The sequence below is a fragment of the Bos grunniens genome, chromosome 13 (assembly GCF_055505025.1).
Source record: "Bos grunniens cultivar Pamir isolate PY7600 chromosome 13, Bosgru_T2T1.0, whole genome shotgun sequence".
Lineage (NCBI taxonomy): Eukaryota > Metazoa > Chordata > Mammalia > Artiodactyla > Bovidae > Bos > Bos grunniens.
Genome location: NC_141177.1, coordinates 74,396,131 through 74,462,227, shown reverse-complemented (window position 1 = coordinate 74,462,227; position 66,097 = coordinate 74,396,131). Strand labels below are relative to the sequence as shown.

The following is a 66,097-nucleotide window of genomic DNA, read 5'->3' as shown; positions in this document are numbered from 1 at the left end:
CTGATGAAAAGTAATTTAATTAAATAACTTTGAAAATATCCCCAGCACCAATTATTAAATAATACATCTGCATCCCATTGCCTTGAGCTTATTTCTTTAAAACACATTTATGTTTATACAAAGATCTATTTTCTAGGCTATGTCTTCCTTTGGTTTCTCTAGTGCCACTTTGTTATTATTAATGTAGTTTACAATATGTGCTGATGTCTATTAAGGAAAATTCAGTGCCTCCACCACCTTCATTTTTAAATGTTCTTGGCTATTCCTCATTGTTTAATGTTCCAGATAAACCTCTGAATAGCTTTGTCACACTCCTGTCCTATAGATAGTCCTCCTTTCTCAATCCCCTCCCTCTGTCCACATCCCCAGGAAAATGGATGAGCCAGCCAGGGTAGTCATACCACACATAGTTCAGACAGTAAGGAGAGAGGGCCTCTGTTATAAATGCAGCTTCCTGAAATGTTCCAGAGAAGAAGGCTCCTGCTCATCCCTGGCCTTCAGACCAGGCTGGGCTGTGCTCCGAATAACAATCGGCTTCCAAATACTCTGCTCTGAAGCCATTTCCAGTTCATTTTGGCATTCAGTCCCTTCTATCTCATCTGAATCATTTGATTCTGCATAGTGAGTTGGGAAGCAAAAACTTGGTAAATATCACTGTGTCTTGAGTAATCATCATTCATTTTGCAGACAACTTGAAGAGCTCAGAGCTGGTACACAGGACTCTATAGAGACCAAAGATACAGGAATACAGCATTTGGTGGCCAAATGCTCCTGCTGCCACTGCCTGGATCCGAGTTCTACCTGAAGCAAACTGAAATGTTGTGGCTCCATCTCACCTGATGCTGGGTGCTGGCATCATCCAGTCCAACCAAAACTCATCCGCAGCCTAGCCTGGCAGTCACAATAGCATCAGGGATGCTGGGTCCTCTTTAAAAGATCCAGGAGAGCTGCGGGGAGGGAGGTGTTGTTCTGTTTTTCAAACAGAAAGTTTGATAAATATGGAAAGAGTATGACATTTATAGCTAATATCAATGTTATTCATTGTTCAAATCACTTTAGTATATGTTCGCTCATTTCATTTTGACAACAATGAGATAGATGCTGTCGATATTCCCATTTCATAGATAATCCAACTAAAGCACCAAGAGATTAAGTATTTTTCACAAAGTTGATGAACCAGTAATCAGGAGGGCTATGATTTGAACACAGGAAGGCTGGAGCCAGAGATGACTCTTCCACTCACTGTGTTAGGGATTCTGAAAGCTGAGTGGGCATCAGTATCACCTGGAGGTTTGAAAAACCACAAATTCCTGGAGCCCAACCTCAGAGTTCCTCACTCATGATGTCAGGAGTGGAAAGGCAAGAGTTTACACTGCTATCATTTCCCAGGTGCTGTTGCTTCTGCTTCCCGGAAGCCACACTTTGAGAACCACCATCAGGCAGGACACAGAAATGATGGGCATAGGAAGCAAGGAAGGATCAATAGACCTGGAGGATGATGAAGGTCTGCAGCTAATCCTCCGTTTCTAAAGTCAGATTATCTATGCTTCCAGGGCCTGAAGCAACCCCAAATCCTCCAAGATGCCACCTTCTTCCTTATCGTTGTTCTTCAGTCACTCAGTCATGTCCAACTCTCTGCAACCCTATACACTGCAACATGCCAGGCTTCCCTGTCCTGCACCATCTCCCAGAGCTTGCTCAAACTCATGTCCATTGAGTCAGTGATGCATCCAACAGTCTTGTCCTCTGTTGTCCCCTTCTCCTCCTGCCTTCAATCTTTCCCAGCATCAAGGTCTTTTCCAATGAGTTGTCTCTTCACATCAGGTGGCCAAAGTATTGGAGCTTCAACATCAATCCTTCCAACGAATATTCAGGGTTGATTTCCTTTAGGATTGACTGGTTTGATCTCCTTGCAGTCCAAGGGACTCTCAAGAGTCTTCTCCAACACCACAGTTTGAAAGTATCAATTGTTTGGAGCTCAGACTTCCTCATGGTCCTACTCTCACATCCATACATGACCACTGGAGAAACCATAGCTTTGACCACAGGGACCTTTGTCAGCAAAATAATGTCCTGATTCTTAATTAATATGCTTTCTAGGTTAGTCATAGCTTTTCTTCCAAGGAGCAAGCATCTTTTAATTTCATGGCTGCAGCCACCATCTGCAGTGATTTTGGAGCCCCCCAAAATAAAGTCTGTCACTGTTTCCATTGTTTACTCATCTATTTGCCATGAAGCAATGGGACTGGAGGCCATGATCTTAGTTTTTTAATGTTGAGTTTTAAGCCAGCTTTTCACTCTCCTCTTTCACCTTCATCAAGAGGCTCTTTAGTTCCTCTTCACTTTCTTCCATAAGGGTGGTGTCATCTGCATATTTGAGGTTATTGATATTTCTCCCAGCAATCTTAATCTCAGCTTGTGCTTCATCCAGCCCGGCATTTCTCATGATGTACTCTGCATATAAGTTAAATAAACAGGGTGACAATATACAGCCTTGACGTACTCCTTTCCTAATTTTGAACCAGTCTGTTGCTCCATGTCTGATTCTAACTGTTGCTTCTTGACCTGCATATAGGTTTCTTAGGAGGCAGGTAAAGTAGTCTGGTATTTCCATCTCTTGAAGAACTTTCCACAGTTTGTTGTGATCCACAGTCAAAGACTTTAAAATAGTCAATGAAGCAAAAGTAGATGTTTTTCTGTAATTTTCTTGCTTGGTCTGTGATCCAACAGATGTTGGTAATTTGATTTCTAGTTCCTCTGCCTTTTCTAAATCCAGCTTGTTAATTATAGGCAGTTACCTAAAAATTGAAGATAATTAAGGGTACTGGTTGGAGCATTAAAACACCTGGGTTTACATATCCGTCCTGTTGTTTACTACTTCTAGACTACTAAGTCACTTCAGTCGTGTCCGACTCTGTGCGACCCCACAGACCTGCTGACAATCTAACTTCAGATGTCATATTTGTAAAATGAGAATTATTTATCACTTAGGATTTTAGTAAAGGTAAATTTTACACACACACACACATACACACACACACTTTGATTGGCATACAGAAGTAATGGTGGTTATTTATTTTATAAAAAGAAGGTATCTGGTCTCCTTCCTTCCTTTGACACCAGCCGAGAAATCTAACTTGGAGATGCCACCACAGTAAGATTTTTCCAGGGTCACATCAGGTACCCAAACTTTCTTTACAGCTTCTGTGACAAGGATAAAAAAAGAAAGTATGTGTATTTGACAGTCTGCTCCCTGCTCTGGCTGAAAGGAGAGGGAATTATTGCCTGACTCATCTCATGGGCCATCTTTCCCAGTGCAGAAGAGACAGGTGAACTGGAAAAGTGGAAGGTGTCAGAAATGGAGGAGCAGTCTGCACAATGGGAGTCTGGGCAGCTGTTCAAGTAAAAGAGAGAGAGATCTTAGGATAAACACACTCAGCCTTATAAATGCAAATCTCTTCTCTGTCAGCAATGAAGCTACTTTAAAATTTTTTTCAACCACTCTTTCATGCATTTGTTCATGTATTAAATCTCTGCTATGAATCGGCCACTTCTCTCGGTTCTGGAGAAACAAAGGGGAACAAAACAGGCAAAGATCTTCTCCATGGGGGGCGGGGTTTGGGGGGGAGACGTGAAGAGCATGGGGGTGGTGGGGGGGAGTGAGCAGGATCAGAGACTGAAGGCCTGAAAGAGACCCTGCGGCCATCAGAAGGAAGGGCATCTGGTGGAAGGAGCAGCAAAGGCAAGAGCCCGGAGAGCTGCCAGCGTGAGTGAGTGGGAGAGGGTGAGGGAAAACTTGGGAGTCCCGGAACACCAGGTCCCATCGTGACGGCCTTGGAGCAGGATGCGTTGACATTCGCAGGATGTTATGCAAAGGAGGGACATGATCCAACTTTGAAAGTGAGTCAACGTCAATGCAGTCTGATGGAGCTGGGCTGATACCAAGTGAAGCCTTTGACTTGGGACTTGCATATAGAAGAGGTTCCCTGGTGGCTCAGATGATAAAGTCTGCCTGCAGTGCAGGAGGCCTAGGTACGATCCCTGGGTCAGGAAGATCCCCCAGAGAAGGGAATAGCTGCCCACTCCAATATCCTTGCCTGGAGAATTCCATGCACAGAGGAGCCAAATGAGCTACAGTCCTTCAGGTCACAAAGAGTCGAACGTGACTGGGTGACTAACACTAACACTATGTTAGAGGAAAAAGAGAACGAAATATCAGAGGTCTAAGAGAAAGGACGGGGGAGAGACCAGACTAAAGGGAGATACAGGGACTTCCCTGGTGGTCCAGTGGCTAAAACTCCACACTTGCAAGGCAGAGGGCCTGGGTTCAATTCCTGGTTAAGGAACTAAGATCCCTCATGCTGCAACTGAGACCCAATACAACCAAATAAATCTTCTTCTTGATCAGTTGCTCAGTCATGTCTGACTCTTTGCAACCTCACAGACTGCAGCATGCCAGGCTTCCCTGTCCTTCACCATCTCCTGGAGCTTCCTCAAACTCATGTCCATTGAGGAGGTGATTCCATCCAATCATCTCATCCTCTGTCATCCTCTTCTCCTCCTGCCTTCAACCTTTCCCAGCATCAGGGTCTTTTCTAATGAGTTGGCTCTTCACATCAGGTGGCCAAAACATTGGTGCTTCAGCTTCAGCATCAGTCCTTCCAATGCATATTCAGGATTGATTTCCTTTAGGATTGACTGGTTTGATCTCCTTGTAGTCCAAGGGACTCTCAAGAGTCTTCTCCAACACCACAGCTCAAAAGCATCAATTCTTCAGCCTCCTTTATGGTCCAACTCTCAAAGCCATACATGTGAGATCCATAAATAAAAACAAATATTTTTTTAAAAATATTTTATGGGAGGGGTGTTCAACAGGGAGGGGATATACCTATACCTATGGCTGATTCATGTGGATATATGGAAGAAATTGACAGAATATTTGTAAAGCAATTATCCTCCAATTAAGAATAAGTTAAAAACAAAAACAAATTTTTTAATTTATAAATATTAAAAAAAAAAAATCCAGGTCCTGTTGGCCCAACTCTCTTCTCCAGTCCTCATCCCCATGGTTTTATCATGATCCTAAGGGGCAATTTACTGAGCATAATGATCCTGTCAATCTCAGTTACACATTAGAATTATCCAAGGAGATTTTCAACATGCCCTGACCAAAGTTAAATTAAGGGACGTTCTTCAAAATAACTAGCCAGTATGTTACTGTAGATGGTGATTGCAGCCATGAAATTAAAAGACGCTTACTCCTTGGAAGAAAAGTTATAACCAACCTAGATAGCATATTCAAAAGCAGAGACATTACTTGGCCAACAAAGGTCTGTCTAGTCAAGGCTATGGTTTTTCCTGTGGTCATGTATGGATGTGAGAGTTGGACTGTGAAGAAAGCTGAGTGCCGAAGAATTGATGCTTTTGAACTGTGATGTTGGAGAAGACTCTTGAGAGTCCCTTGGACTGCAAGGAGATACAACCAGTCCATTCAGAAGGAGATCAGCCATGGGATTTCTTTGGAAGGAATGATGCTAAAGCTGAAACTCCAGAACTTCAGCCACCTCATGTGAAGAGTTGACTCATTGGAAAAGACTCTGATGCTGGGAGGGATTGGGGGAAGGAGGAGAAGGGGATGACAGAGGATGAGATGGCTGGATGGCATCACTGACTCGATGGACATGAGTTTGAGTGAAGTCCGGGAGTTGGTGATGGACAGGGAGGCCTGGCGTGCTGCAATTCATGGGGTCGCAAAGAATCGGACATGACTGAGCAACTGAACTGAACTGAACTGATGTTTCCAAGATATTGAGGTCAAGAGAAAGATGGAGGAGCTATCCCAGATTAAAGGAGAATAAGATTTCTTGATACGACAACTAAATGCAACATGGGATCCTGGAAAAGAACATGAGTGGGACGCCGGGGGAAATTTGAGTCAGGTCTGCAGAACAGATCACGCATCAGTGGAACACATACCAGTGCTAATTTCCTGGGTTTGATCATGGTTCTGTGGTTACACAATTTACAAACATTTGGAAAAGCTGGGTAAGAATACACAGGAATCCTTTGTACATTTTTGCTTCTTTTTGAAGGTCTAAATTATTTCAAAACAAAATGTGAAAAATGTACCATTGCCCATGCCACACCCTAGACCAACACATCAGCATCTGGGGGCCTAGGGTCTGGCTACAGGCACTTTTAAAAGCCTCTAAATGGTTCTAAAGTGCGATCAGGCTTGAGAATCACACCCTGGATTTTAAAAGTCTTAAAGAGGACTTTGCCTTAAAGCTTTGGTCTGTCCAAAGGGCACAGAAGGGCCCCTTCCTTCTGGGGCTGTGTCAGATCGTCCTCAGTTCAGTTCGGCCGCTCAGTCATGTCTAACTATTTGTGACCCCATTGACTGCAGCACGCCAGGCTTCCCTGTCCATCACCAATTCCTGGAGCTTGCTTAAACTCATGTTCATTGAATCATCAATGCTCACCCTAGAGCGTCTCTTTGCCACCTGAGACTCAAAGGAAACTCTTCTGGGTAGAATCAGGGATGAGGTTGGAATAAGGGTAATGCGATAGTGCCATCACCAGAGAAGCATCCTTTGAGACTCTGAAATGAAACTGAGCTGGACCCTGCAGCGCCTTCCTGGGGACATATCTCCCCAGGTCTCCTGCCTCTTGTTTAGAGAAAGACTGTAGTCTTCTGGGCCTTCCCCGAGTTCCAAAGGCAAATTCAATCAGAGGTGAGAAAATGCAGAAAAAAAGGAAAACAGTCAAGAAAGATACATGAGTAATAGCTGAGCCATGAAACAAAATCAAGAACTTTTAGTTCCTCCTTTAGGGCCATAGATAATATCCTGAGCCACGTCCTTGATTGGTTTTGCAGATGCCAAACCCAGCCCCTCACTCAGGTGGAAGAGGTGAAGTGCAGGCTAACCACCAGCATGTAGACCCCAGACTGGATGGGACTAGAAGGTTGAGAATGGAGGCAAGGAAGGACACTGATGCAGCTCTCCCCAGGGTAAAGCGACTGGAGATCCATGCCCTGTGGACAGAAACTCCAGGATGAGAACAGCAAGACAATGCAGGGAGGAGGCTGGGTCCTGCCCAGATCACATATTTCTCATTTTCCAAGTCAGAATACCTCCCGACCGCACATGCACAGAAAGGCTCCTTGAAGGTCGAGGAGTGATGTCAAGGGATGCTCTACCCACAGGCCTTTGCAGCAGAATCCATCTTGGCTAAGAGGTGTATGCGCACACATGGGAGGATCCTGAGATGTATACCAAATACAGACTGTGAACTACGTAAATCAAAATGGCCAAAGGAAATCCAGAAGAAATACCCCACAAAAGTAATTCAAACTACCACAAAGGCAAAACTCAGGGACTCTCTCTCTCTCTGAGTCCTTCTGTATGTCTATCCACACCTACTATACTCTTTTTTCCTCTTAATAAATACTCTACTTGCTTCACGACTTTCCATCTTTGTGGAAATTCTTTTCTGCCAGGCTGAAGGGCCAGGGCCCCTTGTCACTGACCACTGGTCTAGTGGCTAGGATTCAGTGCTTTCACCACAACCCAACCTCAACCTCTCTGCCTGGGAACCCAAGTCCTGCTTCAAGCTGCTGCAGGCTGAGGCCACCCGAGATCAGAGGTTCCTGAAACATCACCGTGTTACCTCTGTATCGGCCGATCAGAGAACCGTGCACAAGTTGATCACATGCCTTGTGATCCTCTCTGAAAGCCATTGGGGAGTTCAGGTCTTTTGAACATCAGCTGCCCATACTTCTTTCTTGTGTGTGGCTTTTTGTGTTTGTTTGGTTTTTTTTTTGCAATAAATGCTGTACTTTCTCTCACCATAATGCAGTGTCAATAGATTGTCTTTGCTGTGGACCCAAGTTCTGTTCAGTAAGAGAAAGATATTTCTCTAGAAGAATCTGAGTCTTCCTTCTGGAAGACATCCACATGGAGAAAGGCAATGATAGTTACAAAATCCTCACTACCTCTGGGGAAACAGAAAGCCATCAGGTGGCAAGTCTCAAATAATCTCCAACCTCGGACAAATATGTGCTTCCCCTCTCGGTTTGCAAGATGTTTTTATGAAAAATTTATTTTATTGCTACACAGAAGGATGAGCCCTTTCCTATGGAAACTGGCAAGCACTAAATACCAACCTCTGCCAGCAAATGCAGCTATAAGAAAATGAGACTTAATCTGCTTTGATTAATAAGTAGGCAGCAAAAGGCTGCCTGTGGGCTGGAGGCTGCAAGAGAGAAAATGAAAGACGAGTAGCAATATGCCCAGAAACGCAAAGGGAAAAATCAGAAGGTTAAGCAACATAAAAAGATCTCTCAATTCCGTTGCAGTTTTAGAGGCAGCCTCATAAACAAGGCTCTTGGTTATTTGCATATAAATATGCTGGGGGCAGGGGGACCACGGTACTCAGCTGTGCATCCTAAGTTTCTTATCAAAATCTGCTCCCAAAGCAGCTGTAAGAATCAGCTGCAAACGCCAACTCTAAAAATGAAAGTCACGTGGCCAAACAGGGGCAGAGGAAGGAGGGAGGCAAGGGCACCGAATGGGGCTCCAATTAACCCCCCAGGGACCTGCAGCCCATGTGCGCTGCCCGGGAGCCTTTAGATATCACATTGCCCACACTGCACTGGGAGCAGTTAATGCAGACTTGCTGGGGGTGGGGCCCCCATCAGTGGGATTGAGAATTTCCCAGGTGAATAGAGCACCTTGATTGAGTGCCAGGGGGTCTACAAACCTTTCCCATAAAGGTGGACAGTAAATATTTCAAGTTTTGTGGCCCAGAAAATCTCTGCCCTGGCTACCCAGCTCTGCCACTGAGGCCTGAAAGCAGCCAGATGGGGGGCAGGTCAGCACGTGCGGCTGCGTGCCATGAAATTTACAAGAACAGTAGCCTGCAGCCTCTCTGAGATCCATGTGAGTCAAAGTACGGTCCTTGGGCCAACAGATACGGCCGCCATGGAAGCATGTTATGTGCCAAATCTGCAACCCCACCCCAGAAGGCCCTCTTGCCAGAGTTTGTTTTTAACAAGGTCCCCAAATGAACTTGGAGAAGCAGCTTGAGGTGACTGTGCTGAGGGGGTGACCAGCCTTGGGAACACAGGTTGCCAGCCCAAGTCTTGGAGCACCAACCCTTATGTCCATCAAGCTGTCCTTGGTATTGAGGGTTATTCAGGTGTTCCAGGAGCATTTTGCCCAAATATATGGATTCTGAGAGGCACCAAGGGCTGCAGGAATATGAATTATGGATGTGTGGTAGCAACCCCTGGCTTCAGGCCAGCAAGGGGACCGTCCCCTTGGCAGGCACTCATCTTTCCAGCATCAGCAGTGATGCAGGCAGTGGCAAGGCTGGGTCACTTGGGCCCTCACTCCAGAGGCCAAAACACAGAAACCCCAGGGTCTGCCAGCCTCATCCCTCACAAGAGCACAGCTGCAGAGCCTGGGGCCATGACTCTGAATGTGAAGAAGTGGGGCTTAGACAAGGCTAGCAAGACTGAATACCAAAAATCTGACTCACAACCCAAATATGTGGCTTTAACTTTTTATTTTGTATTGGAGTATAGTCAACTAACAATGTTGAGATAGCTTCAGGGGCACAGCAGAGTGACTCAGCCATACATATACATGTACCCATTCCCCTCAAACTCCCCCTGATCTGTGGCTGCCACATAACATTGAGCAGAGTTCCCTCTGCTATAGAGTAGGTCCTTGTTGGTTATCCAGTTTAAATATAGCTATGTGTACACAAATGTGGCTTGTTGCTTTGACATTTCTCTGCCCCGTGCAAGGAGTGGCCTGTTCCCTGCTGCATCCCTGGTGCCTGGCACAGCATCAGAGTTCACGAATCTTTGATGAGCCAACGACCCCAGAGACTGAGATGCTCAATTGAGTAGCATCCATCTTCAAGCCATCGAGGGCATAATTGGCCACTGAACTTTGCATATTAGCAGGCAGAAGGCTTACAGGTTTTTATTTTTTCCAAAAGAGTCATCTCCCATGTCTCTTGCACATACAGGATCCTAACAAATGACAACAGAAGCTACTTTTTTCATCTGTTGCCAGGAGCAGAAGGCATAAGGGCCTGTGTCCTGGCCCATAGCATTAATGGGACTCCCTAAGGGGCTTCAAGTATGTCCTGTTTCCGGCAAGCCCTGCGCTGATGAGCAGGAAGGTAATGAACTGAGCAGCCCTCTCTCTCCAAGTGCCCGTCTGCCAGTCAGCTGGGACTAGCCTGTTGCCGGAGAAGGATGTTGAAAATGCTCTCGCTGAAAGCCCAGCCAGGGATTAGCATGAGAGGAAGCGAGCACACACCGCTCCAGAAACCCTTGCACCTGCCTCTAAGGTGTCTCCGTGGACCACGGCTCTGACACATCTTGTGTAGGAGGCTTGGAAGGAGGCATGATGTGAAATTCACGCAGCACTTGGGAACTTGGATGAGGCCCTAGGCAGCAGCAGCCAGATGAGCCAGTGCGGCGTAGAGAGATATTTCTTAAATCTTTTGTGCAGATGCATCTCCTGGGCATCCTATTAGACCACAGGCCCCGGGGCAGGGCTGGGATTCTGCAGTTCAGACTCATCCCAAGTGACGCTGGTGCTGCTGCCTGACAGATCACCCTTTCAGGAGCCTGAGCAACAGACAGGCGGGTGCCCCAGATGCGCAGTCAGGGCACCTGGGCCAGTCCTCTCCCCAGGCTTCCCCAAGAAGTAGAGAGTGTGACAGACCTATACTCCAAAGACAGCCCAATAACAGCCCATTCCCCAACCCTTCTTAGTGTGGGGCTTCAACTCTCGTCCCATTGAGAGGCAGGGCCTGCATTCACTCAGTGTGGGTGGACCTTGGGACCACCGAGGAAGAGATGCTGTCACTTCTGAGAGAAGGTTGTGAAACACAATACAATTTATCCCTGGTTCTTTTGGGATGCTCCCTCTTGGAACCCAGTCATGCTACTGGGAAGAAGCCCACACATCCAGCAAGAGCCCGTGGTGAAGAGGAATTGAAGCTGTTGGTCCACAGCCCCCAGCCGAGCTCCCAGCTGACAGCCTGGAGCAACTTGCCAGATAGGTGCGAACTGTACTTCCACACGCCCCAGATCGACCCCCTCCTACACTGCTGGTGGGAATGGAAATGGGCGCAGCCACAGTGGAAAACAGCACAGGGGGCTCCTTAAAAAAACTGAAAACAGAGCTACCATATGATCTAGCAATCCCACTCCTGGGCATATAACCAGAGGAAAACCTAATCTGAAAAGATACAGCAACCCCACTGTTCACTGGGGCACTATTTACAATAGCCAGGGCATGGAAGCAACCTGAACGTCCACTGACAGGTTGATGGATAAAGAAGATGTGGTCCATGTATACAATGGAATATTGTCTGCTGTGCTAAGCTGCTTCAGTCATGTCTGAGTCTGTGCAACCCTATGGACTGTAGCCCACCAGGCTCTTCTGTCCACGGGATTCTCCAGGCAAGAAGACTGGGGTGGGTTGCCATGCCCTTCTCCCGGGGATCTTCCCAACTCAGGGACTGAACCTGCGTCTCTTACGTCTCCTGCATTGGCAGGCAGGTTCTTTGCCACAATGAAATATTACACAACCATAAGAAAACAATAAACTAAGGCCACTTTCAGCAACATGGATGGACCTGGAGATTATCATATTAAATGAAGTAAGCCAAAGACAGATATCATAGGATATCACTTGCATATAGAACCTAAAATAAATAATACAAGTGAACTTGTTTACAGAACGGAAACAGATTTACACACATAGAAAACAAACTTAAGGTTACCGAAGGAGAAAGAGAGGGGTGGGGGAGGGATAAATTAGGAATTCAAGATTAACAGGCACACCACACACCACTATATATATAATAGATAATCAACAAGGACCTACTTAATGTGCAGCACAGGGAATTCCACTCAGTACTCTGTAATCACCTAAATGGGATAAGAACCTGAAAAAATAAGAGATGTATACATACATATAACTAAATCACTTCGTTGCACACCTGAAACTAACACAACAGTGTAAATCACACTGTAACATTCAATAATTTTTAAATAAATAAAATGCCCCAGATCCATCTAGGAAGTGACTTCTCTCCTCCAGTCATGTTGCCCCATCTGTAAATACATGGGATAGAAATCCCCAGTGATTCCTGCTTAGATTTAAGAAATTCTGTACATCTCACTGGAAAATTTGTGAGCAAAATAAATAATCACCGTCCCTTTAGGCCTCAAGGTTCGGGAGTATTTTTCATCCAATGATATTATCTGGAACATGGCTTTAACGAACCTCTCCCCGGGTCTTTTCACTCTGTACACCCTCTGCATAACCTGATCACTCCCATTATTTAAATTACCATCTGCCTGGACTCCCCTCTTCTGAGCTATGGAGCTGTACGTCTAAATGGCTTACCGGATATCCCCAGCTTACACAGATCCTTACCTCCTCCTCTGTCCCCATCTCCACCCCACCCCTAAATACTTTCCTCCTTGTTTATCCAGTGCCACTGTCAGTTTGGTCAATTGAGCCAACATCCCCTGACCAGACCACCAAGAGTCCACCCAAGGTCAGCTGGAGCACCAAACCCACCAGGAAGTCAGTGTTCAAGCAAGTCTACAGTTCTCAAGAAGGCAAAGTACATCAGCACTCAAGAGCTTCAAAAGCCCAGTCTGCACTGGGTCTCAACTCTGTGAGCAACATGCAGGGTATACACCTTCTTGAAAACAGTGGACGATCAAAGAATTTTTCTTGTAACTTACAATCAGCTAACCCATCAAGAAACAAAACAAAGCTTCGACCACCAAGGAATGAAAACTGGTCTGGGCTGAGAGAGAGGTGTTAGCCAATGCTAACATCAAGCAGGTGATGCCATCAACATAGTTCCAACTTCACAGGCTGAGGTCCTTCCCTCTGTATTCTCATGGGCTCCCGCTACCCAGTTTGTGTCTTCTGTGTCTCCACCCAGAGTTGTTCCCATTGCTTCTACATCCATCTGTTGTTTCTTAGACCCACCCCCATCACAATCAGGTTGATCTTACCCCTTCAGTGGCTTTGAGAATAAAGTCTAAGAATAGTACCCTCATGCCTTAGTCCCAGCCCACTGCTCAAATCTTCTGTCCTACAGTGACTACCTTGTTCTGAGTTTATATATTCTCACAATCTCAAACTTCACGGAGTCCCCAAAAGGCACCCCTGGCCTTTCATCTCAGCATATCTTTATATATGTTTTTTCTGGCTGAAATTGTTTCTTCCACCACTTCTCCCCATCCTCTTTGTCTTTCTCATCCCAATTCAGATGTCACATCCTCCATGAAGCCCTTTCTGAACCCAGTTTCTCTCTCTTGCTACCACTGTACATGGTTCCACTGTTAAAACGTCCAACATTTTACTGCAACTCTTCTACGTATATGCCTGTGTTGCTTGTAGACTTCTGTTTCTTAATGTGTATTAACCCAGACCAAAGTCGGCATCACCTGAGAACATTTTAGAAATGCAAATTCCCAGGTCCTACCCCATACATACTGAATTAGACACTCTGGGGTTGGCCCAGGTGACATATGTTTTAACAAGTCCTCCAGGGAGTGAGTCTGTTGCACACTGGGGTTTCAGAACCACTGTCCTGGACCAGTTGGTCAAACATTAGAATCACCTGAGAATTTTTTTCTTTTGGCCACACTGGGTCTTTGCTGTGATGCGGGCTTTCTCTGGTTGCCACACAGGCTCAGTAGCTGTGGTGCACAGACTTAGTTGCCCCTAGGCGTGAGGATCTTCCTGGACCAGGGATGGAACCCATGTCCCCTGCATTGGCAGGTGGATTCTTAACCACTGGACCATGAGGGAAGTCCCACCTGGGAAGTTTCCGAACATCCCAACCCAATTAAATCAAAGTCTCTGAGCAAGGGACAGAGGTAGCAATAATACAAAAGCTTAATACTGGGATATCTGGTAAGCAATTAGATGTACAGCTTAATACTAAGCCAGGGAATTCCAGCGTGCAGTAAGGGTGAGAAGCACTAACCTAGACCTTTCTTCTCAAAGTGTAGTTACGGATCAGCACCATAAGCATCATCTGAGAACTTGTTAGAAAGACAGAATTTCAGGTTACTTCCCAGGCACACTGACTCAGAATCTTTGCTTTAACAAGATTCCCAGGTGATCTGGGAGAGCAGCCAAGACAGTAGAGCACCAAGACCCTCCGCTCACCTCCTCTCATGAGCACACCAAAATCACAAGTGTCTGCAGGATCACCATTGATGAAAATGACTGGAACCTACCAGAAGAGATAAATAAGGAACCACAATGAGATGGGTAGGAGGGACGTGCTCGCAGGCTCATCAAATCCCATACTCTCAAAGTAGGTGACCCACAGACTGGAGAATCATTATATTGCAGTGGTTCTCCCACAGGAGTGAGAAATCTGAGCCCCACATCAGGCTCCCCAACCCAGGGGTCCAGCAACAGGAAGCCAAGCCTGCAGAGCATTTGACATTGAAGGCCACTGGGGCTTAATTGCAGGAGCCCCACAAGACTGGGGGAAATAGAGGCTTCACTTTTAGAAAGCACACATAAAATCCCACATGCACTGGGGCCCAGGGCAACAGATCTTCATGCTGATCTTGGAGAGTCTCCTGGAGAATGTGGGGGTCAGGAGAAATACGGGGGTGCATGGCTGTGGCTCACTCTGGGAATGTGAACACCAGTGGCAGATACACTGAGGAACACTCTGGTGCATTAACCCTGCTACTGGATGCAAATATCTTGGCTCTTTAGCACTGAGCCCTGGCACCACCCAACAGCCTCCAGGCAACAGTGCTGGGACTTCTTGGGCCAAACAACTAACTGGACAGGAAGGCCACCCATCATCTGCAGACAGGCTGTCTAGACTGAAGAGCCACGCCTGCCTCTGGACACATCCCTGGGCAGGCAGTGGCCCCTCCCACCAGTGAGCCCGCATAAGCCTCTATTCCAACCTCTGCCACCAGGAAGCAGAAACCAGAAGCAAGGAGACTATGATCCTGCAATACAAGCCAGACCCTGCCCTGGAGCCAGCAAGACCCTGGCTCTTTCACTGGCAGGAAAACACAACCTTCAGGACACCTCAGGCCCCATAACCAACTGTATCAGGAACCAGCCTCTCCCACCACGACAATCTGAAATGAGCTCCGGGATCCCTGGGCCCTGCAGCCAGACTTCAGGAATCAGCTCTTCCTGCTAATAATCAGCCACTAACCTCAGGACCTGGCTTCACCTGCCATTCCTGACTCTGCCCACCAGTGAGCCAGCCACTAGCCCCGGGGCCCCCTGAGGATCCCACAGCGAGCCACCTCATGACCAGGCTCCTCTAAACAGCAGCCAGCAGCATCTACACAAGGCAGGGCCTGGAACCCAACTAGACTAAAGGCCAGCCAAGCCCACCAGACCACCCACATAGCCAGCCTGCCACAACAGAAGGAACCCCTGCAGCCTCTTAAGGGGAACCCCTAGAGTATATAGATTGGGTGATGACAGGGGTGTTCCCTGCTAGGATGGCATAGGCTACCTCCTACAGAGGCCACTTCTCCAAGGCTGAGATAGGGATTTAACCTACCACATACATAAAAATACAAACAGCAACTTAGACAAAATGAGGTGGCACAGGAGATGTTCTAGATGAAGGAGCAAGGTAAAAGCCCAGTAGAGGAACTAAGTGAAGACAGGCAGCCTACCTGAGAAAGAATTCAGGGTGATGATCGTAAAAATCAAAGAACTCGGGAGGGGAAAGGTTCCCAGATGATCTGAATGCACATTGAAGTCTGAGAAGCACCACCTCATACATTCTGTATCCCAGGTCCTAGCAAAGAGCTTGGGATATAAGAACCACCTGATCAGTCCTAAAAGAAAATATTAATAAAAATGTCTATTCTACTTCTCATGGTTTTAGAGAATAAAATGGGAATTTATAGTAAGATGCTTGGTAAATAGCTTTTCAGTAGGAGGTATTAATATTAACTGATATAAAAGGAGTTCATTAGGTCATTTTTCCAAAATGTTTAATAAGTGCCTGCTATTTGCCAAGTACAGCTTTAGGCACAAAAGATTATAGTAAACAGGGAAGACCCAGCCTCTAAAGTCTAGTGAGAAAGACAGATATTAAAAGCATAATTAAATACTTAATGAATTAATAACACAATTGGGATGAATGCTGCAAAAGGGAGAACACAGTGTTGTGAATATATATTGTGTTCACTTCTCTTTGGTAAGTGGGTTTCACCTCAAGTTCCCTTTGAGGAATATACCAGGGAAAACCAGTGATTAGAATCAAGGGACCTAGAATGATGTAGAGATAAGCCTTTGACTTAGGGGACTTTTCTGGCGGTCCAGTGGCTGAGACTCTGAGCTCCCAGTGCAGAGGGCCCAGGTTTGATCCCTCATCAAGGAACTAGATCCCACATGCCACAACTAAGAGTTTGCCTGCTGCAACTGAATATCCAGCATGCTGCAACCAAGACCTGGTGCAGCCAAATAAAGAAAAAATAAATGATTTTTTTTTTTTAAAGACTGACTTATGAGGGGGAATTGGAGGCAGGTGGTTCAAAGGTACAAGCTTCTAGTTAGGAGATAAATAATAAGACAGTTGTATATGGTCTGGTTTGAAGGGCAGGACAGATTCGCTGAAGCTTTTCAACATTAATGTTCATCTGAATCACCTCCGCATTTTGTTAACCCATTGAGTTACAGTTAAGTAGGATAAGGGTAGTATTCTAGGGACCACATTAGTCTAGGGACTGCATTTTGAGTAGCAAAGCCAAGGAGGCTTTGCAGGAGAATGCTGTAGCTGAGACCAGTAGGATAATTAATAGGTGGCCATGTTAAAAACCAGAGAAGGCAGTGGCACCCCACTCCAGTACTCTTGCCTGGAAAATCCCATGGATGGAGGAGCCTGGTAGGCTGCAGTCCATGAGGCCACTAAGAGTCAGACATGACTGAGCGACTTCCCTTTCACTTTTCATTTTCATGCATTGGAGAAGGAAATGGCAACCCACTCCAGTGTTCTTGCCTGGAGAATCCCAGGGACGGGGGAGCCTGGTGGGCTGCCGTCTGTGGGGTCGCACAGAGTTGGACACGACTGAAGCGACTTAGCAGCAGCAGCATGTTAAAAATAGATAGGATGTCTGTTCTGGCTTGCCTGGGTCTGAGGAGTTTCCTAGGATGTTGGACAAGTGCCCTTTGGCCTCCTAGTAGAAAGAGGGCTAGAAGGATGAGGAAGCGTAGGCCAAGTGTTCATGAAACCCTGAGGTAAGAACAACATGCTATGTTACAGAAAAGGAGGACACCATTGAGACTGGGAAGATGCAGGAAAGAGTCTTACAAGCATCCTGTAAGCTTGGGTAAAGCAAGCTTTGTATATCATCACATTTCTGAGCACCCCACCTGCAGCTGAGACCTGTGACATCTCCAGCTGGATCCTTCATGGCAGCCTCAACACGGTAGCCCCTAACTACCACAAAGGGCTCTTGTTTGAGTATCTGAAATATGGCTAGTGCAACTGAGGAACTTGTAAATGTGTTTTATCTTAATTGTAAATGTAATAGCCACACGTGGCCTGTGGCTACCATATTGGACAGCGCAAGTGCAGAGAACGGACTGACTGCCCACAAAAGTAGATACTGGCATACTGGTAGAGTAACTCCTTCAGGAGAGAAGTAATGTTGGCATAAACAATGTGATGGCAGCAAGAAACAGAGCAAAACATTATGTCTGACTCAAAAAATATAAGAAATAAGGAGCAAGAGAGAGAGAAGATAAAGTCAAGGATAATTCCTAGGTCTCTTCTTTGAACAACTGGATATGTGGCAGAGCCATGTACTGTGGAGAATCAGGTTTGGGGATAGTGTGAGGAAAAGATGCTGAATCTGAAATGTCTGTGAAACATTCAACAGAGAGATAGAGGAGGAAGTTGCGTGTGCAGGTAGGGAGGTAAGGTGGTGTTTGTCCTACTCAAAATGGTCATCCTCTAACTTCAGCCTGCTGGTTCAAACTGGAGTCCCATCTTCAAACAGGGCCCACTCCTTCTTGGTTGGGGCAGGGAGGGGCAGCACATGACACAGGTGGGCCATATTTCGGTAACTATGGTGATTGGCCTAAGGGTGTCCATGCAATTCAAACGCAAGTGCTCAGAGCTCTTCCTTGACTTCGTAAGTTGGCACCAAAAAGAAAAAAGTGATTCCCAGGCCAGGAGATATTGGTAGCCATGTTTTCACCATTTGGAAAAGTTGACATGGGCAAATTAAGTGGGCACGCAGATAGAAGCAGAAGCAAAAGAAAGAGAAAGACAGATGTGGAGGGCCCTTTGCATGGTTTAAGAACTACAACATAATTGTAATCTATTCTTGACTTGGTTAATTAATCAACCCAATGTGTGAGTATTTCCTTCTCATGAGGCACCATGCTGCTTTGAGGGAGTCCTAGGAAGGCATAGGGAGAAGGCAATGGCACCCCACTCCAGTACTCTTGCCCGGAAAATCCCATGGACAGAGGAGCCTGGTAGGCTGCAGTCCATGGGGTCGCTAAGAGTCCGACACGACTGAGCAACTTCACTTTGACTTTTCACTTTCATGCATTGGAGAAGGAAGTGGCAACCCACTCCAGTGTTCTTGCCTGGAGAATCCCAGAGACGGGGGAGCCTTGTGGGCTACCGTCTATGGGGTCGCACAGAGTCAGACACAACAAAGCGACTTAGCAGTAGCAGTAGCAGGAAGGCATAGACCTTTGCCTAAAAGAACTCACTGTCTAGTTTAGGCAACAAAAACTGTGATAAGAGCTTAATAGCAGTAGAACTGGAAGATGCTACAACAGAGGGCAGTCCTGAAGACATAATGTAGTCTTTACGTTACTTTTTCCTTCATTTTCACACCCAGTGAGTTGTCAAAACCTGTTGACTGTGGGGGAAAACATCTGTTAAATCCATTTCTCTCATAAAGCCTATAAAAGTCTGTCAATGGCTTTAAAAGAATGCTATCACAGTGAAAAATAAAACCAAACATTTTTAAATACCCAAATTATCAAATAAGATTAATAGAAAATGCCATTAAGTAAATAAAGAAAATAGCAAGCCTAGGATTGCTAGTAAATTAGGTCTTTCTTACTTAGATTAATCTCTTTCAACCCAAGGTCTTTACATTTCACGGTAATTAATCAAAAGCTTAGTTTGCATTAACATTGTTATAGAAATAAGTCCCCAGGTTAAAACCCTCCAGTGGCTCCCATCACATTTAAGCAAAAATATTCAAATTCTTTGTAAAGGCCTTTAATTCACTTCATCATTTGTTCTTGCCTTTTCTGCTCCCTCATTCCCCACCCCTTTCCCAAGCTCACCCTGACTCTCCCTCCTTCACCTACACTGGCCATGCTCACGTTTCTACAATGACCTCTTCACTCACTGGAATATTGTTTCCACAGATATTTTCTGTTCTTGGCTTAAAAAGACAACTTTCCTCCCAACCCATCTCTCTCCATGAAACAACCGTGATTTGTCTTCCCTCTGCGTGTATTTCCTATTTCTGTACGTGTTCATTGTTCATTTCCTGTCTTTATAACAAGACTATAATCCCCACAAGGACTGAGACCATGGCTCTCTTTCACCACTATCATGGTAGACTCTCCAAGCAATAGGGAAAGGGCATGAGGCAAAAGGTTTTATCTTCAGATGTGTCTCATATTTTATATGGGAAAAGCTAACTTCCCGGAAGACTGCCTTCCTGCCTTATTGGCTCAAAATGGATCACATGTTTACTTCTGGGCCAATCACCGGCAAAGAAAAGTGAGGTGGTTGTGATTGGATCAATTCTAACTCATTCCTGGGGAGCAGCCAGTCTTCCTGGAAATCAAGGGATTGCCACTCACAACCTGAAAACAAACTTGGAATTCTGTTAGCAGGGAAAAGGGGATATGGCTGACGAATAGGTAAATATCAGTGTCTGTCGTCATGCCTGCCATTTCATTGCCCAGGTTGAAGTCATATCTCTGGGAGACCATGAAGAATACCTTTTCATGTCACACAGGACCACCCCTATTGTTTTGCATTTTTTAATTCACTCACTCATTTGTTCATTCATTCTCACAAACACCTTTGAGCACCTGTATAACAATCTAGGGATATAAAGAATCAGACATCTCTTATTTTAGGAGATGGCAGTCTATTGTATCGATGTTTTATAAATAGTTATAATAACATATGTTAAGTGCGTTAGCATCAGGAACTGAAAATTGCATTTAGACATGGGAAGAGTTACTAAATCTGCAAATAGGGGAAATTCAACAAACATTTGAATGAATAACGGGTGATTAAATGACAAAAGAACTAAATGGAGACACATGCACTAAGAAAGCTGAAACGAGCACTTCGTGTTAATGTCTATATTCTACAGGGGGGTGAAATGTAGAGATACGTGCCCAGATCCATGTCAACACGACTTTTATTTTTTTAAACCTTGGTGAAGATAAAAGAGAGAGTCTGGGACAGAAGCTAGAGTATTGCTTGATTAATTAAATTCAAGTTTTGGTTACCTCAGGTGACCTAACTAGAAAAGAGTTCTCAAAGAAAAGAAACTACTTTCTGCAGTATTTTCTTTTAAAGCAATGTTTTCTTAAACTTTGAATGGATGTAACAATATCTCCCCAAAAACAATTTTCCAAGAGATGATATTTATAGTAATTATGAAAGACCCTCCTAGCAAAATGCTGTAACAGTTTGATTCCTCCACACTTCTCACATTTCATTAATACACCATGTTAATAAAGGACAAAAATCGCATGACAGATGCAGAAAAAGCATTTGACAAAATCCTACATCCTTTCATGATTTAAAAAACTCTCAAAGAACTGGAAAATGGAAAGGGACTTTCTCAAGCTGATAATGGGCATCTACAAAAAAACAGCTAACATCATACTTAGTGATATTATGTTAGAAAATGACATTACAGTAAAAAGATTGAATACTTTCTCCCTACAATCAAGAATGAGGCAAGGATCTCTGCTCTTGTTGCCTCTGTTCAACACTGTACTACAATTTCTAGCCAGGGAAATTGGGAATGGAAATTATAGAAAAGACAAACAGATTGAAAAGGAAAACATAAAACTTCCTCTGTGTGCAGATGATATGATCTTATATATAGAAAATCTTTAAAAAAACTATAAAAATAGAACTAATGAATGAGTTAAGTGAGGTTGCAGGACATAAGAACCACATTAAAAAGTCAACTGTATTTCTACACAATAACAGTAAACAAACTGAAATGATATTAAGAAAATGATATTTACAACATCAAAATAATAAAATACCTGGCAATAAGTTTAACAAAACAAGTAAAAGTGTACACTCTGAAAACTGTAAAACATTCTTTAAAAAAATGAAAGATCCAAGTCAGTAGAAGGACATCGCATGTCCACAGATTGAAAGATAACACTGTAAAGTGGGCAATATAACCCAAGCTGATCTAAAAATTCAACTCATTCCCTATTAAAATCTCAGTTGGCTTCTTTGAAGAAATTGATAAGCTGTTTCTAAAATATGAAAGGATAGCCAAAATAATCTTGCAAAAGAAGAACAAAGTTTTACAAAGCTGCAATAGTCAAAAACAGTGTAGTACCAGCATAAGGGCAAACTTCTGGATGAATGGAATAGAATTGAGAGTTCAGAAGTAAATCCATAAAACTATAGTCAATTGATTTTCAACAAGGGTGCCAAGACCATTCAGTAGAGAAAGAACAGTCTTTTCAACAAATGGTACTGAGAACTAGATAGCCACATGCAAAAAATGAAACACAAAAGGGAAAAAAAGCAAACTGAACCCCTGCCTCATATCACATTGAAAAAAATCAACTCAAAATGTATCAGAGTTCACCTATAAGAATTCAAACTACAAAAGTCTTAGAAGAAAACACAGGTATGAATCTTCATGACTTTGGGTTAGGGAATATTTTCTCAGATATGAACCTCAAAGAACGAATCACAAAAGAACAAGTAGATAAACTGAATTTTATAAAAATTAAAATTTGCAGTTCAGAGGACACCGTGAAAAAAAATGAAAGGATAACCCATGAAATGGGGGAAGATACTTTCAAACCATATATCTGATAAGAAATTGTACCCAGAATACACAAAAGACTCATAATTCAATGATAAAAGACAAATACTCAATTTAAAAATGGGCAAAGGATTTGAATAACATTCTCCCAAGAAGATATACAGCAGGGCTATAAGTACATGAAAAGAGTTCAGCATCACTATTAAGAAAATGCAAAAAACAGACTCAAAAAGCCAGATATTACATAATTCCATTTATATGAAGTGTCCAGAGTAGGCAAATTTGTAGAAACAGAAAGTAGATTCATGGTTGCCTGGGACTGGGGAGATGTTGAAGTGAGATAGGAATAACTTCTAATGGGTATGGGTTTTGTTTATGGAATGATGAATATGTTCTGAAATTAGACAGTGGTGATGTTGGCACAATTTTGTGAACACACTAAAAATCTCTGAGCTGTTTTCTTTAAATAAGTGAATTGTGTGGTATTTAAATTTTATCTCAGTAATGCTATCTTGTTTGGTTTAAGAAAGACAGATAAGTGTGTTTCCTATATTCCATGCAGAACTTGTTGACAAAAACAAGTTAAAAGCCATATAGATAAAAATCAATCTTATGAGGCAGTCAACAGGATTTGGATGTTAGGGACTTTTTTTTTTTTTTTCCAATAGCTAAAAGCCACCACTTGAGAAAAGCCCAACCAATGGACTGTTTGTTGCAGCTTTCGGTAGCAAGAATTGATTTGGACCTGAATGTGCAAACTTCAGCCCCAACTTGGAAATTCTGTCTCTTTCAATTTTTGTACCCAACTTCTGGATTTGCATTCAGCCTGAAACACTGCACTGCACACTTTACAAGGATGCCTCAGTCTGCAGCCTCACCACCAACACCACACACCAAGCCTACTCCATCTGCTGTTGTTGACCGCCTCCTCATTCCTGATCTGCCACCAGCTGCCCCAGGCCCAGCCTGCTCCCCGCCTGGCCCTCTTGCCTCTCCAGGGAAAGCCACCTTCAAGTTCTTCCAAGTTCTCCCTCTAAAACCCATAGTCACCTGTTTAGTTTCCTTCCTGTGCAGTAATTATACTGTATTCATACCCTGATTTGACATTTACATAGAAAAATGCAATTATAGCATCCCGAAAGGCGGAAATAACCGGCTGATGATATTTGAGGAGGAAAAAAATCAGTTGCAAGATGTGCTTCGGCTAAAGCTCTCAGAAGAGTGTTCCTAAATGCTGTTAGGTGCTTATTTCCTTCACCTAAATATTAAACCTTGCCCAACTTAAAGCATTACATTTTAAAAACTCCTGTTAGAACTCAAACTGATCCACTTAGAACCTTACAAAGAAAAGTGTTTCATTGGAGGTACAAGATGAGAAGAAGCCTAAGAAAGTTCTTTATAAAGTCATTCATCAAAAAAAAAAAAAAAAAAACCCCACAAAGTGCTGATTAGTAGAATATGATTTACATTTTCCACATTTTAAATTAGCAACAGAGGGAACAGAATGTACTGTCGATTCATTTCCATTTGTCATCACCTGCTGGCTAGAAACGTCTCAGAATTTCAATAATGATCTTCTATTCTATCTAACTACCAATAGATACTATTTCTTGAGTATTTAATGAATGTCAGCATTGTGCTAAGTGCTTAACACACATTTTCAGGTAATAGAGACCTGGGTTCAGATTGTGATTCCACAACTGCTAATTGTATGATGTTGATCTTCAAGCCCAGATTCTCCATCATTTTGAAACTAAATGCTCTATGAATGTAAAATGTTATTATAACTTCACTTTACCATGAGGCTTTCATATCTACTCTGTTTGAGAAAGATGAAATCTGTCCTGATTTTGCAGGAGACCATCGGACATCAGGGCACTATCATTAAAGGTCTATATGACGTTGAGGATCTGAGTCCTTGGGTGTCAGGCTGGGGCCCCCAAATCATCAACAGACCAGATATACCAATGTTGTTTTCCCCAGAAGCCCTTCCCAGCATTATCCTGCCTCACCAGGACATTCTGTTTTTCTCTAGCCAGTCATCATTTTGGATTCAGCTCAGTCCAAGGGCAGCTTTAATTAATGAGCCAGCATTCTGGCGTTGATAAGAATTCTAGGTGAAGGTTGAATGTGGAGGGCAGTTTTCATTAAATAAGCTAAATGCGGTTGCAATTTGAAATGATATCGTCTATCACTTGCTGAGCTGCTGTTTTATGACAACAGAAGTGACGGTCTTCCAAATTCAAAAACAACAGTAAAAAGTCTGTATGGGGAGAGGTGTTTGCTTGCACCCCAGCTGTTAAAATGCAACAGTGCCTCAGCTTGTTTACCAGGGTAGAACCAACTGACACCCGCGTGGATGGTCTGGGAAGGACCCCTCCAAGCCTCAGTGTCCCCGATGCTCATTCTGGGACTCCTGATCTGTCGTCATGACAACCGGCTATCAGACATTTTGGGTGATGCTCCACGTTCTGAAAACCTAATAGAATCATAACAGCATTTAAGACTTTTTTTTACTATTATTTTCATTTCCATGCATTTAAGTTTATCATTTGTATTATTTTATAGCATTTCTAGTGTTACATGCAGCTTTCATTGTTTTAGAAAGATTAATTCTATAGAGCTTTTATGGTTTTCTTTTTTGGTTTTTTTTTTTTTTTTTTTTTTTAATCCATCCCTATCTACATGTCACACCAGAGTGGTGTATTTATTATAATCTACATTGACACATCATTACCACCCAGAGTCTATAGTTTACATTAGACTCACATTAGGGCTCACTCTTGATGTTGTACATTCTATGGGTTTGGACAAGTGTGTAATAAATGACATTATACACCACTGTAACGTCATACAGAATAGAGTCTCTGACCTAGAAATCCTTTGTACTCATCCATTTATCCATCCATCCCGCCCTCTGAACCCCTGGCAGCCACTGATCTTTTTACTGTCACTATAGTTTTGTCTTTGGGGGAATGCCGTATAGTTGGAGTCATACCTCATGGAGCCTCTTCAAATTAGTTTCTTTCTCTTACTAATTTAGGGTTCCTCTGTGTCCTTTTATGGCTTGCTAGCTCGTTTTAGTGCTGAATAATATTCCATTGTCTGAATGTACCGCAGTTTACTTCTCCATTCACCAACTGAAGGACACCTTGATTGCTTCTGAGTTTCAGCAATTATGAATAAAGCTGCCATAAACATCTGTGTGGAGGCTTTTGTGTGGACATAAATTTGTGACTCCTTTGGTTAAATACCAAGGAGCCACAACTGCTGTATCATACGGTAAGAATACAATTAGTTTTGTGATAAATTTCCAAACTGTCTTCCAAAGTGGCCAAGTCATTTTGCATTCCCACCAGCAATGAATGAGAGTTCCTGTTGCCCCAAATCCTCACCAGCATTTAGTGTTATCATTGTTCTGGAGCTGGCCATTCTAACAGGTAGGTAGTGATAATTCACTACTTTTTTTTTTTTTTTAGTATAATTGCTTTATAATTTGTGTTAGTTTCTTCCTTACGGTGAAGTGAATCAGCCATATGCATATATATATATATATCCCCTCCCTCTTGGACTTCCCTCTGTCGTACAGAGTAAAGTCAGAAAGAGAAAAACCAGTACCATATATTAATGCATATATGTGGAATCTAGAAAAATGGTACAGGTGTACCTATTTCCAGGGCAGAAATAGAAACTTAGACATAGAAAATGGACATGTAGGACATGGTCACTGTTGTCTTAATTTGCAATTCCTTGATGATATATGATGTGGAGTACCTTTTCATATACTTCTTTATCATCTATGTGTCTTCTTTGGAGGGAGCATATTATTTTCCATTTCTATTATTTATACAAGTGATTTATTTACATAGATCAAAACACTGACATCCTAAAATCCCAATGAGTAAACCCATAGGCACCAAATGAGCGAACTGCCAGAGAAATGATCCTATCCTGTAACAGAAGGACCACCAGCCTCTCAGTGTGGGAATCAAGCTTCAACATTAGCACCAATACTGGCACTCCTGACTCAGTTATTAGATACTGAATTGAAAAAGCAATAGACAGCAAGGCAGTAGAATTGTGAGTGTGACAAGATACTCCATGTTACAGGAAAAATACTTAGGGTTTTATCTATCCTAGACTTGCCACACTATGCAACCAAAGAAACTCAACACTCCAGCATGAAACCACAGCAGCGCCAGGCACATGGCAGGAAACGGCAGCTATGGTGGGGGCTCCTGACCAGATGGAAGGTGAAAGGCGCTGTTTGGGGCCAGCCCTAAGCCAAAGCATGGCTTAGTGAGAGCAGGTCTTATGTGGACAACCTTGCTGTCCCCTCCTGGCCCTGCCAGAGACATCTGGCCATTCCTACTCCTAGTTGTTAAAAGCAGAAGTTTTCAAAGCAGTAGTGCAAGCACCAACTCCATCGCCAACTACAGGTTGTGTTCACCAACTATAGGGGAGGAAGGTCCTCATCTTTCTGACCCTTCATCTTTGAATGACCTACTCAAGGCACAAAGTCCCACTGGGAGCACCCAGTTGGCTGGATGGCCCTAAGCCCTGTGCTCAGCTCTGGCTGCTAAGACGATGAGACTGCCAATGTCATCCTTTTCTTTCTTTCTCTCTTTCTTTCCTAGTGAAAAGTGGACTCCCTCTTGCCGATGGAGAATTCCCCCCAAATTAGGAAATGGGCTCAGAACAGGGCAGACTATAAATGACAAACATGTTGACCATACCTTCTTTTTCTTCCTTGAAAACACCAGTTCTGTCCCCTTTTCAAGACCTTTGCTCTTGAAACCCCCCTGCCAGTTGCTCCATTGTGATGTGGCTAGTTCCTCTTCACGCTCCAGGTTTCAGCTCCCCTGAGCACATCGATCGCTCATCCTTCAGCGCTTCTCCCTTTCTTTCCCGACTCTCGCCCCTCTGTGGAGATGGCCCTGAACACCCTGTTTCCCCGTGTCGCATCCTGTTTGCTCCTCTGGGATGTCATCCATGAGAAGAGAGATGCAGGCTAGCCCCTGCTCAGTCCTTGCCCCAGTGTAGACCCCATGACCATGACAATAAGTGCTTGGGAAGAACAAACAGAATTAAGGGCCTCAAAATGCTAATATTCTTCTTCTTTTTTAAAAGATTCTTTTATGTGGGCTGTTTTTAAAGTCTTTGTTGAATTTACTACAATATTGTTTCTGGGTTGGTTTTTTTTTTTTTTGGCCATCAGGCACAAGGGATCTTAGCCCCCAAACCAGGAATCGAGTCCACACCCCATGCATTGAAAGGTGAAGTCTTAACCACTGGACTGCCAGGGACTATGCTTTTACCCCCATTTAGTACACATATATCTGCCTCCATTTTTTGGCACTCTGGTTAAACTCTGGTTTAACACCCTGACTTAACATCTGGCTCCAGCCACCAGCTGGATGTTACAGCTGTTTTCTTGGGCTTCTCCATCCATCATTCCTTTGCATGATCCCCACTCCAGCCACCAGCCCCAACCTTTTCAAGCATTTCAGTCTCATCTCAGTTTTGAGAGGTGGGGAATGGGGTGAGGAGGAAGGAAAAGGGGGCATTTGAGGAGGGGAGAATTTTTCCCTCTACCCCCTTGATTTTCTGTGACTGGCCCAATAGAGAAATGGAAACAAGACAATGAACAGGAGAAAAAGAAACAAATTTAATTCATATGCACAGAGGTCTCATAGGAACAGGACTTAAGAAGTGGCCAAAACAGGCAGCTTTTATTCCTTTTAGAGTAAGGAACAATAAATTTGTGAAGAAAGGATGGAACAAAGAAATATGGGCTTTTTGAGTGGGTTAATTAGTGAAGAATCTAAGAACAGTGCTTAGGCTTGGGGTAGTCAATTAAAGAGGAATTCTCTGCCCAGCTTCCCTACCTCTGGTGATAAAGGCATCCTTCTACCACCAGATGCAAGGACTGCACCGTTCAGAGGTGTTTTATTTCCTGCCTTCAGGGAGACCGAGAAGAGGGTCAGAGTGTCTGTCTTGCATCAGCCATTTCTCAAGTGACTTTATTCAAAATAATCAGTACACACTTGAGGCGCATTTTGGGGTGGCATGCTCTGGACGCTGGCAGTGGCTAGCTTCAAGAAAAGGACACAGTGATGAGCAGGACAATTCAGCTGATTCACTAGGGGATGGAGGTATGAGAAAGCATTGGATGTTTCTTGGGGGTTGCAGCAGGACCCTTTAAGAAGAAGGACGAGGCGGAGAACCATGAATGGGGATAAAGGGGTTCTGGAAATTACTCTTCCTTCTGGAGTTTGATTCCAGGCTGGATAGCTGGGGTTTGGAATTCAAAACACAGTGCAGTAAGTATTTTTAAGCTTCTGTTTACTTAAAATCAGCATGGTGTGTACCACCGCAAGGGTCTGAATGCAAAGACAAAAGTGACACCCTCTAGAGTCCCCTCAAGGCTCTCCATCACAGCATCTCCTGCGGGAACTCCGGGCAAGCAGCTCTGTGTGTTCATGCTGCACCAAAGCGTTCCAAACATTTGGGCTAAAGTTAAAGTAATGGGAAAAAAATAACATCACAACATGACATGCCCTTTCTTGCCTGTGGCTAAAATAATAATAGCTCAGATTCATTGAGCCCTTAAAGAGCATTGATCTAAACGCTTTTCATGCATCATTTCATCGAATTCTCATAAACCATTTGAGGTCTTATTGTTATTAGCGGTGTTTACAAGATGAGGAGACTAAAGTCTGGGCACATTCCGAAGGTCACGCAGCTGGCAATGGGTGAAACTGGGGTAGTTCCTCTTCAGTGGCCTCAGGTCCAATACCTGCCGGTATTTCTCCACATCTCTGTCTCTTTTTATCAAAGGCATGCTGATTCTGAGGCTCTGCTCCTATAAAACTTCCTTAATGAAGTCAGAACTGACCTCTCTTTCCTCTGTCCTTCTAAACCAATTCCTTTCTACCAGTGTTGAGCCTAGAGCTAATGCTGTGACAATTCGTTAGTTTACTGAGTAGTTAGATATGCAGGAGGCTTACAGTCATGGGTTCAAGTCCAGCTCCATCCAGTACAAACTATGTGGCCGTTACTTACAAGCTGTCCTAGGAAAATGTGCTAACAGGCACCTTGGAAGATGCGCATCTCCCAGGAAGCCTAGATCTGTTTTCTAATTGTCCACATGCTGCCATAGTCAGGCGTGTCTCCAACCAAGTAAGCATGGAGTAAATTGGAGGGAGGGGCACTGGAAAAGCCAGGCTTGTCATGGCTTGCTCTATACTTGGAAGTTACACAACCTCACTCATTGAGCAGATGCTTCACGCAAGCTGGCTGGAGATGCATTTTAAGTGAAGCCTCTTTTTATATGTATTTGGATGAAAAGAGAGCTTTAATTACAAGATTTAAAGCCAACTGAAAAAAAAAATCAAGCCATATCCTAACCTGCAGGAAAAGCAGTTCGGCACAGAGAGAAGCAGAATGAACACAGAAAAAGAGGGAGGAATCAATCAGACCATCATGAATAGGATGCAAGACACGTGTTTGAGAGATTGATGACCAGCACCTGTAAACAGTCCCAGCTGTGAGCGAAGCATCTTCACATTTATTTTCTCTCAAGATCAAGTTTGCTATAGTTTGCATTTTTTTTCCTACTACCTCTGAAGTCTTAAAAGAATTGTGCCCTAATCTGTGTTGCAACAACTTTCCTATTTATCCCAACTGAAAGAGAAGAGGATCGTGTTTCCAGCTTACATGGAATTTATGCGTTTCAAAAACTATGCTTACATTCCACTCCTGTTGTTCAGCTTTATTTTTTTGAAGCAAATTCTTATGGCAGGAGTACAGGCTAAGCTGTATTCTTACCTTCTCTTCTTTATACCTTTTGCCCAAAATGCAAGCTCAAGAGGCAGCATTTAGACACACCATCCCACAGTCCATTTTGGGGCTCTCTTCCCTGATGATAGATCGTTTCAGTCACCACAACTCAGAGACATTCACCTGGTACCCTTGATAAGGTGACAAATGTCACAAGAACTGAGAAGCCATCCCTTCTATGTGATCCCCCAAGATCTCCAGCTATTCTTTATCTCAAAGAAGACTGATGAGAACCAGCTTCTTCAAATGCAAACAAGAACTTCCCTTTGTCAATCTGGTAAGATCCGTTTTTGTAAACGGGATATTCTGACTTCCCGCACCCCCTACCCCCACCCCACCTCACTGCCAAGGACGAAACAAAGAGGGAAGAACTTCAACGGGTAATAGAGAGGGATTTAGGCTGTATGTTGGACAAATCTTTGGTGAGTCAATGCCATTTAACCAGCTGGGGACCGAGTCAAAGCAGAGGTCAGATAGGGGCTCTTCCAGGGACAGAATGGCACCCACCAAATTCAGCTGAGACAAAGTCCATGTCGGTTGCCAAGAATCTTCTGGCTGGTAGCCAAAGTCAAGAGTTTCAGTGGCAAAAGGACTGCAGGAGAAAACATGAGGAGCAGAGGGTGGGTGGGTGGCTGGGAGGGGATACACTAGCCCTCCCTCTGCAGACCCCTGTTCTTTTATGACACTTCCTTCATCCCTTTTCATTTTCCCTCCACACCCATTGCTCCTGGGAACACCCATTTGGGATAAGAGCATTTTGAAACTCCAAGAGAAAATCTTAGGGAGGAGAATGGATTGAAAATACAATCCCACAATGTTCCAGCTAAAGAGAAACCTTGGAGAAGAGAAATGTCCATGAAGATTTTAAGTCATCTGCCTTGGAAGATGCAACAGGCACCCCTTGCATAGAGAAACAGCAATGGTTCTTGAATTTAGCACACCTCAGACATGCCTCGGAGAAGGCAATGGTACCCCACTCCAGTACTCTTGCCTGGAAAGTCCCATGGATCGAGGAGTCTGGTGGGCTGCAGTCCATGGGGTCGCTAAAAGTCAGAATTGACTGAGCGACTGCACTTTCACTTTTCACTTTCATGCATTGGAGAAGGAAATGGCAACCCACTCCAGTGTTCTTGCCTGGAGAATCCCAGGGACGGGGGAGCCTGGTGGGCTGCCGTCTATGGGGTCGCACAGAGTTGGACACGACCGAAGCTACTTGGCGGCAGACATGCCTAGCAGGCTTGATAAACACAGACTGCAGCATTGCATCCCAGAGTTTCTGATTCAATGGTGCAGGTGAGGCCCCAGTTCTGCCTAGTTCCTCGGCAATGTTGCTACTCTGGCCTGATTCTGATATCAACTATTTAGCAAAATCTATTAGGCCACTGCTGCTTTTGTGAGAACAGAGCCTCCAAGGAAACCCAAAAGTGTAATGAGGTCCAGACCCAGAGAACACACAAACAGCACCGTGGGCTGCCGACCTCAGGGTGTGCCCCGCTAAGGCAATTAAGAGATTGTTACTCTCATTAAAGGCAGCTTGCAAAGTCAGAATAGAAGCCACCTGCTACTCCTACATGCAGATAGCTCCTTCCAAGACTTTCCTCTCTTTCTCTCCATCCCTCCCTCCCTCCCTCCCTCCCTTTCATGCTTCCAGGCTCACAATACCAAGAAGCAACAGAACAGATTCATGAAATCAATCACACAGGTGAACCAACCATCAGGGCCACCATCCAAATCAGAGGGCTTGATTTTCTAAATCCAAATTACATCACCTCACACATTTCTTAAGGTTGAAGTCACTATAGAGACAGAACATTGCTGAAGTTGAGTCTGACAGTGTCAGAGGGTCAGACTCACTGCTTCATCCTCTGAGCCCTAGAAAGAGGAGGCAAGCCACTGGAAGAACCCGGCAGGATGATCTCACTGGGCAATGTAATAAAAGCTAAAGGGGCAGGACTGCTTTATAAGACTTTTGATTAAATTCAGCGGTGCTAAACAGACTGAGGCACTTTCATAAGCAAAGGCATTGATGAGTAAGAACTGCCTTTTCTGAATTTAGCTCCTAAAAAAAAAAAAAAAAAATCCTGTCTTGGATTTTCTAAGCCCCTATATTGAAGCAAATTCCCATCACACCTATCGTGACATGTGATCCTCACGAGATCCTGCCCTTTTTTCTGTCTTGCACCAATAAGTGATTCTTCCACACTGCGAATTTGTCAGAGTACAAAGGGGAAATAGCTCGAGTTATCTGTGGGACTGTTTGTGGTGATAGAATTTACGAGTCAATGCCCAGTTCCCTGCTACAAGTTGCCTGTGAGACCCAGTCTGTTTTTTAAACTGTTTCTTTAGGTCAATTTCATTTTGTTAAGGTCTTTATTTCCAGCCATCAGTAATGGTTGCAATGGAAGAGACCGGTTGTACAGCTGATTTAATTTGGTTATTTAAAGCAATAGTCCTCTACCTTGGCTCATATTGGAATCATCTAGAGAGTTTTAAAAGAAATACTGATGCCTGGGTCGCACTTCCAGAGGTTCTGATTTAATTGGTCTGGGGTATGTCTTGGGCATGGGGAGTTTTTAAATCTCTCCAGGTGGTTTTAATGTGCAGTCAAGGTTAAAATCCACTGGCACAGAGAAACAGCAATGGTTCTTGAATTTAGCACACCTCAGACATGCCTAGCAGGCTTGATAAAACACAGACTGCAGGATTGCATCCCAGAGTTTCTGATTTAATGGTGCAGGCGAGGCCCCAGTTCTAACTAGTTCCTCAGCAATGTTGCTACTCTGGCCTGATTACCACCATTTGAGAACCACTTATAACATTAGTGCAAACACTTTTCCCATCATGTTGATCTGGCTCCGACGAGATGCCCCAAGAAGCCAACACCCAATAAGACAACATCCAGTGGAAAGAGAATCTTTCTGTTACTTAGATCCCAAAGTTCTTAGTTCTGAGCCTCATTCTTATGTATTTCAAGAGAGTATCAGACTTTGGCAATGAGCCTGGAACTAGGTCTAGACCAAGAGGAACTGGGTCTAGTTTCTACTGTAGTTTCTGGTATTGCTTCTCTCATTTAAGTGTCCTGCTAACCCCTGGGAGGCACTTGACTGACTCTACCTGTTCTCCAGGTTCATGGAGAGGGCTAGCTCTAACTCAAGACCCAAGCGGAAAGCCCCTCTACACTCTACAACCTTGTAGCTTGAGTGTGTGTGTGTGGCCATCTACAAAATTACTGTGTCTCTGGGACCCAAGAAGAGGGCAATTCTAGAACCTGTCAGACTGGGAAGAGCATCACCAAGTAGAGAGTATCCCCTGGGCTGCCCAGATTTGCCCGTGCAGTGGAAGAGGCAGGATGAGCCATGATCCCCACTGATCATGTTCAAGATGCTCTGCGAAGCATCCAGAAGCAGGTCTGATGCTTTAAGTTCCCTGGGAATAAACCCTAAGAGATCTCAGACAACTGGGAGTGGCAGAGGCCCCAGTGAGAAATCCCTGCATTCCTACGTATTCCTTGTTACTTTGGACATTTCAAACAATTGATTTATAAAAATCTAAAGGATATGATTTTTAACTTTGCTTTTTCCCTGAGCTGAGGAAGGTAGCCCTGCCAGCTGCATGTACATGAGACAAGACCTCCATTAACATTCTTCTTCCTGAACAATAACCATAAAACACTTGCAAACCATACCTGTGAAATCTCATTGACCTACTTAGAATGGCAAGGTAGATGATTTATTTGATGCAAATCCTGTTGTACATTTAGAAAAGGAAGCAAAGGCACAGAGAGATCACAAGATTTAGTGCTGGAGCTCAGGCAGAAGTTCCTGGTTCCACTCCAGGCTGAGAGGGAGAGGAGTTGAGGGGAGGGATCTCAAGGGACTGCCTTGGAGGCCAGAGTGAGGCAGACATGTGAAGCCCTTTCCCCACACTAGCTTGACGCCTCTCTTTAGGAATATGTATACCCCATGCTGGGGCTTCCCTGATAGCTCAGTTGGTAAGGAATCTGCCTGCAATGCAGGAGACCCCGGTTTGATTCCTGGGTCGGGAAGATCCCCTGGAGAAGGGATAGTCTACCCACTCCAGTATTCTTGGGCTTCCCTTGTGGCTCAGCTGGTAAAGAATCCGCCTGCAATGTGGGAGACCTGGGTTCGATCCCTTGGTTGGGAAGATCCCCTGGAGAAGGGAAAGGCTACCCACTCCAATATTCTAGCCTGGAGAATTCCATGGACTATACTGTCCATGGGGTCGTAAAGAGTCGGACACAACTGAGCAACTTTCACTTTCACTTCACTTTTCACTTTCAAACCCCATGCTTCTAAGATGTATTTCAAAGATTTTCAATGGAACATCCAAAATCCCATACTTACAAACTGCATGTCACCTCCCCAGAGGCCGTGTTCTGAAGATGGGAGGTATTGAAGGGGTGCCTCCAAGACAGTGTCCCATGGGCCCAATTTCATTTGAAAAAGCTGATGATTCAAACTTCAGTATGCATTAGATTCCCCTGCAGGTTTGTTAGAACCCAAGCCGCCAGGTCTTATCCGCCAGGTTTCCGATTCAGTAGGGGTAGGGTAGAGCCTAGAAATCTGCATTTCTAACAAGACCCCAGGTGATTCTGCTGCTGCTGCTGCTGTGGGCCTGGGGACCACTCTGAAAACCGCTACAACAAGACAGGGGTCCTCAGCCCTGGCTGTGTATCTGAATCACCCAAGGGTCTTTTAACAACTGTAAATACCAGGGTCACCCAGACCAACTAAATCAGCCTTTCTGCAGGTGAAGTCTGAATATTCATGTTTTTAAAGTGGTACCCAGGAGCAGCCAAGGTTGAGAACCTCTGCTTTAAGGAAAACCCTGTGTAGAAGGACGAGGTATCCAAACCCTGGGTCAGGTCTCAAAATGCAGTTCTGAATCCTCAGTATCACCATCAGCATCACCTTGCACCTTGTTAGCATGACAGATGCTTAGATCCTTAGACCTACAGAATCAGAAACCCTCATAGTAGGGCCCAGAGATCTATTCTAACAAACTCTAGGGAAATCTGGGCTTCTCAGGTGGCTCAGTAGTAAAGAATCCACCTGCCAATGCAGGAGATATGGGTTCAATCCCTGGGTCAGAAAGGTCCCCTGGAGAAGGAAATGGCAACCCACTCCAGGATTCTTGCCTGGGAAGTTCCACGGACAGAGGAGACTGGCAGGCTACAGTCCACGGGGTCGAAAGAGAGTTAGGCACTACATGGTGAATAAAAACACCACCAACCAGAGAAATCTGGGGTTTGGTAAAGTGTGAGAAACTACTACTCTAAGTCCTTGGCATCCCACACCAGATGACCCCCTGGAAGCTGGACTAGAGAGCAGTAACTGAGGCAGGGCCCACAGCCGGCCACAGACACCAGCTGCTCAGAGAGTGGCTGAGCTGGAGGAGGGACAAGAAAGACCATTTATCAGGCTGTCAGTGAGGTGCCCTGGCACGCTGCTACCATCCTTTCAGGGACATCTGGCTTCTAAGTTTTGTGAGCTAAGTTCTGCAAGTGACTTAGTAATGGGGCTCACCCTTGAACACGCAGATGCAGGTCTAGCTTCAGGCAAAATTGGGAGGGAGCTAAAACCAAGCCTGATCTTCCCTCTCTGCCTTTCCTGACCCCTCCCATGTTTCATCCACTGCCACCATTCTCCAAGGAGGTTTCTGCCATGGCCTTTGCTGCTATTAAGTGACAGCTCAAAGTGACTAATTACACTTGAAAGTGTCATGACCTTTCAAGGGTACACTCATTCCAACAAGGACAATGGGATGGACTACGCTAAACACTTCAAAGATGGAGCGCTGGGCTTTGACTCCTCTCCCTACTAGGGAAATAGATCATCTCATTCAGATGTTTACCTCCTGAGTTCACATCTCTCCGTCCCCTCTTGTCTTCTGTACCCTAAATCTAAGCAGTATGGCACATTAGTGGAAGCTGCTTTGTGGCTCTGGAATCCAGGCTTGCCTTGTGATTTCCTTCAGCTAATGGGATGTTAGAAAGCATGATGCAGAGACCTGAATAGCCCTTGAGCGTTTAGGCTTGCTTTCTTGCTGAGACCACCATGTAAACGAGTCCAAGCTGGTGGTTTCCCCATGTGGAGGGGGACCGATGCACTCTAGCTGTGAGTGAGCCGTCCTAAATCACCCAGTCAGCTAATTTATCAAATGACCCCAAAAGAGCACACCCAGAGGAGTCAGCCTGGTCCAGATAGAAGAACCACCCAAGTGAGCCCCAAAATGGTGAACTAAATAAACTGCTGTTGTTCAGAACCACTAATATTTGGGTTGCTTTGTATGCAGCAAAAGCTAAAAACGGACACACCTGGTTACACTGAAACTGTCTTCACTGCATCTAAAGATTACCTGAAAAGAGAAATCATCTCAGAAGTGCTTCCGCTTCTGCAGTGCCTTCCCTGACCATCGCCCCCCATATACCCGCCATTGCTAAGTTGCTGACCCCTTGTATGTTTTCCTGTAGGATAAGTGTCTGTGTCTGCCTAATGTTCACCACTATAATTTCCACTTCTGCTTCTCTGCCTGCCCTTGACCCTTGATCTTAGGGCCAGCAACCCTGTCCCAGTTGCCTTTGTATTTCAAGCTCCTAATGCATTTCTTGGGAGAAGGCAATGCCACCCCACTCCAGTACTGTTGCCCGGAAAATCCCATGGATGGAGGAGCCTGGTAGGCTGCAGTCCATGGGGTCACACAGAGTCAGACACGACTGAAGCAACTTAGCAGCAGCAGCAGCAATGCATTTCTTTGCATTATGCTGAACTGAACAAAATGGGATAGTTGATTAAGGGGGAGTGAGGGGGAGAAAGTTGCCAGCAACGGTTTGCTTTTCTCACAGGCTGAAGCATCGAACCTTCCCACAGGACAACCCACACCCATCAAGCTCCCAAACTGATGTTCAGAACATGGAAGTCTTTGTCTTGTGAGCCAGGGACTACCTGCCTCCTTAACTTCATAACTGCTGCTACTGCTGCTAAGTCGCTTCAGTCGTGTCCAACTCTGTGCGACCCCATAGACCGCAGCCCACCAGGCTCCCCCGTCCCTGGGATTCTCCAGGCAAGAACACTGGAGTGGGTTGCCATTTCCTTCTCCAATGCGTGAAAGTGAAAAGTGAAAGTGAAGTCGCTCAGTCGTGTCTGACTCTTAGCGATCCCATGGACTGAAGCCTACCAGGCTCCTCCGTCCATGGGATTTTCCAGGCAAGAATACTGGAGTGGGGTGCCATTGCCTTCCCCGAACTTCATGACAGTTTATACAAAAAGAAAAAAAGTTATTCAAATATCCCAAAGACTTCTAGTTTGCATTATTTTCATCATTTTACCACCCATGATGGGATAGGAAGAGATTCTATTAACCCATAATAACAGCACATATCCAAGATGACTAATTCACTCCTTTCTCCAAACACCTGTTTCCCTCAGTTATAGGGAAAATCTGGAAATAACCAATGATAAAAAAAAAAAAAATTTTGCTCATCTAGTTGACATTAGGGCCCAATGTTATGCTCTGAGCTATATATGCATAACTTTGCCCATTCCTTACAACTTTTTTTTTTTAACTTTTGGGTCACACCCCACAGCATGTGAAGTCTTAGTTCCCTGGCCAAGGATTGAACCTGCACCCCCAGAACTCCATTGAAAAGTGGAGTCTTAAGCCCTGGATCACTGAGGAAGTCCTCCATTCCTTACAACTCTTGAAGTTATTATGATACCCATTTAACAGATGAGGGTTCGAGGCTCAGAGATGACAAGATTGATGCCCAGGTAGACAACCCAGATTTTTCTGATTCTGAAATGATTCTGTGAACACCACAGTGATGCTGAAATGCATCCTATCTATGCTGCATAGCTAGCGTTCTGATGCGTCATTTCTCTCACCCACCCATGGAGCCCACTCACTTTGTAGAGGAGAAACCATCTCAGGAGTGTTGCTTTGCCAAAGGCCCCCCCCAGCAAAGGAAGGTGGCAGTCCCTGATCGGGCAAGCTTGCATCCTGGTGTGGCCTGTTACGAAGATGGGCTGCCTGAAGTGGCCTTGGCAAGGCTGCCACCTGAGTACATCATTAGCAGAAAGGGTCGATGGGCAGTGGCAGGCGGGCAGGCAGGGACAGCAAAGAGGAAGATTAAAATAATTACAGCTCTAATTGATCAGCTCTGCTCAAGAGGAGATTAAAAGGAGAAAGGCATATTGAAGAAGGCACTTGCTGTCTGCCCTGGGCCGGATTCCATCTGCCACTGTAGCCGGACCCCCTTCCCTCCCTCCTGGCCCTCATTCAGTCCAGCAGCCCCCACCGCAGAGCCCTAGCCACAGCCCCGAGGAAAGTCATTCTTCGTGGAAGGCATCAAGTCAGGTCCCCACGGAGAGCTGCTTCCACAAACAGCAGGGAAGACACAGCTCCAAGGAGTAGCTGGTGGCCTCCCATTGGCAGCCCCCTGGCTTCAGGTTGCCAACAGCACATGGATAGCAGAGTAGGAGGTGCCAGGACTCAGGGCAGCCCAGGGCAAGGGACTGGAGTGGCAAAGACAAGCCTGTGCCTTGTCTTCCGATAACCAGAAGACGCAGCCTGAACTCCAAGAGGATCAGCCCCGGTCTCAGCTCAGCATCCTTCCTGCTCAGCTTCTTCTGGCTTCTCGTCATGTGGGAGCAGGGCCAGGGAGCCGTTTTGCCTCATCCCTGGCATTCTTCCGGGGGCACTGGAGAAGACGGGCAAGAGCAGGGACTGGGGCCAGGGAGGAAATGAGAGGGCACACTAGGAGTGAGCAGCAGCAGTCCCAGAATTTGCCAAGTCCATCTGTTTGCAAAAGAACCGAGAAGGTCAAGAGCACCAGATGGGAGCACGGAACAGGAAAAACCTTCTGTCTGCCTTTCCCCCATGGATGGCAGGCAGTCTCACCTAGAGGAAGGCGAGTTGGATGGAATCCTCACACCTGACATCTGGGCTCACTTCTTACTTGTGATGTGATGCAAAAGAGGACCAGAAACCTCAAGGCTCACCTTCTGTTACAGAAACTGCAGCAGGAATCTGTGCAGGGCTCAAAAGAGGGAATAGTGGGTCGGGAGGTCAGGGGAGGGTGATCATTCATCCCCTCCAAGGACTGTGGAAACTGAGGAAAACCAAAATACTCTTCTCTCCTCACTGCCAAGGTTAAGCCAGTGCTTCTCAAATGGAATGTTCATGCCAATCAAATGGATCTTAAAATGTGGATTATGACTCAGAAGGTCTGGGGTGGGGCCTGAGATTCTGCATTTCAACCAGTTCTCAGGTGATGCTGACCCTGCTGGCCCATGGATCTCTGTTTGAGTAGCAAAAATCCAGGCTTTTTTAGGGACTTCCCTGGTGGTTCAGTCAGTAAAGGATCTGTCTGCAATTCAAGAGACCCGGGTTCGATCCCTGGGTTGGGAAGATCCCCTGGAAAAGGAAACAGTAACCCACTCCAGTATTCTTGCCTGGGAAATCCCATGGACAGAGGAGCCTGGTGAGCTACAGCCCATGGGGTTGCAAGCGTCAGACATGACTTAATAACTAAACCACCACCAACACTGGTGGTCCAGTGGATAAGAAGTGTGCTCCTAGTGCAGAGGGAATCGGTTTGATCCCTGGTGGGGGAACTATGATCCCATACACTGCAAGGCTGCTGCTGCTACTGCTGCTAAGTCGCTTGTCATGTCTGACTCTGTGCGACCCCATAGACAGCAGCCCACCAGGCTCCCCCGTCCCTGGGATTCTCCAGGCAAGAACACTGGACTGGGTTGCCATTTCCTTCTCCAAAGCCTGAAAGTGAAAAGTGAAAGTGAAGTCGCTCAGTCTTACCTGACTCTTTGCGACCCCATGGACTGCAGCCACAACCTAATAAAGTTGTTTTGTTTTGTTTTTTTAATCTAAACTATTTTAGAAACAGACACCTTGGTGGGATCAAAACACTCTTAAAAAAAAAAAATATATATATATATATATATATGATATATATATATATATATGATGTGATGAAAATTCTGCTGGCTTTAAAGATGGAATGGGGCTATCAGCCAAGGAATGTGGGAAAAACCTGGGAAAGCAAAGCACGTCACTAATGCTGGCTTGGGACTGGAGATCACAGCTGTACATACGGCCACAGTGACCCTCCTGTCTCTTTCTCCCTTCTTTCCCATCGACTGAACTGAGGATAGCTGCCCCTGTAGAGCAGAGGCACTGGGGCTTGTCCAGAGGCACAGCAAATGAAAACGCAAACCACAGAGCTGGCCTGGCAGAAGCAGATCCTGTTTGGTCTGCTGTGTCCATCAGGATAGGCGAGGTGATGCTGCAGTAACAACCAACCCACAGTCTCAGTGGCTTAAGGAACAGATGTGGCTTTATCACTCACTTGAAACCTGCTGTGGATATGGGTAACTCTGGGAAATTTCAGAATCTCAAGTTGGCTCCTGCCATCTGGCACTGCCACATCAAGCTGAGATCCTGTGCCTTCCATGACACGGGGGAGTGGGCTGGGAGCCGAGCACTGGCTGTGGAATGCTTCCATCTAGAAGTGACACGGGTCACTTCTGCTCACATTTCTTTGGCCAAAGAAAGTCACAGAGGGAAGAGCAGATGAGGAAGAGGAAAGACGGAAGAATGAGCAGACGTGCATCTGGGGGAGCCTGGGGGAGAGGTTCCCAGCTTGCAGTCCTCCATAACAGTTTGTTTTGAGGATGAATCATGGTTTTATAAGAGGCATTTTTTATAAACTGATACTGTATTTTTACATTTTGCATGTTCTAATGTAATAGTCTCCTCTTGAGTGACCTAGGATAGCTTTTGTATTGGGGGTTTCTCATGTGCTTTTTTAATTAGATTTTTTTTAAACTGTTTATTTGGGTTTTTTTTTTTTTTTGGTTATGCCAGGTGGCATGGGGGATGCTAGTTACCCGATCAGGGATTGAACCCATGCTCCCTGCAGTGGAAGCACAGAGCCTTAACGGCTGGCCCACCAGAGAAGTCCTTTCTCACATGCTTTTATGTTCTAATCAGAGGTGTCCAGGCCAAGAAACCAGGAAACCTGAGTTTTGCTTCCAGCTCATCTTCTTCTCATTCGATGATATTAGATGACTGATTCATCTTCTTTTTTTCTTTTTCTGTAAAACTGTACTATATTGAAACCAGGGTTGCTCTAAGGATCCAGTGATATAACAGATGGGATGTTAAAAGTGAAAATGTGCCAGGCTTTTGCTACATGCATAAGTCTGTCACAAGACATCTCCTTGGTCTTTTTCTCACCCTTTACATGAGAACACTAGACTGTCCTCAATTATTTTAAAAATAATTCTGGGTTTCCTAGGGATTAGCTCCTGAATCTTCTACAGTCTTTAGGCTTCAGCCCTGCCATCTTTTTCTTCTCTCCTTCCAGCTCAGGGAAGATGGATTGCAGCTCAGAGGCTGAATGCAGCAGACTGCCTCATAACCCTGTCACAGCTGAAACTTTGATAGCTTATTTTAGGTCCTTTAAAAATGCCCAGGGTTAAAAAAAAAAAATTGCAAAATGTCTTGTTTTTGAGCCTTAATTTGATAAAGGATATTTCATAACAAAGTGAAACCATACCCAAGAGCCATCCACAATCATCCTTGATGGTAAAAGGATAAATGATTTCTCTTTGAGATGGGAACTCCTCAGAATAACTCTAATAAAAGATATCTACCCATGAAAGCATGAAATTTTATTGAGGGAAATTAAAGTATACCCAAAGAGATGGGTTTGTAAGACAGTATTGTGTAGATGTAAATTCTAGCTTTCTCTATAGATTTAACACAATACCAAACAATATCCCAACTGTGTTTATGTCAAAACTTATAAACTGATTTAAAAATTATAAACGAAAGAGTGAAGACAACAAAAGGGTCTTGAACAAGAAGAATAAAGTTGGATGATTTACTTTCCCAGATTATATATATATATATATATGTATGTATATGTATATATTTGGAGCATACAGTAAATTAGTAAACAAGAATAGTTAACTAGAGGGATGGGGCATACCATAACACATGTGGGAAGCTGACTCCCATGCATAAATGGGCACTTGATTCATGACAAAATTTGCAGAACAGAGCAGTGAGAAAGGAATGGATGTATCATTAAATGGAACTGGATCAACTGAATGTCCACATGGAAGAAAATGAGGTCTTTAGACAAAATATTAATATCCATATGGAAACAGTGAAAATGTTGTTATTATTGTTTAGTCACTAAGTCATGTCTAACTCTTTTTGCGATCCCATGGGCTATAGTCTGCCAGGCTCCTCCATCCATGGGATTTCACAGGCAAGAATACTGGAGTGGGTTGCCATTTCCTTCTCCAGGGAATATTCCTGACCCCGTGATCAAACCCAAGTCTCCTGCATGGGCAGGCAGATTCTTTACCACTGAGCCACCTGAGAAGGCCAAAACTGATGTACAAAATCAGTGAGCAAAAATCAATACATGAATTGCACATAGATTGTAAATCCAAATCAGAAAAGTAAGAAAGCTCTTCAAAAACCCATAAAAGAACATTTTCCTAACCTTAGAGTAAGCCATGATTGTTTTAAGAGTATACAGAAAACACTAATCATAAGGGAAAAAACTGTTAAATTGACTGTTAAATTAGGAACTTTGTTCATCAAAAGACTCCATTAAGAAAATGAAATAACATGTCACAGAGTGGAAGAAGATATTTTCAACACATTCAACCAAGGGGTTCATATTCAAGCTATGTAAAGAGCTCCTACACATCATTAAGACAAAAAACTCAGTAGAAAAATATTTGAGTAGTCAGTCAAGAAGGATCTCAAACAATCAGTTAAATACATGCAAAAGCAAACACCATATTCAATCTCACTAATCAGCAAGACACGGAAAACTGAAACCACTAAATGATACCACTACATGCACTCTAGTAGGGTTAAAATTTTGAAGACTGAAAATGCCAAATGTTCAGAAAAATATGTAGAAATCAGAATCAGAGACAATGCAAACTGGTGCCCTCGCTTTGGAAGACCAATTAAAAGCATTCATAAAGTTGAACATATATCTACCCCATGACCCAGATGTTGGTGTTTCTATGAGTGTTGAGGAAGCAACATGCACACAAGCATGACTCCTATGTTCTCAGGTCCTTGGGTCTCACAGAAGCACACTGAGATGAATCAGGATCAGGGATGATACATCTGGTAGACCCATTCTTGTCATTGCCACCAGGTTCCTTCTGCCTATAATCTTAATAGATGGAGGTCACAAGTAGGAGCCTCTCGACACTATTTTTGAGGATAATAATGCTCCCAACATTTGGAACACCATTCCTCTAAAGCACTCCAAATGCTCCCCACTTTGTGCTTTCATGAGCGTTCACAGCACTTGGCACTTCAGATATCTCACCAGTGGGTAAGCACTTCAGAGAAGCCAACTTAGGGCAAAAATGATCAGTATTGTTGAATACAAACAGTACGTCCTCCTGGAACACTTGTCAAACATTGTCCCACCAGCAGCAAATGTGCTTTCAAACACTCAACAAAATGAGTTCAACAGCAGACTTCAGTCTAATTGTGTCAGTAAGAGGTCAACCAAAATAGTGAGCTAGAGAGGAGAGCCATCACGCTCCATCTCCACCACTCTTAGCAGCCTTGTAGTTCCTCCTCTGGACTCCTGCTGAGGCCTTCCAGTTCACCCCAACACCAGAGCTACCAATAGGACTCTTAGTGATCTTGGCAATATTCCGTGTCTGTATATTCCAATATGGCAACCATGAGGATTGGAGACAAGACGGAAGAGTAGAAGGACCTTGAACTCACCTCCTCTCACAAACACACCAAAATCAAATTAACTGCTGAACCATCAATAAAAAAACACAGGAACCACCAAAAAAAGGTATTCTACATCAAAGACATAAAGAAGCAACCGCAATGTGGCAGCCATGAGTCCCACATGACCAGTGACTGAGAAACCACTGAGACTCGTGACTGAGAAATTTTTAAATTTTAACTTTCAATTAAATAGATACAAACATTCACGGCTTCCACATCAGACAGCACAGCAGTGGCTCCTTCACAGCATCCCTAGTCAATGTCCCCGGCAAGACGACCCGTGTCAGTAACACAAATGACACAGTGTTCGAAAGTGAGAGTTCGGGTTGAGAAACAGAGAGAGAGAGATGTGGCCTGGTACTCACAGATCGCCTTTTCTCTTTTTCTTTAAGTTTGAAATCTGAATTATTTTTATAATGGTAAATCTCTGTTAGGAAAAAAAATTATTAAAAACAACCTATCTTGGAATCAAACCAACCCTTCCTGTGGTCCCATTCAGCCCGAGGGTCACCAAATTGCAGTCTCTGCACTAGTTAACTTCCTAGGAGTAAATAAAACTTTGCTCCAACTCCAATTCAAAAATCAGTCTCCATGACCTATAAATGGAGCCGAAACTCCCAACCTAACACTTGAGGACTTCCCTATTGTGGCCTCAACCACTCCTCCCGGCTTCCCATGCACCTGACCATCTGCTTGTGTTGGATCGATCTGGGGACTAGTTCTGCACTTCATCGTCCAGAATGGTTTTCCATGTCCCCTGACCCTTAAATAAAACTCATCTCTTCTCCTAGGAGGCTTACAGTCTACCCTGCCATAGAGCCATAGAGCCTTTTGCCTTTTGGACTAGGTATTAGTCCCTGGAAACTATCCTTGTACAGCTCTGGTGTGAGGGGCTTGTCTGGCCTGAGGCAGTTACTTCATGGATGTTTGTCAAAGTAAGATGGATTGAACAGATACTCCTTCTTTCACCCTTTCACAGTATTTTTCTGAGCTCCCAGAGACCTTGGTGCATTCAGAACAAACAGGCAATTCAAGGAAAGACAACAAAGCTAACTTAAGATGGAGAACCTTGTTAGAGTTCTTGGTCACGGTAGCATATTCCTTGGGTTTTCACAGCTCAAAGCAGTCAGAGGCTCAGAAGGAAAGAAAGCACAGCCTAACTCCCCTCAAAATATAAAATGACTCAGTTGATATGTAACCACCCCAGAAAAGGAATATAAGGATGGTTATTTTTCCAGAGTAAAGGAATAAAGAATCATTCCAGAGGGAATCTCATTCTTCCTGCTTCATAAACATTTTTCATGAAAATGTTATTTCTATTTAAAAAGCAAGCATGATTATGGAAGAAAATAAAAGGAAAAGAAAATGGTAGAAGGAAAAAAATAATTACTCATAATCTCATTCAGTTCTGTTCAGTCGCTTAGTCGTGTCTGACTCTTTGCGACCCCATGGACTGCAGCACGCCAGGCCTCCCTGTCCATCACCAACTCCCAGAGCTTGCTCAAACTCAGGTCCACCGAGTCAGTGATGCCATCCAACCATCTCATCCTCTGTCATTCTCTTCTCCTCCTGCCTTCAATCTTTCCCAGCATCAGGGTCTTTTCCAATGAGTCAGCTCTTCACATCAGGTGGCCAAAGTATTGGAGTTTCAGCTTCAACATCAGTCCTACCAATGAACACTCAGGACTGATTTCCTTTAGGATGGACTGGTTGGATCTCCTTGCAGTCCAAGGGACTGTCAAGAGTCTTCTCTAACACCACAGTTCAAAAGCATCAGTTCTTCGGCACTCAGCTTTCTTTATAGTCCAACTCTCACAACCATACATGACTGCTGGAAAAACCATAGCTTTGGCTGGACAGACCCATCCCCCAAATAGCAATAAAGAATCCATTAGGCTTTTCTATAGCTTTTTACTTTTTTCTGATATTCTATTTTTAAATCACTATAATAGGAAAACTTTTCTTATTATACAAATAAATCTTGCTGTTTATAATTCCCTCAAGTGGATGTACTATGAACCATTCCTCTTTTGTTGGCCATTTAAATTATTTGCAAATTGCATTCCTAGAAATAAAGTTTGAGGGATATCATCATGCATACAACTTTTCCCATATTTAGAATTATTGACTTAGAAAATATTTTTAAAAACAGAATTCCTGAGGCAAAGAGTTTGAATATCTTAATGGTTTTTATGTATAGTGCTAAATGTACCACTTTCATGTGGAGACGTCAGATGTAGAAAACAAATTTCGGGAGAAGAGGGCCTTGAGCTGTGAACCAGCACTCCCTTCCTCAGGTCTCTTCATGACCTGCCTGCAGGCCAGCTCACTGCATTGGCCAACGGAAGCACACTCCCAGGGCTCAGGCCAGTAGAGCTGTGACCTGTGAATTGGCAGACCTTCCTTTGCCAATCTCTTTTGACTTATTAAAACAAAAATCTTGCCCCTATGACTAAGCCAGAATTTGGCCTCTAGTTATAGTTGCAAACAGATTCACAAAATTCAAATCACAAAATCCATGTTTATGAGGCTTGTTCTGTCTGCTTTAGCAGGAGGCATAGGAGGTAACACTAGACCAAGTCTCTGGAACAGAGGATGAAGCGCACGGAGGATGTGGTGGGCGGATGCTGGCTTCCCCGCCACCTCCGTCTTCTGGTTTGTTCATCCTCTTCCTAATTTCAACTGGTTTAGGAGGACAAGAGAGAGAGAAGAGATCTGGAGAAGCTACCTTTGTATGTTAATAGTCTCTTCAATAACCATGAGAAATCAGGAAAGTATTCTTTCAGACCAGGAACCTAGGATTCTTTTTTTCTCAAGACATTATTTGGTTTTAATTTTTATTTTTGGCTGTGCCTCACTGCATGGAGGACCTTAGTTTCTCAGTCAGGGATCAAACCCACGCTTCCTGCAGTGGAAGCGCACAGTCTTAACCACCAGACCACCAGGGAATTCCTCCCGGATTCTTCTGAACCCATGTTTATCTCATCTTCCTATTAAAAAATGAGTGAGTTGGGCTCTTTGAGTTAAGCTTTTGCCCAGGAGACTATGAGTATCTTTTCCTTGCCTTTTGCTAATTTTGTAAGCTCTGACCAACCTCTTTCTATTTTTTTTGTATGCTGTGGCCAAACTGTTCTTGACCAACTGATAGAAAACTGTGAGGGAGTCAGGGTCTTCTGTCCTTGCCCTGAGTTTTCATGTGCCTTGTAAGTATTTGCCAGTACAGCTTTTTAGTCCTAGCACCTTTAGAACCATGATCATTATTACTTCAATCCCTCAAAAGCCACTTTTGCTCCAAACTACTTTGCATGTGTGTGTTCTCAGACACTAGCAAGAGAGCTGTAAAGGAGCATTAAGAGAAATATTAAGCAAGAAAGGAGACCTGATGCACCACTTCCTCTGACAGCCACAGCACACTGGATCGAAGCAAAGCTTTCAAATTGTTCCCACCTGGTAGCCAGAGCTTGTTGTGAAGAGTCTGGAGTCTGCTGTGTCTAGACCCATTCTCCCCTTGGTACATTTGAAGGAGGTAGACCAGATGTTCATCCAACATTAAGATTTACTTGCCTTACCCTTCTTCTAAAAAAGAATGTAGCTTCCAAAGTATGAAAGGAAACATTTTACTCTTGACATTTCTTTGGAAAACTTTCAAGAAGTATGCTGCTGCTGCTTCAAAGTCGCTTCAGTCGTGTCTGACTCTGTGTGACCCCATAGACGGCAGCCCACCAGGCTCCTCTGTCCCTGGGATTCCCCAGGCAAGAATACTACAGTGGGTTGCCATTTCCTTCTCCATTCAAGAACTATAGACCTGATAGAAAGCATCTTAGAAGTTTGATAAGTCAGAAGGAGTCATCAGAAATGAAAATCAGAAATCCTAGCTTGTCTCTTTGAGACCGGCTCTGCCTTTGAGAGCAGGTTCTGCATCCCAATAGACACCACCTCCTGCAGTCCACACCAGCACTAACATGCTTCTGGCCACTTTCTGATTAATCCCCTAAGAAAGGAGAACATGGCTCCTGGGAACACCTTCATTATCACCTTTCCTTTTGAAAGTTTTGTCAAAGCAAACAAAACAAAGCTCCTTCTGGTTCATCACATGGAAGGTGACCCAGAACAAGAAAGAGGAACAATGAAATTCATGGGTTTGACTTTTACAGGCACTCCTAAAAAGACCCAGCAATTCCTGTGAACCTTCCTCACTCAACTACTGCAAACCCAGCACTCTGCGCTGGGGAGGCTGGTCTCAATTCCTCTGCACACACCCTGCTATTCCAGCCAGAGTCCACAATGCTCCTTTCCCAGCTCCTGCTTAAATGGCTGGTTTGTGCCTAACACTTCCTCACCTTGGAGGCTCAGCCCGTGTCCCACAATTTGTGAAGCCCTGTTCATCTTCCCTTGCTCTCAACATCTCTGCATCCTAAAGATCTGTTTGTCCCAGGATTTCACCGTTGGCCACACCCCCTCAGTTTCCCAGCCATGCTAGAAGAAATGTCAGGACAAGAATCAGATCTTAATTTACTATATTTTAATCTTCTGAAAACCTAAGCCAAAAGTGGAGTTCATAAGAAATGCTCAGTAAATGTTACTACTGGGTGGAGATGAAAACACAAAGAGGCAGAGGAGGTGAAAACATCTGCCCAAGAACTGGCAGCTAAATGACAGAGCCAGCATTCAAATCCATATTCTCCAGCTCACAAGCCATTGGATTTTCCCCATATAAAGCAGAATTATTTTAAAAGTTCTCAAAATGCAATGAATCATCACAGTTGGTTTAAGCAGTTTGACTAAATGACAAAACTTAATAGCTATTTTTCACTGAATACTTGCTATAGACCTGCACTAAGCAAAATCCTTATAGCCACTGCTCCTAAACTCTCTTTTTTTTAATCCTAGCTTTACTGTGGGGTAATTAACAATTAAAAATTGTATACGTTTAAGACATACAATGTGATTTTTGGATGCACATTTACATTTTAAAATGTTTCAGTTCAGTTCAGTCGCTCAGTCATGTCCGACTCTTTGGAACCCCATGAATCGTAGCACACCAGGCCTCCCTGTTCATCACCAACTCCCGGAGTTCACTCAAACCCATGTCCATCGAGTCGGTGATGCCATACAGCCATCTCATCCTCTGTTGTCCCCTTCTCCTCCTGCCCCCAATCCCTCCCAGCATCAGAGTCTTTTCCAATGAGTCAACTCTTTGCATGAGGTGGCCAAAGTACTGGAGTTTCAGCTTCAGCATCAGTCCTTCCAATGAACACCAGGACTGATCTCCTTTAGAATGGACTGGTTGGATCTCCTTGCACTCCAAGGGACTCTCAAGAGTCTTCTCCAACACAATTCAAAAGCATCAATTCTTTGGTGCTCAGCTTTCTTCACAGTCCAACTCTCACATCCATACATGACCACTGGAAAAACCATAGCCTTGACTAGACGGACCTTTGTTGGCAAAGTAATGTCTCTGCTTTTCAATATGCTATCTAGGTTGGTCATAACTTTCCTTCCAAGGAGTAAGCGTCTTTTAATTTCATAGCTGCAATCACCATCTGCAGTGATTTTGGAGCCCCCAAAAATAAAGTCTGACACTGTTTCCACTGTTTCCCCATCTATTTCCCATGAAGTGATGGGGCCAGATGCCACGATCTTCATTTTCTGAATGTTGAGCTTTAAGCCAACTTTTTCACTCTCCTCTTTCACTTTCATCAAGAGGCTTTTTAGTTCCTCTTCACTTCCTACCATTACCATAAGGTAATTAACATATCCAGGCTTCCCTGGGGGCTCAGTGGTAAAGAAACCACCTGCCAATGCAGGAGATATGGGTTTGAACCCTGTGGGTCAGGAAGATCCCCTGGAGAAGAAAACGACAACCCACTCCTCTATTCTTGCCTGGAGAATTCCATGGACAGAGGAGCCTGGCAGGCTATAGTCCATGGGGTCACAAGAGTCAGACACAACTTAGCAACTAACCAACAACAATGAACATATCCATCACCTCACATAGTTATCTTTTTAGTGAGAACAACTAAGATCTACTCTCTTAGAACATTTCAAGTGTACAGTACAGTATCGTTAGCTAAAGTCGCGATGCTGTACTTTAATCTCCAGGACTTATCCCTCCTCCATATCTGAATCTTTGTACCTCATGACCAACATCTCCCCATTTCCTCCATTCCATCCCTGGTAACCACCAGTATACCCTCTGTTTCTAAGAGTCTGACATTTTTAGATTCCACATATAAGTGAAATCATGCAGTATCTGTCTTTCTCTGACTTATTTCACTCAGCAAAACGTCCTCCATGTTTCATTCATGTTGTTACAAATGATAAAATTTCCTTTGAGGCCGAATAAAATTTCATTGTCTGTCTATAAATAGACAGATAATAGTCTATCATAGATAATGAAATGTATATGTCATATATATCACTTTCTATATCATTCATCAGTGAATACTTTGTTTCTATGTCTTGGCTATTGTGAACAAAGCCGTGATGAACATGGGAGCGCAGGTATTTCTTCAAGATACTGGTTCTATTTCCTCTGGATATATTCCTACAAGCAGAATTGCTGTATCATACAGTAGTTCTATTTCTAATTTTTTGAGGAACCACCATCCTGTTTTCCATAATGGCTGCACCAATTTACATTCCCATCGACAGTGCAAAAGGGTTCCCTTTTCTCTACAACCTCATCAAAACTTGTTATCCTTTGTCTTTTTGATAATAGCCATTCTAACAGGTACAAGGTGATATCTCACCATGGCTTTGATTTGCATTTCCCTGATTACTAGTGACACTGAGAACTTTTGCATATACCTGTTGGCCATTTATCTTAAGAAACAAAAATCTTACCTGCTCTAGGCATGACAAACTTAGCCTTCAGTTGCCCTTGGGAGTGCCCTAGTTTATAGAAAGGATGATATTCCCAAGAGTTGTGAATTCCTTCTGGGCTCAGTTAGAGTCCACTCTATTATACTTCTTTTACAGACTACATGAAAGTGTGTTGAAACTTTTAGAAGACAATCAAGCTAAAGACAGGGCTTCTCTGGTGGCTTAGATGGTAAAGAATCTTCCTGCAATACAGGACATCCAGGTTTGATCCCTGGGTTGGAAGGATCCTCTGGAGAACAGAATGGCTACACACTCCAGTATTCTTGCCTGGAGAACCCCATGGACTGAGGAGCCTGGTGGGTTATAGTCCACGGGGTTACAAAGAGTTAGACACAATGGAGCAACTAACACAATCTAAAGATAGAAACTAGAAGAAAGTATAGTATGTAATAAATTCTTAATTGAAATAATGAATGAATGAACAATGAGTGAATGAAGAAAGGATGCCTTACAGAAGAAGGACCACTGATGAGCCCCCAAACTACACTGTTAAGCTGTTGTCTTCTCCTTTTTCCCAAGAAGGCATTGTGAATGGATTTTCCACGCCTCTTGTGAACAGAACTGAGGAAAACAGACATTTGGGTTAACAATGTATAGGAACCTCTTTTTCCAGAAAAGGAAGAGCCCGTGACATTTTCTATGAACATTTGAACATACTCTGCTCATCTGACTCAGAACAGTGCACATTATAAATATAAAATGATCTTGACTTAGTCTTACCTGGAGGAAGAAGCTTGTAAACATTCAAGGTACTTCTAGGCCGACTTTGCTTATAAGAGGCAGTGGTGGCAGTGGTGCTTTAGTCCCTAAATCGTGTCCGACTCTTGCGACCCCGTGGATTATAGCCTGCCAGGCTTCTCTGTCCGTGGGATTCTCCAGGCAAGAATACTGGAGTGGGTTGCCATTTCCTTCTCCAGGGGATCTTCCCAACCCAAGAATTGAACCCAGGTCTCCTGCATTGCAGGCAGATTCTTTACCGACTGAGCTACGAGGGAAGCTCCAACAGGCAGTGGAGCACGGTGTAAGAGCATGAGCTCCCTGGGTTAGAATCTCAACTGGCTGTGGGTACTTGAGTGAGTTATTTAACGCCCCTGGGCAGCTAGTGACCCGCTCTCAGTGGGGAATGAGACTAGTACATCTTATGTAGTAACTATCAGAGACGATTCCCATAAGCTGCAGATTCATAGAACCTCTCCAACAGTTTTCAGTGTTCATTGTTAGTACTGTTTTTAACGATGTAAAGATAAAACACCAGTGCCCCTCAGCCTCTTCCCAAACCTGAACAGGAAGGGTTGACTAGACTTAGGACATCAAAGGTTTTCCTCCTCTCCTATGGCACTTGTGCTGCTTCCAATGTTCAGAAAATTGAGTAAGCAGATGAGAGTTTGGGCTGTCAGGTGAGGAGTCCTGCCTGGTTCCTGCCCACCCACTCCAAGTGATCCTGCTGCTGCTGCTAAGTCGCTTCAGTCGTGTCCGACTCTGCAACCCCATAGACGGCAGCCCACCAGGCTCTGCTATCCCTCAATCTCAGCTAATTAGACACTTCTTTTCCTTTCAGCTTCACTGCCCTTTCAGCTTCTCCAACATCACCTTTTAAAGAGTAAACTCAGTCTCATGTAACTAATCTTAAAATCTCTTTCCTAATTCTGGCAGGTGATAAAGGCCAGAGCCCAACTTTCTAGACTGACAATAAAAAATTAAACTGAATTCATTTACTGACTCTAAATAGCCTCTGTATAACAACAAACCACCTCTAATTAAGTCTAAAATTATGATCTCCTATGAGCTAATATTTACTGATTATACTTCAGTTAAGTTCATTTCAGTCACTCAGTTGTGTTCAACTCTGCGACCCCATGCTAGGCCTCCCTGTCCATCACCAACTCCCGGAGTTTACTCAAACTTATGTCCATTGAGTCAGTGATGCCATCTAGCCATCTCATCCTCTGTCAATTCTCTTCTCCTCCCACCTTCAATCTTTCCCAGTATCAGGGTCTTTTCAAATGAGTCAGTTCTTCACATCAGGTGGCCAAAGTATTGGAGTTTTAGCTGCAGCATCAGTCCTTCAATGAATATTCAGGACTCATTTCTTTAGGATGGACTGGTTGGATCTCCTTGCAGTCCAAGGGACTCTCAAGAGTCTTCTCCAACACCACAGTTCAAACGAATCTGCTCTTTGGCACTCAGCTTTCTTTATAGTACAAATCTCACATCCATACATGACTACTGGAAAAACCATAGCCTTGACTCAGTTCAGTTCAGCCGCTGAGTTGTGTCTGACTCTTTGCGACCCCATGAATTGCAGCACTCCAGGCCTCCCTGTCCATCACCAACTCCCAGAGTTCACCCAGACTCACGTCCATCGAGTCAGTGATGCCATCCAGCCATCTCATTCTCTGTGTCCCCTTCTCCTCCTGCCCCCAATCCCTCCCAGCATCAGAGTCTTTTCCAATGAGTCAACTCTTCGCATGAGGTGGCCAAAGTACTGGAGTTTCAGCTTTAGCATCATTCTTTCCAAAGAAATCCCAGGGCTGATCTCCTTCTGGACCTTTATTGGCAAAGTAATGTCTCTGCTTTTTAATATGATGTCTAGGTTGGTCATAACTTTTCTTCCAAGGAGTAAGCATCTTTTAATTTAATGGCTCAGTTACCATCTGCAGTGATTTTGGAGCTCAAAAAAATAAAGTCTGTCATTGTGTCCCTAACTATTTGCCATGAAGTGATGGGACCAAATGCCATGATCTTAGTTTTCTGAATGTTGAGTTTTAAGCCAAATTTTTTACTCTCCTCTTTCACTTTCATCAAGAGGCTCTTTAGTTCTTCTTCGCTTTCTGCCATAAGGGTGGTGTCATCTGCATATCTGAGGTTATTGATATTTCTCCCAGCAATCTTGATTCCAGCTTGTGCTTCTTCCAGCCCAGGTTTCTCATGAGGTACTCTGCATATAAGTTAAATAAGCAGGGTGACAATATACAGCCTTGATATACTCCTTTCCTGATTTGGATCCAGTCTGTTGTTCCATGTCCAGGTCTAACTGTTGCTTCTTGACCTGGATACAGATTTCTCAAGAGGCAGGTCAGGTGGTCTGGTGTTTCCATCTCTTTAAGAATTTTCCACAGTTTACTGTGATCCACACAGTCAAAGGCTTTGGCATAGTAAACAAAGCAGAAATAGATATTTTTTCTGGAACTCTCTTGCTTTTTCAATGATCCAAGGGATGTTAGCAAGTTGATCTCTGGTTCCTCTGCCTTTTTTAAATACAGCTTTAACAACTGGAAGTTCACAGTTCACATACTGTTGAAGCCTGGCTTTGAGAATTTTGAGCAGTACTTTGCTAGCGTGTGAGATGAATACAATTGTCTGGTAGTTTGAGCATTCTTTGGCATTGCCATTCTTTGGAATTGGAATGAAAACTGACCTTTTCCAGTCCTGTGGCTGCTGCTGAGTTTTCCAAATTTGCTGGCATATTGAGTGCAGCACTTTCACAGCACCATCTTTCAGGATTTGAAATAGCTCAACTGGAATTCCATCACCTCCACTAGCTTTGTTCCTAGTGATGCTTCCTAAGGCCCACTTGACATCACATTCCAGGATGTTTGGCTCTAGGTGAGTGATCACACCATCATGATTATCTGGGTCATGAAGATCCCTTTTGTATAGTTCCTCTGTGTATTCTTGCCACCTCTTCTTAATATCTTATGCTTCTGTTAGGCCCATACCATTTCTGTCCTTTATTGAGCCCATCTTTGCATGAAATGTTTCCTTGGTATCTCTAATTTTCTTGAAGAGATTTCTAGTCTTTCCCATTCTATTGTTTTCCTCTATTTCTTTGCACTGATCACTAAGGAAGGCTTTCCTATCTCTCCTTGCTATCCTTTGGAACTCTGCATTCAAATGAGTATATCTTTCCTTTTCTCCTTTGCTTTTCACTTTTCTTCTTTTCACGGCTATTTGTAAGGCCTCCCCAGACAGTCGTTTTGCTTGCTTACATTTCTTTTTCTTTGGGATGGTCTTGATCTCTGTCTCCTGTACAATGTCACAAACCTCCATCCATAGTTCATCAGGCACTCTGTCTATCAGATCTAATCCCTTGAATCTATTTGTCACTTCCACTGTATAATCATAAGGGATTTGATTTAGGTCATACCTGAGTGGTCTAGTGGTTTCCCTACTTTCAATTTAAGTCTGAATTTGGCAATAAGGAGTTCATGATCTGAGCCACAGTCAGCTCCTGGTCTTGTTTTTGCTGACTGTAAGATCTTCCCCATCTTTGGCTGCAAAGAATATAATCAATCTGATTTTGGTATTGTCCATCTGGTGTTGTCCATGTGTACAGCTGTCTCTCGTGTTGTTGGAAGAGGGTGTTCGCTATGACCTGTGCATTCTCTTGACAAAACTCTATTAGCCTCTGCCCTGCTTCATTCTGTAATCCAAGGTCAAATTTGCCTGTTACTCCAGGTATTTTTATGACTTCCCACTTTAAGACTACTTTAAGACAGCAGTCTTAAAGGATACTTATGACTATGTCCACTTCACAGACAAGAAAAATGAGGCTCAGACAGTAAAGTGACTAGTCCAAGGTTGCCTCTGTTTCATAAAAGCCAGAGAGACGATTTGAACACAATTTGACTTAAGACTAAATTTCTGGCTCTTAACTATCAACCACCCCTTCCTATAAACTTCTGTTTATTAAAGTGATCTGGCAGCTCCCCTTTAATGATGAAGCACTGGATAATTTATGAAAGAGGACAGTAATTACTATGCATATATTGCCACGGGCAGACATGTCTGCTTCCAGAAGGTTCTTCCTCCAGGGCCAGGGAGGCCCAGGAGTGAAGACAATAAACAGGCCCAGCTCTGCCCGCAGGCATCTTCTGAAATGAAGCAGGTGAGCACTGCAGAGTGGAGGAGGCCAGGGTCCTCCAGCTGTATCCAGGGCTGCCACGGGCCTGCCTGAGGGTATGTCAGAGTGCTCCAAAAACAGAAAAGAGAATCATTCTGTCACTTTCCAAGATGTCAAAGCCAGCCTCCTCAGGTTTCCCTAAACTTTCACAGAGAGCTTTGGCTAACTGGCCATGATTGGCAAAGAACTCAGAAAGAAAGGTGCCCTGGGACCCTTGGGGGCCTCAGAAGAGAACCGTGAAGACAAGAACCTCACACTGAGCAGCCAGGCTCCACATGCAGAAAGGAAGCCCCTATCACATCAGTGTCTCCCTCTAAGGCAAGCCCTTGGGGTTTACCTTCTTCTCCCTGCCTGCCCCAGCCCCGTGCGGCCTGCAGAATTACAAGAACTCACAAGTCCGGAAAAGCAGACTGGCTGGCCCTGCCAGAAGTGAGCAGCTCTGCTGTCCTAATCCACTGACCTGACAGGAGCCGGATGAACCGCTGCAGCAAGTAACGGCGTCCCACTTACAGGATCTTGTTCGACGTTCATTACAGCCCCGGAGGGATGGTCAAGAAGGGACAACCACCTTGGTTTTGCAAATGAACTTGGCACTAAATTCAGTGGGTAACATGTCCAAGAGAACACAGTGACTGTGTGACTTGGGGAAGAACCACACCCAGGTCTTCAGGCATTATGGTTCAGGTCTGATTTTGCTTTAAATTTTCTCTTGTGCTTGGCCTTCCTTCGATACCCTCGGCTCTTGAATCATTTGAGGAAACGAGTGTTTCTGTAATTCTCAGCATGGCATCATCTGCTTCCCCACCTCAGTTCCTGCGGCCACAAATAAGACCCCAGAAACAGTTCCTGAAGTGGCTCATGGGGCCAACACGGGACATATGAGGATCAACACAGACCCAGTTACCTGTTTCTTCTTTCAAAGTAGCTTCAACACTTCTGGATTCCCCTCAAAGAGTAACTTACTGAGCAAACTGACCTGAGGAAGAGTCAGGAAGAAGTGTTTAAAGTCTCATCGGCTTATTCCAAGGCTCTAAGGTCCTGCGGCTTGAAACCCTCCAGTCATCTTCCTGGACACATAGGAGAATGGCCATGTGTGTCAGCTGGTCCGCAAAATCTGCCACCATTTTTTATGTGGTTTTGTTCATTTTCCCTACATTCTCAGCTTCGACCAACTGACTCCCCAAAGGTTCCCCCAGTTCTCCTTTATATGAGATGGGCATCCCTTTATGGAATCCGCTATATCCTCTTCTTAGGGAAATCCTGTCCATCCGCACAGGACAGCTCAGAACAAATGTTCTTCTGATCTCCTGCACCAATCAATGGCAATTCTATCAGTCTTGCAGATCAGGCAAATACCCTGCAATCATAATCATCCAGGATTCTTTCTCTCACACCCCATAATCCCATATTCAGTCCATCGGCAAACCCTGGTGGCTCAAACCCAGGGGGCTCTGCCATCCTCACTACCCCGTTGCACTGCGGCTGGTCCAAGCAAGATGCCTCCTCAGTGTTGACTTCTGGTATACTCGCAGAACACGCGTCACGGTCATTGTTTTTACTACATTGGGTTCTCTTTGAGGACAGAGACCATTATTGATGTATCTCTGTGCAGTAACACTACTGTCTCACATCTGTAGAAGTTTGTAGTCCATAAGCATTTTTATTCTTACATATTGGCTCCTACCATTTCACAGATGAGGAAAGTGGCTCAGAGCGGTTCCCTGCTATAGCCAAAGGCACAGATCCCCTGGGTGAAAGGGCAGGCCTTTGGGTTCCAAATCCATTGCCTTGTACCTGGAAGTGGGCACTCACTAAATTGTCACTGAAAATATATCTTTACTTTTTGTAAACAAGAATAAGGTATGGAGATAGAATCCATAATGTAAGCAAACCTGCTTCTATTCAGGTATGCTTTCAAAGCGTTCACTGAGGCCATTTATTGACTTAATTAACATGGTGACCAATCAAGATATCATCTAGAGTTTCGTTTGCCTTTTCATAGATTCCACAAAAGGAAATGAAGAATTTTTTCTCACCCCCAGGAGTATTCATAATAGCTCCAAACTGAAAACAATGCAAATCTTCATCAACAGGAGAACAGATAAATAAATGATAGTATAGTCACACAATGGAAACCTACAAAGCAATAATAAATACTCAACAACATGGATGAATCACACATGATGCTGAATGAAGACAATGAGACACAAAGGAGTATGTACATGAATACAATTCCATTCACACCAAGTCCAAGAACAAGAACAAGAACAAGAAAAACAAACCATAATGATGACAGCTGTCAAAACAGTGGTTACATCTGTATGGATACGGAGGGTTACTCTCAATCATGAACAGGTAAAAGGGAGCTCTATGAGATGCTAAGAATATACCATAACAAGATTTGGCAAGTAAGGCCATGAGCCAAATCTGACCCACTGCCCGCTTTGGTCCATAACCTTTTTTGGGGGGACACAGCCACACCCACTTATTTGCGCATGGACATGGTGGCTTTTGCCCTGCAGGTAGAGCTGAGTATTGCAAACAAAGACCACATGGCCTGCTGGGACTTCCCTGGCAGTCCTTACTGGGACTTCCCTGGCAGTCCACTGGTTAAGACTCTGCCTTTCCACTGCAAGGGGCATGGGTTTGACCCCTAGTCTAGGAACTAAGATCCCACATGCTGCACAGTTTGGCAAAAAGAAAAAAAATGATTACTACCTGACCCTATACAGAAAAGGTCTGCTGACTTCAGTTATGGACCATGATCTGAGTAGTGGTTACATGCAAGTTTATATACAAAAAGTTTCATCAAGTTACATATTATCAATGACTATTCTAAACCCTAAAGAAGGAAAGGAAAGGCAGAAAGTAAGGAGAAGGGAAACTGAAAATACAGAAATACGTCCTAGAGCAAGTCACCTGTAAAGGTAAAGCCGTGCATCACACTGGTAGGTGGGAAGAGATACAACCACGCTGGGAACAAGAGCTTCATCTTGAGCTTTCAGGACAGGGGAGTCATGTTATTGTCCAAATGGATTCACCCAAGCAGGGTGTCACAATCTTTTCTGGGGTCACAGACACTCATGTGGTGCAACCTGAACTTGAATCTTTGCCCTCCTACCTTCTTCAAGGTGCAATTTTAAACAAATGACTTACTATCTCCAGCCCTCAATTTCTTCACCTATAAAATGAACATAATAATCCTGAGCTCAGTGAGTCATTATGAGAGTTAAAGGGCATCAACATATATGAAGTGCTTAGAACAGTAGCTGGAAAAAGAAATGTCAGTAACTCCTGATCGGAGAATATCATAGAAACTACGAATGCTCCCACCAGAAAAATCAACTCATTCATATTCGCAGATTTCGACACAGGATATTAAGAGAGTGAGGACTGTCCTGTAAGCTCATGGTGGCCCTAGTTGTGGCTGTTAAGGCATCACAAAGGCATGGCAGGCCTGTGCAGGTGCCAAAGCCCCAAGAATGCTCAGGGCTAGCACACAGCAGCCCTGCTGTCATCACAGATGGCAACTGACAGCCCTGGGGGGCCTCTGCCAGCCTGGCAGCAAACTGACATCTAATTGTACCAGCTTCCACGCTAACCTGCCAGGTGATGGGATCCAGGGGGAAATGCAGGGAAAGCAGTGAATGGCACCTGCAGTGGGACCAAGCCGGTCCTCCACCTGGAGCCACACCTGCCTGTGCAGAGATGCAGACAGCAGAGCCTGCGGCAGCAAGGCGGAAATGAGAGCAGCTGGGATGATGGCTCATCACATTCATTCATCTCCACCACCTTCAGTCACCATGTGTCATCAGCTCGAGCACAGCTGGCCTCCCCAGAGGTGCCTCGTTTGTATGAACAGGGGCGGTCATGTGCCAGACAGCTGGAGAAGCCCCACTCTGCCAGGCGGGTGTGGTGGTGCACTTCTTGGGGTGGGAGCACAGTCCTTCTCCACATCCAGCATGGGGTGGGGGTGTGAGCAGGTGTCCACTGGTGGGATGTTTCCTGGCGCCATGGGGCATCACTGATGGGGGCCTCTCTGATACCTGGCTAAGAGCCGTGCATCAGATGCTGTGAAAGGGCTGAGAGGAAGGCAAACTGCTGCCCAACTGCAGAGAGCGGGTAGAGGAAGCTTTGTGATGTGTCTGTGAAGGACAAAGTCTTTCATCTTCTGTTTCTCCAGCAAGACAACAACCTAGACTCGACTGCTTTCTCACCCCATCTTCATAAGTCAGCCATAAGAATCGGACCTCCCTGCTATCTCAGAACCTTTTTTTCAAAGTAGCGATTATTTAACTTGGTCTCTCTGGCTTTTATGAGAACCTCCACAGTCATTGACTGCCGATGGACCTGCTTCTGAATTCACTCCAGTTGTTGGCAGAATTCATTTTGGTACCCCTGGTAGCCACACAACAAGGCCACCCTCAGCTCCTAGAGGCCACCTGCAGTTCCTTGCCACTGGCCCTTTCTGTAGGCTAGGTCTGACCCCATGGAAACTTGCTTCTTCAAAACCAGCAAGAGAGAAAAGAACAGGTTTAGAAGCAAGACCAAGTCATACATAGTGTAATATCATAGGAGGGACATCCCATCACTTTGTCATATTCTACTGGTTAGAAGCCACAGTTCCCGCCCACCTTCAAAGGGAGATGACTATACAAAGGTGTGAATCCTAAGAGGCAGGAATCATGGCAGCATCTGAAAGTCTGTTCATCCCAGAGAACAAAAATAGAAGTTCCAACCTGGGGAACAAGGGACATCAAGAGGAAGTGATGTTAAGCATCTGGAGAGGAAAAGATCAACGCATACTAGTATTAATTGAACTTCACCTTGAAGATGAGACTAGGGAAATATACGTATATGCAGAGCTCTTAGAGTTTGTGTTGCAATCTTATATGTCACTTAATGTTCCTGCATATCCTGCAATGGAGCTTCACTGAACAGGAGAAGAAGCTGAGACTCTGAGGAGTTCAGTAACTTTCCTAAGGTCACCAGCTGATAGATGACTAGGCCAGAATTGTTCTGCAGGACTTCTATTCCCAAAGTTGGAAAGGTGGAGGAGTTGACAGTAACATTTGCAGGAAAGATGGAATAAAGACCTCCAAAAATCCCCTCTTTCATAAAAGCAATAAAAATACTAACAAAAAATAAACTAAGAACTCTGAAAATTAAATTCTTACAACAATGTGGAGAGTGTTTATTCAAGAAAAATGTCTAAATCTTGGTAAGAACAGAGAGTTTTGTGGTATTTTAACTTGTTTGTTACCCATCTCCTCTCCCCAGCTCCATGGTAGCCTTGAAAACTAACAGCCACAAACTTCAAGGAAAGCCAGCAGCCTAGAAGTCACTGCTGGGCAGCACTCCCCAGGCTGATGAACAAAATATATGTGGTCACTGTCAAAATCTCAACTTACTTTTTTTGGGGAAAAAAATTATCCTAAAATTCTTATGGAAATGCAACACTCAGAATAACTAAAGCAATTTTTAAAAAGAACAAAGTTGAAGAACTCATACTTCCCAATTCCAAAACTTACTGTAAAGCTACAGGCTTCAAGACTGTGTGGTTCTAGCCTAAGGACAGACATACAGGTCAATAGAATAGAAATGAGATCCCAAAGATAATTCCTTATATTCAAGATCAACTGATTTTCAACAGGGATGCCAAGATGATTCATTGGGGAAAGACTAGTTTTTCAACAAATTATATTGAAACAAGTGAATATCCACATGCAAAAGAATGAAGTTGGATCTCTACAACATATAAAAATATTAATGCAGAATGCATCAAAGACCCTAGTGTAAGAGCTAAATCTCTTAAGAAACCTTGAACATAGATCTTGTTACTTGCATTAGGCAATGGTTTCTTAGATATGACAAAGAAAAAGCACAAACAACAAAAGAAAAAAGATAAATTGAACTGCATCAAAATTTTTAAAAACTTGTGCTAGGATACTATCAAGAAAGTAAAAGGACAACCTACAGAAATGGGAGAAAATAATTGTAAATCATATGTCTGAGAAGGGACTTGTATTCATAATATATAAAGAACTCAAAACTTCATTATACAAAAGCAAAGAACCCCCCCCCTTTTTTTACAGGCAAAGAATTTGAATAGGCATTTATACAAATGGCCAATAAGTAAATGAAATGATGCTCAATATCACTAATCATTAGGGAAATGCAAACAAAAACCATAATGAGATACCACTTTGTACCCCCTGCTGCTGCTAAGTTGCTTCAGTCGTGTCTGACTCTGTACAGCCCCAGAGATGGCAGCCCATCAAGCTCCCCCATCCCTGGGATTCTCCAAGCAAGAACACTGGAGTGGGTTGCCATTTCCTTTTCCAACACATGAAAGTGAAAAGTGAAAGCAAAGTCGTTCAGTCATGTTCAACTCTTCGCAAGCCCATGGACTGCAGCCTACCAGGCTCCTCCATCCACGGGATTTTCCAGGCAAGAGTACTGGAGTGGGGTGCCATTGCCTTCTCCTTGTACCCCCTAGGATAGCTCTAAAAAACCAGATAATAATAAATGTTGGAAAGAACATGGGAAAATTTGGAACCCTCACATACTGCTATGGAACACTGTCTGGCAGTTCTTCAAATGGTTAAAGATAGAGTTACCATATAACCGAATAATTCCACTCTTAAACATATACCCAAGAGCATTGAAAACACATGTCCATACAAAAACCTGCACACAAATGTCTGTAGGAGTATCATTCATAATAGCCAAAAAGTAGAAACAATCCAAATGACCATCAATTAACGAATGTGTAAACAAAACTTAGGATCTTCAAACAACGGAATATCGTGAATGAAATACTGATACACACAACAATATCAATGAACGTTGGAAACCTTATGGTAAATGAAAAAAGCCAGACCCAAAAGGCTACATACTGCATCACTCCATTATATAAGACACCCAACATAGGCAAGTTCATAGACATAAAATGAATTAATTTGCTGCTATGGGGGAAAAATGGAAAGTGACTGCTAACAGGTGCAGGGTTTCCTTTTGGGATGATGGAAATATCGTGGAATTAAGTTAGTGGTGAAGCTTGCACAACTTTGGTATTGGACTGAAAGCTACTGTACTGGGCACTTTTTAAAGGCTGAACTTTATGGTATATAAATTATATCTCAGTTTTTTAAAAGATTGATAAACTAATGAAAGGTAAGGAAACTTGAAGTGTGAGAAACACAATCATACAAATCCATGTGCTTATTATTAACCTTAGGATCTTTCCTGAGATTGCTAATTAAATATCTGCCTGGATAAACTATAAATAAGTATACAATACCCTAACCACAAATGCTTAAGTAAGTGTTGGTCGTGTAGCCGCATCCAACTCTTTGCCACCTCATGGACTATAGCCCAGCAGGCTCCTCTGTCCATGGGATTCTACAGGCAAGAATACTGGAGTGGGTTGCCATTTCCTTCTCCAATGGATGGACCTAGAGATTATCATACCAAGTGAAATAAGTGGCAACTTCTTATAAAGTTAAACAATATACATCTACCGTATGATCCAGTAATTTCATTCTTAAATGTTGACTGAAGAGCAGTGAAGGGATGTGTCCACAAAAGACTTGTATAAGAATGTTCATAAAAGCCTTAGAAACACAACTCCTACCTGGAAATAATCCAAAAGTCCATCAACATAAAGACATAGTTATATAGTCAGGCAATGGAATAGCACTCAGCAATGAAAAATGAAATGGAATCTTTCATAACAATATAATCGAATTTCACCAACATTACATTCAGTGAAAGAAGCCAGACCTAAGATAGGATACACTGTAGGAGAACAAGCTAAATTAATTTACAGTGATAGAAATCAGAAAGTGCTGGCTCCAGGGGAGAAGAGAATTGAATATAAAGAAGCATAAAGTAACTTCTGAGAGTGACAAAAAGGTTCTTTATCTTACTTTGGCTGGTGGTAATATGATTGGATAGAATAATCCAGACTCATCAATTGAACACTTATGATCTAATGCATTTTATTATATGTAATTCATATCTCAAAAATGTTATATGAATTATATATAGTATATAAAACTATATAAACTGTAGATACATAATCTACAGTTATAATTTTTCTTAATGTCAGATATTCTGATGTGCAACATTTAGGAAACACTGATTTCATCTAAGAACTCATACTTTCCTTAAGTTACAGTAATAGCCTGTATAGCAATTGCTATTCACCAACATATTTTGATCCTTTCAAGGCTATAGAATCAGGCTTGATCACCTAAGGATCACCTGCTTTAAAGAATTAGGCTGTACATTAATTTATTTTATTATTACAAAGCCACAATTCCTCTAAGCCTTTCATTTCAATCATATGTCTCCTCGAGCCACAGCCTGGCTAAATTCTGTGCCTATACTATTTCTCTAAAATACCTAGCATGGACAGAGAATATAGTTTCAAGACATGATTGATATTTTCAGGCACATACTGTCACAGTCTCTGTTTTGACTTTTGGAGGTACAGTTAGAGTAGAACATGTGGTTCATGCTTACAAGCTTGGCAGAAGAGATCAAAGTGTCTCAGCTAAAGCTGCCACCAGTCCCATTTATTTTATGGAGAAGTTGGTGATACTGTATACAGAAGATTCCACCTACATGCAGAAAGTCCTGAAAGAGATGCCTTTGTCAGCTAGAGGCTCACAGACAACCTCCCAGCCTTCAGAGTTACCCTTGGAGGGGGAAAAGACTGAATAAGCACTAGAAATAAAACACATCCCAATCTATGCATCTATGGACACCTTATCTTTGACAAAGGAGGCAGGAATACACAACAGAGAAAAGACAATCTCTTTAACAAGTGATGCTGGGAAAAGTGGTCAACCACTTGTAAAAGAATGAAACTAGAACACTTTCTAACACCATACACAAAAATAAACTCAAAATGGATTAAAGATTTAGACGTAAGACCAGAAACTATAAAACTTCTAGAGGAGAACATAGGCAAAACAGCCTCTGACATACATCACAGCAGGATCCTCTATGACCCACCTCCCTGAGTAATGGAAATAGAAGCAAAAATAAACAAATGGGACCTAATTAACCTTAAAAGCTTTTGCACAACAAAGGAAACTATAAGCGAAGTGAAAAGACAGCCTTCAGAATGGGAGGAAATAATAGTAAACGAAGCAACTGACGAAGAATTTATCTCAAAAATATACAAGCAACTCCTGCAGCTCAATTCCAGAAAAATAAATGACCCAATCCAAAAATGGGCCAAAGAACTAAACAGACAGTTCTCCAAAGAAGACATACAGATGGCTAACAAACACATGAAAAGATGCTCAACATCACTCATTATCAGAGAAATGCAAATCAAAACCACAATGAGGCACCATTTCACGTCAGTCAGAATGGCTGAGATCCAAAAGTCTACAAGCAATGAATGCTGGAGAGGGTGTGGAGAAAAGGGAACCCTCTTACACTGTTGGTGGGAATGCAAACTAGTACAGCCACTATGGAGACCAGTGTGGAGATTCCTTAAAAAACTGCCTTATGACCCAGCAATCCCACTGCTGGGCATACACACCAAGGAAACCAGAACTGAAAGAGACATGTGTACCCCAATGTTCATTGCAGCACTGTTTATAATAGACAGGACATGGAAGCAACCTGGATGTCCATCAGCAGACGAATGGATAAGAAAGCTGTGGTACATATATACAATGGATATTACTCCACCATTAAAAAGAATACATTTGAATCAGTTCTAATGAGGTGGATGAAACTGGAGCCTATTATACAGAGTGAAGTAAGCCAGAAAGAAAGATACCAATACAGTATACTAATGCATATATATGGAATTTAGAAAGATGGTAACGATAACCCTATATGTGAGACAGAAAAGGAGATACAAATGTATAGAACAGTCTTTTGGACTCTGTGGGAGAAGGCAAGGGTGGGATGATCTGAAAGAATAGCATTTAAACATAATATATGTTTCATAATATAATATGTTAACATAATATATGTTATATAAAATAATGTATATTATCATATGTGAAACAGATCGCCAGTCCAGGTTCGATGCATGAGACAGGGTGCTCGGGGCTGGTGCACTGGGATGACCCAGAGGGATGGGATGGGGAGGGAGGTGGGAGGGGGGTTCAGGATGGGGAACACATGTACACCCATGGCAGATTCAAGTTAATGTATGGCAAAAACCATTACAATATTGTAAAGTAATTAGCCTCCAACTAAAATAAATAAATAAATAAACACATCCCAGAGAGCACGGGGACTCTGCACCATGAGACTTTAAAACCAACTCCAGGGCTCAGCGTGGCACCTTTGACCAGCAACACAGAACAACTGCAAGAAGATTGAACAGTCCCTCGAAATGTGAACATGGCACTTGGCAACCCCCCAAAAAATCAAGCAGGTGCACTCACTCTTAGTTTTCCCCTATGTTAAGAAATAAAAACCGCCCTTGGTACTACAAGACAGCGACAACTTCTGAATGATGTTCTTGAATAAACTTTGGAAGGATGGAGACCAAGTTA

The 66,097-nt window shown here is 43.7% G+C and overlaps 1 long non-coding RNA gene across 1 annotated transcript; it reads right to left on the bottom strand.

Annotated features, from left to right (window-relative positions):
- Positions 1 to 28,426: 28,426 nt before the first annotated feature.
- LOC147361258 (uncharacterized) lies at positions 28,427 to 31,437 on the bottom strand. Its single transcript, XR_015139987.1, has 3 exons — positions 30,880 to 31,437; positions 30,446 to 30,530; positions 28,427 to 28,609 (listed from the first exon to the last, which is right to left on the bottom strand). It is a non-coding gene; the product is annotated as an uncharacterized LOC147361258 (long non-coding RNA).
- Positions 31,438 to 66,097: the final 34,660 nt, after the last annotated feature.